The sequence below is a fragment of the Glossina fuscipes genome, unplaced genomic scaffold, assembly GCF_014805625.2.
Source record: "Glossina fuscipes isolate IAEA_lab_2018 unplaced genomic scaffold, Yale_Gfus_2 59, whole genome shotgun sequence".
Taxonomy (NCBI): domain Eukaryota; kingdom Metazoa; phylum Arthropoda; class Insecta; order Diptera; family Glossinidae; genus Glossina; species Glossina fuscipes.
The window spans coordinates 3,252,167-3,313,746 of NW_023998431.1; the positions used below are offsets into that span (position 1 = coordinate 3,252,167).

General features: G+C 33.3%; 1 protein-coding gene across 1 annotated transcript; it reads right to left on the reverse strand.

The window, feature by feature from the left end:
- Window positions 1–4,843: 4,843 nt before the first annotated feature.
- Window positions 4,844–44,795, reverse strand: LOC119637388. Its single transcript, XM_038033388.1, is given in 9 exon segments — window positions 4,844–8,785; window positions 8,787–10,075; window positions 12,504–12,656; window positions 12,738–12,925; window positions 12,981–13,287; window positions 13,363–14,239; window positions 14,308–14,605; window positions 14,663–15,774; window positions 44,588–44,795. Coding segments are annotated over 8 exon segments (6,894 nt in total). The 5' UTR covers window positions 15,361–15,774; window positions 44,588–44,795; the 3' UTR covers window positions 4,844–5,701.
- Window positions 44,796–61,580: the final 16,785 nt, after the last annotated feature.

Consider the following 61,580-nt stretch of genomic DNA (forward strand, 5'->3'; position numbering starts at 1 on the left):
CAATCTTCGAGAAGGCATAACAATTCGCGGCCTTTGTTGGAATGTAACTTGTATCTAACCGCTTTGCAATTGCAAAAGAGGATGGCGGCCACGATTCGCTTGCTGAGGAACACATAAAATAGTCTTCAAATTAAAACTTTTCTTCCAACCCAATATATATCAAAAATCCTCAACTTTACGTGCATTATGAACATTCTTGTCAACCTAATATGCCTTAAACACTTTCAACTTCAGATGTTTTATAAACTTTCCTGAAAGCCTAACACACAGTGAATATCTTCCCGTTCAAGTTCATATGTTTTATTTAAAATATGACACAACCTTTCTGCCAAAGCAATACATATCAAACATCTTCAAGTTCAACTTCATCTATTTTCTTTAAAATACGACAGAACTCAGCAACGATCTTCATATTAACTAACTAAGGTCTACATCAAGTTTGATATAGTAATGAATAATGTTTTTATCAATTTTTGCGTTAATTTAAAAAAATTTTTTTTTCACGTTACGACTTGATTGCAATCGAAAAAAAAATCGTATTAATTTTTGTTTCAGTCTTTTGTAAAGGGGCGTCTACGAAACATACACAGCAGCTTCGAATATTTTGATATAATTTCGTTTATTTTTCTCAAGTTTTCGCGAGTGTTGTTCTAATAATATCAATAACAAGCAAATGAATTAAAGTGTTTTAAAAATTTTCAAATTTTCAACATTTTTTCATTTTTTTCGTCGGTGATGGATATAAAAATATTCATTTTATAAATGAATTTGTTGTTTTTTCAGTTTTCTTTAATTATTAATTTTTGTTTTTTTTTTTTTGCAAAAGTCTCGGGAATTTATGGGTATGTGAAGGAGTAAGTGTACGCGGTTGTTTGTGTATGCATGTGTGATTTAAAGGAATTACTTTAATTTTTCATAATATGTAGAAAGAGTTCTTTTTTTTAAGTAAAATTTTTTGTTTTATAAAAACTGGAAAATGTATATATATTTTTTTATAATTCTTTTGTGACAGTCCTTTCGATTTCCAGCGTATTTCACAAACTTGTAGTTTGTTAATTGAAAATGTAAAAAAAAAGAAAGTTTTTTTTTTAATATGTATTAAACTCAAAATCATTAGAAGACATTAGCGGTAAAAAATAGGTACACATAAATGTGATATTAGTAGATATAATATAAATGACTTAATTAAGAAAGTAAAAATATTTTGATTAAAATTTTATTTTTCACTTTCTGCTTTTAAAAATATTACACATATGCTAAGCACTTTTTAGAAAAAGCTAGTGTAGAAAAAAAAAAAAAAAAAGGAATGACAAAAACAAGTAAAATGCTATAGTCGCCTTATGGCAAATATTGGATACTTATCACCTGGGCCAAATACTTGATATGAAATCTCCCAAATTAACAGAGTTTCAATTTCCTGATATATGATAAATAACAAATAATATATCACGTAGTATACCAACAGTAGGAATAACTTTCAAACCATGCGGTATAGAGTACGACATACCATTCGTCATAAATGCTGTTCAATTGCTCAGATTTCTATCTCAATTATTACATCAATAGATGTAGTGAAGACGGACAGACAATTGAGTAGATAGAAGTTGAACTGGTTGAGAAGCTTATGCCGCTCATGTAAATAAATGTTTAAGAGCACTGTAAAGCTCAATTTTCGGAATGATGAATACATTTTTTTCTTTAAGTGATGAGTATATGTAATAATAATATACATATGTAAATATAAAAAAAATGGTTTTTCCTTTTGTATGATTCAGTGCTTGACTTATTTTCTAAGTAGATCATAAACAAAATAAAAAAAATCAAAACAATACACAATACATAAAATATTATTCTTATATATTATATATGTTATTTTTGCTTCCTTTTTTCATTCACTCTTTCTTATCCTTATTTATTTATTTATTTTTTTTTTCTTTGTTTTTGAAAAAATTTACGTTTATTTTAATATAATTTTTCATTCACTTGATTTGACCATTATCACCGCTACTATTCAGATTATTATTATTATTGAATATATTTTTATATAGACGATTAAAATAGAAATTTTTACCCAACACAGTTGCTCTTACACGTGAAGGATGTTTCAGTAATTCTCACAATGTTCCGCTATTGTTATCGCTATTATCGTCCTCTGTTAAAGAAATTGTGGCACAACCATTATTAATATCATCCACTAATTCCGATGTTCTGGTTGCTGTAGAATTAACCGCAGAATCGTCAATCTTGTTTAATGACTTTTTATTCGGTGATACTGCGAAATGCATTAAATTTTTATCAATAACATCGCTCAGACTAATCGGCGGTGTGGTCGTACTTAACGGTGTTGCCTCGCTTGAGAAACGGCTCGCATTACTTAAGCTACTTGTACTCAATTGATCATCAAATATATCCAAGTTAACAATTGTCGATGTGATATCAACGAAACCGTGGCTTTGCTTATTCAATTCATAAAAAGAACTTGTATTGTGCGTAGATTCTTGCATTAGTGCAGTATTATCCAAATTAAAATTATCGGTGCGATTTCTGGGGCTGCTTTCAGGCAAATCAGTCTGCAATTTTTGTTCTAATTGATTTTTATTTTCACCATCAGTTTCATCGATATGATCTCTTGATTTCAATTGAAAATCTGCAATATACAAATTAAATTTGTATTTAAAAACGAAAAAAAAAATAATAAACAATAAATAAATAAATAAATGAAAAAATATCTTTTATTATATATTTACATTATTGCGTTATGGTATAAAAATCGGGGATCATTTTTCTTTCCCTTACGCTATCATTTAGTGCTTTACCATTTCAATTTAAATGCCATATTAGATATATGTAGCAATTTAGCGAAAGATAAATTTAAGAGGAGGCGAGATACTCCAAGTCGATTTATGGTCGAACTCTGAATAGTAGAAATCTTTGCTGTGATGATAAAAAGAACTCAAAATTGGAGTAAAAAGTCATGCATCGCTATTTTGCTATTCTAGGTGGTAGACTTCTGCTATGAATGAGTGGAAAATTGATTTCGTTGCTATGATAGCAGAAATGGGATCTTTGCTACAAGATTCTGACAGTATTTGAACACAATTTTCTATTATCTCTGCAGTGCTACTTACTATGACAGAGTTCGCGTCATATTGTAATTATATTGCTGGCCACGGCACCCACCATTAAACATCGTACACCACGCTACACTTATTCATACAATGATTTTTTAAAATAAGGGATTATATGGGATGCAGTCGAAAAATCGGCTCAGTTCGAATCATTTGCAATAGCGTTCGTCCTTCGACCAAAACATGTCGGTGTGCAAAGTTTCATCAAAATATCTCAAAAATTTGCAACCTGCACGTTTCATACAAAAAACCAGACAGACAAGCTTAAATCAATCCTGGAAATGATCCCAACCGATGACGACCATGACCATGATGAGTGCAATAAAAGATGTACCACAAACAGTGTGGGGTATCAACTATATAAGTGAATATATTAGTCACTTTTGCTGCATTAATTGTTAAGCAAATATTTCTTAAATCTGTACTTTTATTTGCTTTCAATCTTCAATTGGTACTTTTACAGTGATATACTCTGCAATTCTTTAAAGCAGCATACAAATCAATGGTTCTTTCTTAATTTTATTTTCGTTGCTCATTTTTCCAATTCTTTATTTATATTGAATTTTCTGCGTTCAATTCTTTTTTTATTTTATTTATGCGAGATTATGGCTCTTCATACTGAACATATGTTCCATAAGTATCCACAATAGCAAATCTGCAGAGAATTTCAGTTTTTTTATTTTTATTATACTGGCGCAGTTTTGTTATTCAGAGTTAGGCCGTTAGTTACCATAATTTGGATGATTGACAACTAAATTTAAAATCTTATATGCTAAAGACTAAAGGCATTTAGAAAATCGGTTATCCTATTTAATAATTAATAAGAAGGAAGTTATATTCGATTTGGTAGGAAGTCTTCTAATAAAAATGAGTAGCCTACGTCCGGTGTTAACTTGCAAGTAATCAGATAAAGTAGATTTACGAGGACTGGATTGTTTTGTTGATTCTAAACTCATTGTCTGTGTCTCTAATACTTCGCCACCTTACACTTAAGATTATTTAATTAAACCGGATTGCATAGTTATGTTTTCTTCTGTAGATGAATTAATCATAACAAAGCAAAGATTTCAATTACTTTTAAGAATTTCAATTAGAATATAAAATATTGCTACGAAATAAAAGAAGCGATAATTAATATATAAAAATACGATCGATCGTCCAGCTTAATTTGGTACAATGGTATAGATAACGGTATGGTTCGCTATACTCACTTAGAAATAATTAGTTAGTAAGATCATAATTATATTCACAAAACATTATATCAGTCATTTTACGTATTTAATAGTTGTTCTAAAAAATATTGATTTTTTTTTTTTTGTTTGTAATACGTACGAAGAACACAATATTAAATGGAGTAAACAATTAATCAATTAACTATGTAGGACAAATACATACTTCATAATCCGTTCATCCGCCCTTGTCGGATTTTCCCATCAATCACACAATTATCAGTGTAAATGTGTATTTGCCATTAGGAAATATTTTTGACATTTTGCTAAGTCTTTCCATTACAATCCACTTTCATCTTACACATAATCTGCGTTTGAGGTGTATACAAGTATATCGTTAACGAGGACGACGCAGTTAACTGGTTAATCGTACCGAAAATTACACGTCACTATTTGTTTTAATAAAGTAAAACGAACGTGTTGCTTTGTTTTTTGGTTTTTGTAATTTTTTTTTTATATATTTTTTCTATATATATTTTATTGTTTTATTATTTTTAAATTATTGTAATTTTTTTCTTTCGTTTTCTTTTTTTTTAGTTCATTATAATATATAGTTAATTGATACTTTTTGAAATTCGTTAATATATACAGAACGTAAACTAAAGTTTGGCAAAAATATATTTTAGGTGAAAGTAAGCTTTAAAAAAATTATAATCGGAAATACTGCATAAAAATTTTCACATAGTAGAATATTTAAATAAAACTACAATAATAAATTACTAAAGAAAGAAAACAAATTACCATTACGTCAAACTTAATATTAACGAAAAGAAAAAAAATCTCAAATAATTTATTGAGTGATGCTTTCTTTCTTGTTTTCTATTTCACTTACAACTAACTGCACTTAATAAATATTTTTGTATTTTCTTATGTATTTTTTTTTAAATTATATTGTATAAGCTATACGGAGACGTAAGGTATTATTATTAATAACATTTTAAAAATATTACTTCATATATAGCTTTAAATGAAAACAGTTTGTGACGTTTTATTTATTGTAATAATATATACAACACTTTTTGTGTATAATTAGTTTACTTAAACTATTTGAAAACGAATTTAATAAACTTAGTAAATAATGCCCCCCAAAGTATGTTACAAATTTGATTTATAGCATTATCTATAAAATATGCTACATGTATGTTAAAATTATAATCCATAAAGTATACTAAAGTTTATTGCTGGAGTTTTGGCTTCCTTTAAGCTTTCTCATTTCATTATTGCTTGATTATCTTTAGCCGATTTATGAAGTTCTTTTGTTTCTTCTTCTGTAGCCTTATAGACTATATAGCAATAATAGATAAGCAGTAAAGAAAAAATACCCAGCAAACAGATTGCTAATTCTTATCTCCTGCGCCGTTTAGTTTTCTTTTTTGAAGCCCCACTTTGTGCAGCCAATAAAGTCAAAGGTGTCATACCACTGATTGTCGTTGTGTTAATTGCAATTAGAGAGTCATCATGTTCGGATGATCGTTCCACCCCTCCAATTTCTACACCACTTTCTTCTGCTGAAGATGTAGACGACGACGTGGCCGCCTCAATGGCTGTCATCAAATTAAATTTGCGTTCCAATTTTTTCGTTTTAATTTTATGAGTGGTAGGAGCCGGCATAGTGAAAACATTATCATCTGATGTCGTAGTTGGCATTGGTTCCTCACTATCCGTAGTAGATTGTCCTAGATTATGCACCGTTACGGGATTCACTGTGAAACTATCATCCAGCAAAGCTGTTTCCATATTTTGAGCCGATCTTGGCAGTTGCTCAATTTGAGATTCGGTCATAGCTATTAAGGGCCTTAACTCCTCGTCATCTTCTCCTCTCAACACATTTTGTTTTTCTTGTTCTTTTTCGGATTGTTGCTGCTGCTGTTGCTTTTTGCGTTTTTGTTTTTTGGTTAGTTTTTTTTCTCCTTCTACAGCGACAATCTCTTCTGAACCGGAGGAATGGGCTGAACTAGAACATTTCTCATTTGTAGTGTTGGTATTTGTGGTAGTAGTTTCTTGAGAGCTCTGCTCTAAACTCATATAAGGATCTTCATTTTCAGTTAGAGATTTATAATCAGCCATTGAGGCCTCCTCTAAGGCCGAAGAAGAGCGAGTGGATGACATCGTAGGTGAAATGTCAGGTTTTTCGGGCGAATTGCGTACCTGCTGCTCATTTTCATAGTGTAGCGAACCACACAAAGCATAAATTAGATTTTGCTCTGTAAAATTTCGCGCGGGAGGAGTAATTTTACGTTCCACTGCAGGATTTTCTTGTACAGGACTCTCAAAATTAATTAAACTGATTTCTTTAATACAAGTGGTCCTATTATCCACAATTAACTCCAAAGGTTCTAAAGAAGGCAATGGAGGCAAAGGCTCCAGTAATTTTAAACTGGGAAACTCTTCAAATTCTGGTAAGGGCTTTTTACTTTTTTTAGTGTTTGATTTCGACGTACTAAATGATTCCTTTATATCCTTGGGTGTAGGCAACTCGGGAAGTAATTTTTCAAAATTTGAAGTTTTTGAAGCTCTATTTATTGTCCCTAAATTGGGATATTTTGGGCCATCTTGGCGACTTAAACTTTTAGTAATGATATCTGCGCCACTAAGACTTTTCCTAGCGCTTGGTGGTGGTGAATCGATACTTGCTGTAGTTTTTATTACTTCCAGTGATTTAATTACTTCGCCGCTATTGGCATTCTTACCACCAATAACTTTTATATCCCCCGTCTTTGAAGGATTGCTGTACAATAATTCTCTTTTGCATTCTGTCATTTCCGTCTTTTTCATTTCCTGTAAATTTAACTTTGGATCGTTTGGCTTAATCGTAGTGGTCTCTGGCTTAGCGTTATCCTTTCCTTTTTTTTTAGGCGATGTTGGTGTATTTATTTCGGTTTTAGCCACTTCTTTTTTTTTGGGGGAACTAGGCAAACCTGCCGCTGTCTCCTTAACAGTCGGTTCAATTCTCTTTATATTTGTTGTCTTTTCGGACTTTTCACCATTTTTCTTATAGGACATGTTTTTATCTTTAGTTTTATCTATACACTCAAGATCTAAGGTTTTTGAATCTGCTTTCTTTACTTGCTGATTCTGCTTTTCGTTTTCATTACTCGCTTTGCTTTTTTCAAAAGTTTGCCTTACCGCCTTATCGTTGCATTTTGTTGTCTTCATCTTCGGTTCTTTAAGCGCCTCTTTATAACTTTCATCGTATGGAATTGGTTCATTTGAAATGAGCCCTGTTTCGTTTTCTTCGATTTCTTCATCTAATGAGTTCTTTTCTTCAATTATTTTACACTCATGCACCGCTGTTTGCGATGTTGTGGTTTCTACTGTTTTCACATTAATTTCCTCTGGTATTGTTTGTTTTAGATTGTCATTCTTTGTGGATTTGCCGGCATTGATTTTTATTTCCCCCCTTTTTTTTATATCTATCGATGCGCTTATATCAATCTTTTCGACCTTCTCCTGTTTAAGATGTGCGTCTGATTGCTTTGCTTCTTCAACGGTCTGTATACTCGTTGATTGTCTCTTTTGCATTTCTGTCAGTTCCTTATTTTTATTTTGCATGGTTTCTTTGATCTTTCGGTCATCCTTTTCCGTAGCTAGACGGGTATCTTTATCTTTCTTATCTTGTTTGTTTTGAAATTCATTCTTTTTGTAATCTCGTACATAACTGGTCATTAATGAATCTTCGTTTTTCTTTTGCTGGCTGTCACATTTTTTGGCATTCTCCTCATTCTCTGGCTTGATGAAAGTTTCAGTCAATTCTGGTTCTTTCGCATCATCTTTGACTTCACCTTTGCTTGCACTTCCCCCCATTTTCGTTTGCTCATCTTCATTGGAATTAATCTTTTCGGCTCCCTTTTCCTCATGTTTGCCAATACTTTGATAAATTTCTTTCACAGTAGCTTTTTGCTTGTTCTTTCTATCGGAACTTTCATTCATTTTCCCTATTTCTTTACTTAAGTGACTTTGCTCTTCCGTTCTTTGCGTCTCCTTTTCGTCAGATGACTTGTCCTTTTTGTATGATTTGTCTTTATTTTCGTTGTCCTTTTTACGTTCTTCTGTTTTAATAAAACTTAGAAACATTGCATTGTCTTCGACAATTTGTTGTTTCCTTTCGAATGGATTATCTACCAGATGTGTATAACAATCTGACGAATCACTTGACGATTTCTTTTTTCTTAATAATTTTTTTACTTCAATAACGTCTTCAGCTTCCGAACTTGAACCGGATGACTTGCAATTCCTCTTTTTATTTTTTTTCGTTTTCCTTGCAGATTCTATGCCTACACCAAAGGGTGCTACCACTGCCTTTTCAAGATTTTCTTTTACTGATTGCTCCTTCATCTCATCAATATCGATGAGACTATCAACCAAACTTTGAGCACACACTTTTTCAGTTTTAATTAAAGATCTTTTAGTGATTGGTGATTGGTCTTGCGATTTTTCCATCTTTTCGTTTGGGGAGGTTGTGGGTTGCTTTTCTTTTATGGCAGTTTTTTTTTGTTATGTATAATTCTGTATTAGCGGCAGTCTGTGGTTGCGTCGATATGGTTTCCATGTGCGAAATAGCGGTTTCTGGCAATTGTGGGGGTGGGGGATTTTCTTTGTCACCAATATTTTTCTTATCGGCCGATTGTAACGCTGCCCCGTTTTGAGCACATTTTTCTAAGCAAAGTTCTGTTTCTTTCTTTTTGTCACAGTAATCTTTTATAGTGTCCGTATCTTTTAACGATGATTTAAGAACGATATTGTTTCGAACATTTACTTCTATTTTGGAAACTTGTTCCGATTCATTTTTCCCAAATTTTGCCTCAAGTTTTTCGACTTTATTTTGAGGTGGTGTCTTGATTTCAACATTTTCCATTAATTGTATTTCTTGGCTTCTCCTTTCTTCAGGTTTTTGTTTTAGGCTTTTTTCAACTTTTTCGATATTTTCTTGTTTTTCTTGCTTCTTGACATTCTTTTCTTCAACCATGGATTCTTTTCTAAGTTGTTTTGTTTCAGAATCTTCTCTAATATTATTGTTTTCCTTTTTTATTATATTATCTTTCGGCTCTTTTTCTAATGCAGGCGAACACTTTTCTTTATTCAAACTTGATAACTCTTCAAAATTACTATGGTCTCTCTGCCTAATAGGACTTTCTTTGGGGAACATTTTTCTTGTTTTTGCTGCTAAGGTCTTTTGTTTTTCCTTTTTACTAAGCTCTTCGTCTACTTCTTTAGCTATAACCGGCACTATTAACTTATTGCCTATTACTTCGGGGGGTTTACAGAGTTCTTGATTTTTACGTTCTTCTTCTTCTGTTTCTTCCAAGTTTAGCTGTTGCTTTTTCTCATCGCAGAATATGGCGACAACTGGCCGGAATAGGCTTTCATCACAATTCTCATGTATTACTGCCTCTTCGGCAGCCAATTGTGAAACAACTTCATCCAATATATCGGTCTTAATATCGACACTAAGACATGAATTCACTGTTGTTACGGTACCCAAGGGATTAACAATTTTTTCTATAGAAGCTTTAGATTTTTTATCCATCAATAACTCATAATCTAATTGCGGTTTGTACGAATGTATATTCGGTAGAGCTGTGGCGAGAGCTGCAGCTGAAGCGTTACGGGCTATTATATAATCCTGATCATCGGCCTCTTCGTGATCGGCTAAAGCATCATAAAAGGGTACATTGTCGGCAACCGTGCTAGCGGTATCAGCGGACAAACAATTACTACCTTTGAGAGCAAATAGACAGAAAAGAGAAAAAAAAGGGAAGAGAAAACAAAAAAACATAAGATAAGAAAAGAGTGTTTTACACTTAAGGAAAAAAGCCAAAGGCAATGCAATAAGTCTTTTCTCTTCTTTTTTTTATCGGTTCATTTATCAAAAAATTTTTAACACGTAAAGTTAACGTTAATTAATTAACAGTTAAATTGGTGATTTTGGATTTTTTTCATAAAATTTTCTGTACATTTTGAAATTATTGTTGACTTTCAAAACAGTGCAAAAATCTACGTGAACACGTTTTCATCAAAAAAAAAAAGAAAAAAAAAAGACAAATAAATAAATAAATTAGAAAAAAAAAAAATTATAATAAAAATGTTATTTCAATTATTTAATGTGATTGTGTGTAAGGAAGTTGTTACAATTTAAAAGTTATGTAATTAAGCGCCAATATTAACGAACGAAAAAACATGCTCATTGATGGATTTAAACGTTAAAACGTATGTGAGAAGCTTTGAAACTTTGAAAATCCGTTTTTTTTTCATTATTGTCTTTCTTATTAAACGAAACCAATAAATATAGCATCAAGTATCGTTTTAGACGGAATAAAAGACAAAAAAAAAATTATATATTTTTTTTGCAGATTTATATATGTATATGTGTTTGTGTTCCAAAAAGCATTATATGTATGTGTGTGTGTTAGAAAAATCTTTGGCTTTTTTCTTGTATTCGCAATGATAGGTAAAACAACTCTGGCCTGAAAGGTCGCTTCTCTTATGCTCTTTGTCTTCAAATTTTCTCTCTTTATCTCTTCATCTTTCTCTCTCTCTCTCAATCTTTCTTTTATTCATTTTTTTGCTAATGTTTAGTTTGTTCAGTTTCCTCTTTTTGTATTTTTTTTTTAAGTCTCTTCAACTTATAGAACACTACTACTGGAGTATAGAAAAGGATTTGTGAACATATATACAAAGCTTTTCCCTTTAACAAGCTTTCTTGTTAAATGACGACTAGCTTTTTATTTATGCTAACTTTGACCTTTCGTATACTACTAATTAGTAAAATTTAATTTAGAAAAATATCGAAAGAAAAAAAAAATATATATATATATTTGAAATAATTACGTAAAATCAGAAATAAAGTAGTTTTTTTTTTTGTTTTTTTTGCTTAATTTTGAAAATTAAAATCAGAAAAGTTAGATAAACTTTATCATTTTCTTACAAGCCTAGGCTTAGGTGAAAGATTAGTTGATGCAAAAGCAGGTTGTGAGTCGAAGCAATGATAATTATATATATATATATATATATATATATATATATATATATATATATAAATATATATATAAAGTATATGTATATATATATATTTTATTATTTTTTTTTATAGAGAAATACCTAGTAAGAGGTATAAAAATATTAAGAGTGTGTGCGGGCGGCAACAATCAGGGACCATGATAACGGGTAGGTGGTGATCTTTCGATATATATATTTATCATGTTTTATATTATTATTGTTATATCCTTTTATAAATGCTGCAAATTATTTTAAAGAAAAATTATAATAAAAGCATGCAATGCGTCAGGAAAGAGGATTTAAAAATGTACATTTTATTCATAATTGATTAATAATAATATTGCACACAAATCACACTAAGAAAGTACACGTAAAATATAAAATTACAATTTCTCCAAGTTCTGTAAATATAACCGTCACCAACATCTTAAAAGAAAGACCAAAAGCACAAAATAAGTCTACCCTTTCATTGTCGGATTCACGTGTAACAATAATAACCGGACAAATAGTTTGACAAATGCTAGTAATAACTGGAAATCATAAGATATTAACTGTTAATTATAATAATCATAACCTAACTGATGACAATTGTTGAAAATGTCTATTGTTCCATTTTTGGAATTTGCAAATTTTCATACGCAAATATAACTAACGAACGTAGAGAGTTTCTATAGTCAATAATAATGATCTAAAAAAAGTTTATATTCTGAAATATTTTACTCATACATACATATATAATACATACATAAACAGAGTCTTTCTGACATTAAAAAATTTCACATGATTTTCAAAGTAAGATCATTTTTTTTTTTTTTTTTTTTTTTTTTTTTTTGTTATTGAATGACTAGATGTGTAAAGCGGTGAACATGTTTTCTTTTCCTTTTAATTCTTCGTCGAATTAATAAAAAATTCGATTTTCTAGATTTATGCACCATTTTAACAAGAGATTATAGAAAATCAAAATCGAAAACGAACACTTTTAACAATACAATAGTAACTAAAGACACTTTTTTAGACAATTACAACAACGTAAAGAAAAGAATTAAAGGAAATTTTTAATTGCTTTTTGTGGAAATAAATTAAAGAATAAAGTACAGAATAGAGAAAAGACAAAACTGAAGACAAGGTAAAGAGCAGCAGAGAAACTTACCTTCTTTTTGAGTAGACGATCCAGAAGGTGATTCACGCATAGCATCAGCCAAATCCTGTTTTAGGCGTGTCTCACCATGTGTTAGGGAAAAGTCCGAATTTAAATGATCATGACGGAAGCGATCCATTAATTTGGGACTCTGTTCAATGCTGCCTGTAGAATATTGCGGTAAAGAGGCATTACAATCACAAATAATTGAAAGAAATAACAATGAGATTATGATTATGCTCTTACTATAAGAACCTGACTCGATGAGTACGGGCACTCCGCTCGAGCGATTAGGAGCTGTCAAAGGCATATTTAGAGGACTCGAACGTTCATGTCGTGTATTAAGAGCGGCAGCGCCGGCTGTTGCTGCTGCTGTATTGCTCTTTGATAGACCTATTTCCACTGCTTCTGTATCCACTAGACTTAAATTTGACCTATTCCAGGTATTCATTTTTTACAATCCTTTTACGCTTTTCAGTTCGCACTTACCCGCTTGGTGTATTATATGTTTTAAAAACAAATTGTGGGCCCATCCACAAACGGCGATGTGGACCAGCATGCGTCACTATTTCCACTTGCGATAGCCAGGAATCACCTCCTTCATCAATATCATCATATTGCCGGGTACTATCGGTTAACATGCAAGAGTTGCGATTTTTCATCAACCAATTGTCCGAAGCAAGTGGTGGCCTTATTTCATGGGAGCCTTCTCTACGTCTTCCCAAATTCCATTGGGCTTTAGCTTCTACAATTAATTCAATAGGAGTTTCGTCAGATACCTTCTCTTTGGCAACGGCTGCTTGAATAAAAAAGAAAATCCATAACTACGTTTTCAAAAAAAAAAAATATTTTGTTTTCCATTTTCACATACTTGAAGCAAGTCTTGTATCTAAGTCATATTGTATAAGAGCTCCATGACCAGCCATTACAAATAACGAGTCCACTGATTTACGTTGCACACGATGTGAAGCTTCGCGCGTTACATTAGGTGGATCTAGTAGCCATGAACGCGATTTAGCGAATATAGCACAAACACTCAAAGGTTTGCCATTGTCATCAGATAAGGAAGGCAAACGCTGTCGCTGAGATCCTGATCCCGTACCACTAGGCGTCGACTTGGAAGGTCCGCTTAAAGAAGCCGAACCGGGTGGACTTCCTAAAGCAAAAGGTTGACGCAACTGGGCCAAAGGAGTAGATAACGTAGGCCGCGGGAATGGGGGCAAAGTCGGATTGTGGTAAGGTTGTAAACATTGAGTGAAAGTGGTGCTCTCCGAATGTGATATGGGTGAATTGGAACGCCCATCAGCCGTAAGTCCAGCAGAACGATGAAAACGTGACAACTTATTTACCACATGCAAAGATGAATGTGTTCGCGTCCCTACCGGGCCGCCATACGGTGTAATCGGGAATACATGGGTAGTACCTCGGAGCGTGGACACAGCTGCCCAGCGTGAATCCAATGAGAAGGCAATATTCTGCACTTTAGCAGTGGTATCTCCGCGATGTAGTACATAGAGATGATGAACAGCGCCCAGACTGGGTCCAACAGGATGTGGTTGTATCCGAAATACGTTAAACTGATGGCCACGACGATCGGCAGTCAATAGGAGCATGCCCGAATTATCAAATTCCATTGCCACTATGGCCTCAAAATGAGCTATAAAATGCACTATTATAGGATCACTGCCGACACCTTGATTGCTGGATATGGGCACACCGGATGTTGGACTAAAATCTCTGAGGGAATTCTGTAATTACATCAAGTAATTTAAAGTTGAATATGTTGTCAGAAAAATTTTCTTACAATTCAACTCACTTTAATATCAATAACGGTCACAATACCGGCTTGTTTAGAATCCCCAGTCGTTGAGGAATCGAATGAACTACTTTTTGAACTACTCACACTGGATGTGGTACCAGTTAATCCGGCAGCTACTTGCTCACCTAATTCTCGCAATCCTTTCCCAAGGGATTTGGCAGCATTTAAAACAGTAGCCTTATAACTGGCAACACTTTCACCATCGCATCCACCACTGCTACGCTTAGAAGGTAAAAGTTTATGCTCAGCGTACGCCAACCAACGTGGTCCTAAAGCCACAGGATTAGGATTTATTCTAAGGCGGAAAGGTAAATTCAATATTTTTAAACTACTTTTCAAAAATTCAACTAACCCTGGACTTGGATAGCAAGTGGTAATCGATAGACGATCTTCTAGAGTGCGGGCATCAAAAATGGCTATACGTTCATGAAAAGTAATCACAATTGAGGAGCGATTTGCCAAAATATCAATGACGGGATTTTTGAATTTTATCGTTTTTACTTGTGCGCTTGTTTTAAGGGAAATAAAATTTACTGCACAAAACTGAGGCTGTGCTCCTGAGGAAAGATTACTGTCAACCACAGCCATTAGTGGACGTTTCTCGGTAAAAGCGTCAATCAATTCATCAGCACGGCCATGGTCCTCCGTTGTCATAGATAAAGAAGGTGTAGGTAATATTCTTAAAGCTGTCACTTGACCATGACGCCAGGAAAGAACTTCTACCGCCTCACCATTGGCTGGAATAGCCCAAACTTGTATACCCGAACCGTAACCAAGTATAAGCAAAAGTGGCGGTGCTACATTCCCGTCTAATTCCCAATCTTCTCCATAACGTAAATCACTAATATCGGCCGCTGTTTCAAATCTAGCCCAAGTTATTGTGTCTTTCGGGTCAGTATGTGGCGGAGCCATAGTGACTTCATTTATAAAACCTATAGCCGATTCTAATATGGATCTATCAGTCACTACTTGAGGAGATACCATGGCAGGTACGCATGTACCAGCACGTGAGTTATCATATGAAGTACGTCTCGGTGAATCGGCCGACATATTTATTATATATTTGGCAATTTTTCAACGTTTGCGTTCACAATTGCTATTTTTCAAATCTCTCTTTCGGAGTTCAGGGAAAAACTCCAAGAGAGTGAAAAAATCTTAAATGAAGAACGAAATGAACGAAACTTCTCACTCTTCCTCTCTGACGATATTTAGCAGCTCAACAGGTTTTACTGCTGCCAGCCACGATGCGTTTTGTTAGAGAGAAGAACGTTATTGAAAGAAGCTAAGCTTTGCTTTCTTTCCCCTCGCGCCTCTCTCCCTCCCACTCTCTCCTCGCCTTCGCTCGATAAGAAATTGTAGACACACCGTCTGCTGTGAAATCTTTCTCGTAGTTTATGCAATATAAAATTGTTGTCGTACCTGTTGGCTTTACATATAACCTGCCGTTCTGCTGCGCTGTTCTTTCTGAAAAGAAATTCAAATTGAACACATTAACAAAGTGAAAACAATTAAACAAAATAAAAGGAAGAACAAAAAATATGCACATGCATGCGCATCAAATATTTTCTTTGATCTTTTTTCGTTTTTTTTTTTTTTTTTTTTTTTTTGCTTATGATACTCATATATAGTGCTATGGTATTCAAAATGCACTTGTTTTCATATATATTGTATAATACTTGAGTTTTTCTTACTTTCGTAGCAAATTATTTAATATTGCAAATTATTTAATATATATGTACATAGATGATGCTAAAAAGACTTAGCTTGGGAACGGGATTGCATCTGTTGTAGGGGCCGCCTCTCAAGTATTAAATACAAATATTATAATTAATTATAAGTGTGTGCGAACAACTAAGTAGTTTATTATAACCAACCAGGTGTTTCTCAGCACAAACGAGTCACTTGTTTATTTTTAATTTCATTTATTCACTTTTTTTTTTTTTTGATTATAATATAAAATAAAAAAAATTCATATATAAGGAAATTTTTATTTATAATTGAACTATTGCAAAACTTATATTTTTATTCCACAACAGAGGCGTAAAACTCTTGTCTGAAGCGATATCATATTATTTATCATTTTACTCAAAATATATATAAATATAACGAATTCATTTTTATTGTAGTAAAGCAACACAACTCCAAGAAAAAGTGAAATAAATCAGAGATTTTCTATCAGCTTCGCTTCTTTTGCCAGCAAAGTTTCTTTTCTTCAAAATTTCTTATTATTAAGGTTGCACTCAATGCACTCTAGGCATCATTCGACAACCTTTGACATAAACCTTTCTTAGGCGACGGGAAGATTTATTGTACTTATATTAAGCGGAAATTGATTTGAATTCCAGTCAGACGTGAACGTGAGAAATGCCAAAGTAAGCGAACCAAGTGCATAGTTTGCAAACTGATAAGGTTTAAGTACGACAACATATAATAATGCATTTCATCGGTTTATTCCTAAACGTTCTTATACCCATTACCGAGAGATGAGGGGTGTAGTCGTTTTGACAAAACGTTTGCAACACTCAGAATGAAGATTCAGAGATCCCATGATGTCTGCATATTCTTGATCAACATCAAATTTTAATTCGATTTAAGCACGCTCGTCTGTCCGTCTGTGTACATTCGCCTAGCCGCATACATGACGCCTTCGGCTTTATTTGTGGCAGGAAGATTGAAATTTCTTACAAGCAGGTTGGTATTGAAAATGGACCAAATCGGTTAAAAGTGACGTCTACGGTACTATCTAAGATAACGATACATCTCGTTTTTTGAGAGGAATATAGGATTTTATCCATCATCTATAAACACACCATGTACACTACAATAAATAAATCTACAAAGATTTGAACGTATATTCTATGGGCTGTAGCACGTGTACAAAAATGCAAAACAAGTGGGCCACGATTTCTGAATTTTGCAGTGTATCATAATTTCATATTTTTTCAAAACCGTTTCAAATTCAGAAGGCACCTAGCCATCTCTGTCCATCATCGGTTCATAAGCTGCTGGCCGAGACATATTCAAGGGTCTTTCATGTGTTACTGCCGTATGTTGCACATCTTATCGTCATAAAACTCATTTTAATAATAACAATTGACGATGAAGCGCATGTAGACACGTTTTCGTTAATTTCCTCGCAGGTGAGATCGTTAAATTCATTCTACTTTTCTTTTGATATTTTGAATTATCAACATCTATCATATAACTTTAAAACAATAATCTTCTCATTAGAGGTTTTACTTATCTAGAAAGTAAAAAGAATTGTTTTCGGTCATTTACCGGTGTTGGTACCTTTGTAGCTAAGATCATTACAACTCCTTTTTAATCTGCAAGAGTAGCAATGTTTACACTATGTACTATTGCAGCAGGTCGTATCTGGCAATGCCTATAGCTATTCCCAATACCGCTTTTGGTGCAGAGTGTATTAAGTTCGTGCGAGAGTATGCAACACCCAGGAGGGCTTCAGATGGACCCCTTATATGCTGATCGATTCAGAATTATTTTCTAATCGATCCAAGCTTGTCTTTCCGTCTATATGCTTGGTGTCTGTTCATGTAGTTTTATGGTTATCCTATAAGTGTCAATTTTTGAATTATTTGGTGACACTTCCTACATTGCTGTGTTTTGACAAAAGGAGGACGCTTCCTGAATAACGTCTCATTTTAAAAAATCGTTTTATAAAACTCATTGAGTAATAGTACTTGAACGTTTTGAATTGGTATGAAAAGTGTAGTTCAAATGGGTAAAAATTTAGGAACCCCTTCTCATAGTACCGAGATTCAATTTTCAATATTCTATGGTGAAAACTGAGTCATACCAGTAATTTTGACAAAGAAATCGACATTACCGAATTTGGACTATTTAGGTCAATTTTTTGGATACTATGAAGGATGCAAAGAGTCTCAGGAAAAGTAACCGCTTATACGCCAAAAATGTCTAACTATAAATATTTTTGATGAAGATGACAGTAATTTCACATAAAAATCAATCGGACCAAATGCGAACTATTTGCGTTCAATTCTAATAAGATTTCTCATGAATACTAAGCAAAGTGGCTATGGAAAAACATCCATATTTGAGATTACAATGCGGCCAAACTAGTTGCAAATGTTACCTGTATTCACCTATGTACACTCATTTTTCGTGAACAAAAAATTGTGGAAAATAGTTGGGCTTTTTTGAAAGTTGTCATGAGTTGTCCACAAAAATATTTTTTGTTTTTCAGTATCGACGGAGTAGACTTCCAAATTCAACTATATCGCAATTTTAAATATTTAACGTAATCCTAACAGAGCTCTGTTCAAGAAAATATTAGGTGTCTTTGGTAGTTAAATTCGAATTTATCTTCACAGCCTTTAAATTCATGTAATCTTTCCGTTGTAGCCATCGAATAGTGATTTAAAAGACAGTTTTCCCGCGCCCAAATATTCAGAGAGAATAGCGCACCTTGTCATCTTTGGAAGGTCAGCTAATGCTTGATGTTTCACTTTTGGATTGACGAAAATGGTTTTCACTCTTCTTTGGAGTTCTCTTTTGGACGCTCGCTGCGTTCAGTGTGATCAGTTGCTTGACGCGTTCGTTTCAAATCAACCGACTGCACCGACAAATTGTTGTTTTCGACATAGTACTTGTCAACCCAACGCCGAATCGGAACTGCCTCTTTTTTGCCTTAAAAAAAGAAGTTTGCTCATAAGACAAAATTCGGATTTAGAAGATTTAGAATATTTCCACAATATTCTTTTGCGTAGCACTCGTTCAAGGCATCAATGGTCTCTGAAGATGTTATAATTGCTAAAGTAAGTTCGTTAACTCGCCCTCTTTAGAACAAATTATCTGTTAGACTTACTTATGTAAGCAATCAAAGTCCTGATATCTTTAAGTAGATAATAGAAAAAATACATGCTCCTGAAACGTTCCAAGTCGAAAACTTTTTATATTTTCCGAGAGCAGTAAGAAACCATGACTAATGTGGTTGGGTGAATTCTAATAGTTAGTGGAATAACATAGCAAACAGTGCTATCAGTAAATACGACACAATTTGCTGTTTGTAAATAAAAAATTGCGTAGTATTAAGAGATTTGGTGTAGTAAGAAAACAATAGCGAGCCACAACAATAATATGAATATCAACAAATTTTTTCGTTTACCTGGATTATGATAAAAACAAAGTGTTTGTTTTTATTTTCTATATAAAAACAAAACAAGTCAAGGTTTCAAAAAAAATTTTTATGTCGCGCAACGACACGCATATAAACAAATCAATTGTTTATCATTTTTACGGAAAGCAGTAAATAAACTGCGAAATGAGAATTTAGCAAAAACATAAATAATAAACCAAAACAAGTAAGAGAATTATTTTCGGCTGTGACCGAATCTTTTATACCCATCACTGTAATAAGAAGGAAAAGAATTAAATTTTCATACTCTATAATATTGGTTGGGCGTGGCCGAATATTTTTATATTTATCGAGTAAAAGTGTAAATTTTGTATCTTGTGTCCTTTGCAGTTTTTGAGCAAAGAGCAAAAAACGAGAACAAATGTAAGGATGTTTTCACTGTTTACTGCATCGTAGGCCTGTCCTCAAACAGGTTTAGATCATTTTCAAATTTTTTTACATATTTGCAAGCGATATCTTCATTTTTGTGGCGGAACGAGAGAGCGTCAATCACAAATACTACGCCATAAAGATGGACAGATGGCCAGACTTATGGGCTTAAATAGACGCCGAACTTGACATTAGTCAAAAATGTGTATACATTATGGACTTTTCGAGCCTTGCTTCTCTGTATTGTTAAGGTGCTGACAAAAAAATGAAATTTTGATACACTACAATATCGCGTAAGCGTGGTCGAGTTTTCCGATTTTGGACAGGTATTGTAGCATCGTTCAAAAAACGTACGTTCAAACTTTTATGAGCTTGCCTGCGGTAGTTTGTGAGTTATAAGCAAAAAAAAAAAAATTTATTTTTCTTGAAAAATTTAGGTTATTTCAGTTTTCGTTTTGCTGTAGGCATGTCTTTCGATCCATTTGGCCCATTTTCAATACTAACCTATGCATAAAAGCTTCAAACGTTTCTGCCAAACAATAATTTTGAATATATTTTTTGTTGTATTTCATCATAATGTTATTTTTTATATATATATTATTTATATTATGTATACATACATATACCGTTATTTTGTGTATGTAAATATAAACTTGCAGCTAACTGACTTTACTCTTATGTATATTTTGAACATAATTTCATCATAAAATTTTACACTTTATAATACGATACACATTGTCATGATTTAAGTTTCGTACAGCAGGATTTCGACATGACACCGTCAAGTTACCGAGATAACACAGTGCAAATTGCCACAATAATAATTGATATTTTGACAATTTCGTAGAACATTCTTTCGGTTATAAACACAAATAAGGTTTAAGTACAACACGGTACACGGTCGCCTGGATTTATATTACACCTAAGTTTAAATTATGATAAATATTATATTATGTTATATCTTAGTTTAGATAAATGAGCAAAAAAAAAAGTTCGTATAACACCGTTTCGGTACAGCACCGTTCGTATTAACCGTGTTCTACAAGGTAAACCTGTATTGTGATCAAAAAGTTAGGTGAAACTCCATTTTAACTTGTTGCACTCGAGCGTTCCGCTATAGAGACATTGCGTAACTCGTAACTTCAATATGAAATTAAATCGTAACGACTTCATATTTTCTTTTCGCAAATTGTTAGTAAAAGTTTATTCAGGGTGATGTAGTTTACGCAACGTTAAAAAAACTATTACATTTCCCGTAAAATAGGAAACCTGATGCAAATTGTAATAATTACGGTAAATAGCTAACATTCTAGTAGTACTAAAGGTTGACGTTCATAGTGACAGCAAAAAAGATAATGAAGATGCTTATAAACATGATAACTATGAAGAGTAGCCATGATTCGAGACTTGCAATAGCTTTGAGAAGTCTCACATCTTGGAACATTAAAAACTCTAATATTTCATCGTTAAATATATTATAACGTTTGTGTTCAAAGTCAATTAAAAGAAGAAAATATTTATCGGGTAAGGTCGACTACTCGATACCCTAGACCTCTTCGCTTAACACTATTTTGGTAATAATACACGAAAAGTTACACCTTATTTTCATGCAAAGACATAGTTCTTGCGAAACCACGCATACCGCCTTGTCGGCAGCTGTATCCAAAAAATAAAGCTACATGGTCAATTTACTATTATCAACCAATTTTCACCATGAAGTATTCAAAACTATATATTTTTTGACTATATAAAGATTTAGTTTTTGTAGGAACGGTTAGTTATATGATAGAGGGTTCAAAAAATTGCCCCATACGTTTATAATACTATTACAGATTGAATTTTATGGGGAAATTTTGAAAATTACAAGTTTTTTTCATATAACGTCTTTTGAAAATAGGGCGTGGATTGATACAAACTACTTTGAATAGTTTTCGTCCTTCCGTCAAAGCACGTATCTTAATTATTACGACCTGTAGCTTCAACACAAATTTGCATGGACAGCGTGACACGCGAAATCGAATGATTTCAGAATTATTTTCTGAATCGATCGGGATAATAAGAGGTGGGTCTATTTTAACCCCTTTCGTCTAACGGTGTAGAGTATAGAAACTATGACTTGCTATCGGAATTGCTAGACGTTACTGGTAATATAAATGAAAAAAAAAAAAAAAAACCGAATGAGTTAAGATTCGTGGGCGCTAAGAAATCATAAAATTACGATCACTTTTTGCTTTATGGGATGGTAGTACTACTTTTGACATCTAGACTAGAGTTTCATGTTAATATCTTCAATTGATGCATAGTTGCACGTGCTTTTGCAAACAGAAGTGTTTAGATTCAATTTTGTTTAGGGAATGAGCATTTTACCGCGGAAATGCTGGTGACGTTACAGAAGACCTTTGGCGATGGAGCTATGTTGCAGAAAAATGCTTACAAGTGGTACGAAGACACCAAGAAAGGCTGACATTGAGTCCAACACGAACAGCGCTTCAGCCGACTGTTAGAATTTCCCAACGCAAGCCAAAAAAATCAGAGAAATGAAATCAAAGATTTGACATTCGAAAATCGTGGATTGGATATTAAAAAGCTGATACTGCCGGTTTTCCATTTCGATCAACTAAATACATATAAAAAGATGTTGCCTTAAAAAACATAAAATCTCGATTGGTTCCAAAAGCAATTTTCTAGAGAAAAACATGTTGACATCTGCGAGACAATGAATTCTGAATGCCAAGATGTCATGAAAAGCATCTCTATGCCAGTTGAGACTCGAGTGAATATCGTGTAAAAGTTGATCCCGGAAAGAAAAGCCAGCGGCAAATATTACAGTTATATTTCCAGTTTACAGAAAATTGTAGAAAATATAATTGTGTATTCCTTTCACTGATCCTCACTGAAAACACATTTTCTATAAAATTAATGCAATTTTAGAATACATAACAACGAAGAAAATTTAATATTTATGACGGATAATCCACTGCTTGTAGGTCGAAGTTCTTAGATGTAAGGCATATACTTACGTCCAGAGACTAAGGGAAAAGCAAAGTTTCTGTTACTATCTTTGATATAAGTTAATGTATTAGAAAATTGTCCTAATATTGTTCGCAAAAAATATTGTTTTGCAACGCATTGTTATGCGAGGTAGGTTTTTCAAATCTGAATATTTGAACACTCAGTGCCCAGTCTCCCACCTTCTCGTACAGTTCGAGTTTAGCTCGATTAACGTCTTCGCCTCGCTTCGTACAGGTATGTAAAATATCACTCAACACATATGTGGCTAAACACTGTCAACAGACTCAATCGATTTCTCTTTAATACTAACCCTCAAACAATACGTGTCAAAATTTCATGATATTCCGACAGTTGGTTTACAGGTTACGATGGGCTTAGTGACGCTATTTTTGTTATTTTCGAAGCAATGCAACACTGCGAATTTAGTTTATTTTAGTGACTATTGGTTTTCGAAAGGTAGTTTGCTAATTTAAAAAAGAAACCATATGGACACCGACGATGTTGAACGCTCTGTTCGCAAGAATTTGGCAGTCGCTTCAAAAAACCTAAAAAATGTACACAAAATCGTTTTGGAAAACCGATAAGTAATGTTGCTGACATACCAAAGCAGCCAGTTCACCATTTTGCATGAACATTTCATCCAAGAAAAAAATCTGTTGCAAATGGTCGCGGCGGTTGCTGACTTCTGATCAAAAATAACAACGTGTTGGAGCCATTCAGGTGAATTAAAAAGGGTTTCTTCATGCGACCTGCAACAATGGGTGAAACCTCGAATCATCAGTGCACTCAATTCAGTAATCAGCCGAATGGATAACACACACCTAAAGCGATCAAAAAGACAAAAGTCGATTGCGAAGTTTAGGACTTTTGTATTTTGGAATGTGCATGATATAACATTCATCGACTATCTGGAAGAGAGACACAGGATCAATGGGAAATATTATGTGGTGTTCAATGTGGGTAGGCATGACGAAATTGTAAAATAATCGCAAGTTAGACCAGAGACTTATTGAGTGATGTGATATGCATATATAACGCACTGCGGTAATTTCGAAAGTGATTAAACCGAATTGATGAACCATTTATGAACGGTAGTAATCTTTAGCATTGTGCAAAGTACTGTGATATTTCAAAGTTAATATCACAACTGAAATTCGGACTGAATAGCAATAGCAACGAAAGATTTGAAAAAATTTGACTATTTTAATACATCTTCTTGTCATGTGTTTAGCAGATTGGTTCACTTGCGGACGCAGATCTGTTACGTAAGTGCTGTTTTCATAAGCGATTTCTTACATTCTAGTTTTCTTTTTATACCCATCATCAAAGGATAACCGTTTAAATTCAATTTGTCAAAATGTTTGCAACGTCCAGAAGGAAGCTTCAGAGACAAAGCATATATATTCTTGATCAGCATCAAATTCGGAATCGATTTATGCAAGCCCGTCTGTCCGTCCATGTAGTGTATATTGTAAACATACGTTAGAAGGTTTTGCACTCAGGTTGATATTGAAAATAAAAGGACACGCCTACAATACAACATAAGTTGAAAACAAAGGAATAAAAAAATTGATTTTTGGTTCATTAGTTATAGACTCTAGCAGATAAATCTACAAAACTTCTAGTATCTGCAAAAAACGGAAAAAAATTGACTAAGTCTACCCAATATTATAATATATTAAAATTTAATACTTTTTTAATACCTTTATAAGGCGCAGAAACGAGTTTCGAAAAGATCATAAAGTACACAAATGTTTCACAATTCACTTAATTACGTCCGCCTGGTTGTCTGTCCGTCCATAAAAATGAAGATATTCAAACGACACGCCTACAACGCCCACATACATATGTACAAAAAACATTGAACACCTTTGCTTTCCGTGAAACTACAAAAAATCAGCCGCACCCATGCAATATTATAGAGTATCAAAATTTAGTTCTCTCCTTTTTCTTAATCTTTTTTAAGACAACGGTGATGGGTATAAAAGATTCGGTCACAACCGAATATAATGTTTTTACATATTTGATATTAAAATTATCAACTATCAAATAATACGATAGCAATAATCTCGAGTGAATGACTTTGGGCATCCAAAAAAACATAATTATCGTTAGTCGCTGCTGAAATGCGTCATTTTTCGAGAATTCATTTAATGAACACATATGTCAGAAGCCGTTTTATATGGCAATTCATGTTAGCTTCGTTAAGCTGAATAAATTTTCTGTAACTTGATCTCTTTCCAATTAATATTAATTCTGTTAATAACCATAAATCATTTAATTAAAGTCGAGTGAATAAAACTAAAGAAATTAGCATAACTAACCTACGCGCAAAAAGCATGTTGCAATAGAGAGTATCAGAAGATGGGTTTTTAAATATATACGAAGATTCTTTCCTTTCTCATCTTCGTATTTCCTGTTTGAAGATTCACAATTCAGGGTTATTTTTTTTGCTGTCTTTTTGGAGGATCTTCATCGTCTTATCAGATCGAAAGGTGTTTAAATTAACTCGCAACGACTCGATTGACCCTTATCTAAACACTTTCTTGGCCAATTCACACTGAGTTGCTCTCCTGATGTGCAAATGGACATCTCAGCAGAAAGCGCCTCAATCTTGCAACCATTTTGCTCCAAGCATGTTTCCCTTCGCGGCAGGATCATCTGCGACATTGAGTTATACGCAATTCAAATAACTGCAAAAATGATTTTTTCATTTAGAAAATATCCTTTTTGTTGTACCCTATATCACTTGTGGTAAAAGTGTGGCACCCAAAACAACTTGAGACAAACAGAACTTTTATAATAAGCTTGTCTGTCAATCTGTCCCTTTTGCAGCGATCTTGGAGATATTTTGATGAAATTTGCTATTGAACGCTATTGAAAATGATTCGGGTCGGATTACTTTATGGACCACTTCCCATATAATACCTTTTTTTGGAAAAGTTATAATATGAACAACTGTAGGGCGGCAAAGCCATACGTATAACAATTAAATTTTGATTGAATATAAACAAACAACTTGATTGAATATAAAAAAACTCTTCAGTTAATGAATGAGTTGATGGATTAAAATAGAACCAAGCCTTCACTATTTTTTAATCTCATATGAGTTAAGCTTAAGAAGGTTTCATTGCTCTTCTTATGAAGCACTCTTTATTAAATCGAAACAAGTCTTTGCCAAGCGAATGCATGAAATAATATAAATTTAAATAACTTTTGTAATTTTTCTGTTTTTCTATGCGATCCGTATAAAATGTGGTAATCATTATTTTATTCATTATGATTGTATAAATATACACGTTTATATACGTGTATACGCCTTAGTAAACAACATTATCATGATTATGAAGTCAACAACTATGAAATAAAAAAAAAAGGCCAAAAGAGAATTGAGAAGACAAAGACCCACTACAGTGAAACAAATGAATAAACAAAAATAAGAAAAAAAATTGTGTTAGTTTCACTAGGTTTTCGATTTTTTGTTTCTTTTCTTCTTTACTTTTTTTTTTTTTATCAAAAAAACTACGGAATACGAACTAAAAGAGAATCGATTAAAAAAAACTACACATACGAGAACATATACGATACATGTATATAACAGAAGCAAGTTCGAGGTTACAAATACAATGCAAAAGTGATCGTACGACAAATGACTACTTTTTTTTTTTTTTCAAACTATATGTGATATGTTCATCATACCATTTGTGATTTTTAAAAATTTAACGCATCACCTTCTACCATACGTTGATAAGTTGAGGTTTCTAACACTTAAAAACTTAATTTTCTTCAAGAAACGGAAACTAATTAGTTAAAATAAAAACAAATTGGTTCTTCGTTTTTTAATAGCAAAGTCAAAGGTTCGTGTTTTATTAAATTATTTAACTTGACATAAACGAATTTACGTCAATAAGCTTTACAACCATCTTTCTTTTTTGCAAAATTGTTTCCAAAAAACATGCTCTTTACTCTCTAGAGTATAAAAAAGAGTTCAATCTAACACCTAAAGGGACCGATGGACGAAAAGTTAGCAAATAAATATTTTTTTTCTTTGAGTTAAAACAGAATTTTTAATAAATATAGAGAAAAATATGGGGAAACATATAGGAAATGGCGGCAATCGTATGCCCATTTGAGGTAAGTGTTAAGCCTTTACCAACAATCAAGTTTGGTCTAATTACGATGCTTTTATTCAGAGTTAGATCATTTGAGTTATGGGCCTTTGCAGTTGCTTTAAGACCAATCAGAAAATTTATAAATTTCTCTCTCTCTCTCTTGCGTCTCGCATTTAATTCGATCGCTTTCACCCAACTTCAAAAGCAAAGTTCTTTCAGCTATAGTGCAGACTTCGAATGACATCTGCGCTCTCTTAGCAAAATTTTTCAAAGGTTATTATCGAGCAGCGCAAATCATATACTTACTATAAAGGTAGGTAGGGTAAAGGTAGACATTATTACAAGAAATTTTCGCTACATATCTGTCACAGTTCGTGCCAACAAAAGGAAAAGGATAAGTGAAACAATTTCCTCATCTACAAGACTTATTTCTCATATGACATTTAGTCTACTACAAAGATACAGTCATAATTTCAATAGCGTCATAGGTAAGCTTATACTAGAATGCGTTGGAATCACCCAGTACTCGTGTACGGGTCAAAACTTGTGCATGTTTAAAAGATATTTCCAAGCATAACGTACAGAATAATAAAGTCAATCTGCTAATCATGCTGCTGTTCTCGAACGGCAGTAATACACAATAGACTAAAACAAATCAAAAAAAGGGTCTTCAACATCTATAACCAACAACCATTGCACATTACTTTTAAATCGGAATATCATAGAGTTCTGGTTTTAGTCATTTATTTAATCAAAACATTTTGCTTTTTTTAAATATCTGTAATTGTAGGACAGCGGATTAGTAAGTTTACTGTTGCCTTTATAAATGTATGTATAAGCAATGGCTGAGCATAAGCAGGCTTCAGGTTTTTCTTTCTTTTCCGCAACAGGAAACCAAAGCCCCTTTAAGGAAAAATTGATTTTAGGGCAGGGAGAGGAAAGCCTGCGGAACTCACATTTGACGACGAATATGCTATATATTATAATATGTAAATTAAGTGACAAAGTTCTTCTACAGGGATCAAGCGGTTATTATCTTTCACACTTAAGACAAAGGCGATTGAAAATAGCTTCCCTTGGCCTGCGACTTGTAAAACTTGATAAACGATTTCATTCGTACAGCACAGTACACATAATCTTTTCGAAAGTCATTTTGGTACGCCCAATTCCGTGTCTTCTGATCACAGTGCCGCCACCGCGAATTTAAATCTTGATTCTGTGGTCGTTCGTAGTGGACCAAATCATTTGGCAGTAGCCGACTTGTTCAAAGTCCATTGAGTATTCTTCAACTTGCTTCTCGTTTTTTTTTCATTCTTTGTTCCTTAGATAACAATTGCGGCATCGATTTTATGCACTGTTCAATTTGTGACAACTCTTGCACAAAAACGCAAATGAGGTAAGCAAAAGTACCCGCGAAAATCCTTTTTTTTATACAAGTTTTTTTCAAAAATGAGTCTACAATCGCTCAGTCTACATAAGTCCAAGTTGAGTTAAAATCCAGCGATAAAAGATTTTAAGTCGGTTGAGCCATGTGAATCCGTCTCTGTCAACTAAATGTCTTTTCGTTTGCAGATCTGCGGCGTTTGGAGAAGTTGTAAAAATAAAATAAAGTAATAGTTTATCCATCTATTTTTGGTATGTTCACACGATTCGTTATTTGACCCTCCGCCGCCAGCACATGTTGAAAACTTGCACTTCTAATTATACCCAACTACATATATATATATATATATATATATATATATATATTCTTTTGATTTTATATCTGACAGAAATTAAAAGGTAGAAGAATTCGCATTTTCTACCTTTAGCCAGTTTTCATATTTTGGCCCTGTTATATATAGGCGGAATTAACCCTTTCAAAATTTAGAATAGAAATGATTTTGATCGGTTGATTACCGACAGAAAAAAGAACCACAGTAATTTCGTAAGGTACGTAATGAAATCAGTATCGATGGTTGAAAGGTTCAAAATCTTTACATTCATTTCATGAATTCAAACCATATTCGCTGATGCGCACCCATAGGGTTAACTACTACTAGGGTTAATAATTTTTAGACTACATATTATTAACTTTATGTAAGTGCTAGGTATTTAACGGTCGCTTCATATTGCATACAGTTTTCGTATTTGTGTTCGATTATCAGTCAGTCACTCGGCCTGTCATTGAGTAAATACGAAAATACAAATACCTGTATGCTTATATAAAAAAAACACACATATCTATATACATTTGACGCTGCTTTTCACCGTATTGCGAATAGAATGGAAGGAAACGTTATGAAATGGTAAAAACTGGTCTGATTGACCGACTAACTGACTAATTGTTTGCATAATTTTTTATTAGTGAGTGCGCGCAGTATTATCGTTGAGTTTATTTTTCTTTGTCTTTAAAGAGAGTTTATCGTACAGACTATGAAAGTGTATGTATATGTATACATAAATAAGTAACTATCGCTCAAAGAGAATTTATATAATATTAATAGAAATACGCATCGGAAACCATACAAACTTTACATATATATATATGTATACATGTGCGTTGGTAATCGCGAAATTTTCAATCGACTTAGTAGCTGCCATTTTTTATTTCGTCAATTGAATCTGGTTAAGTAATTTAAGCATTAGAGAGAGCTTTTCACATTTTCTTTGGCTTTTTAGTTCCTTTACACAGATGTTAATCAATCAAGACGTGGATTCCTTTTGCGAGCTGCAAAAAGGTTCGATGAACGGATCTCTCAACGATTTAAGGAAGCTATTCCCACTTCACGTACAATTTTGATGTATAAAGTTCAACAAAATGCATTCGGAGATATATTGAATAGCATATCCCACACCACTTGCGGTACAAGGATATACTACGCCCATCTTTTATTATACCGATAAATTTAGAATTACTTTCAGAATCACTTTCTGAATTGATCTAAACTTGTCTGTCCGTCCATTCATCTTATTTTCTTGCGTTTAGGTCTATATATAGTTCTAAACTTCTGGAGAAATTTTGACGAAATTTGGTACACTGGTGTGAACGGTTCGGGTTGGATCACTTTTTTGCTCAATCCCAACACTTTTTTTTCGGATAGTCGATATATGAATAACTGTGTAAGTCAAGGCTGTCAAGGATGGTTCGAGTGCATTATAGTATTTTTTTTTTTTTTTGTATTCTAAGTAAAAACTGAATATAGGAAAACTTGACATAAAGAAATTTTGAACTCGACCAAAATTAACATCAATAATAATATTTATGGAAACATTTTTTAATCCGTCATTTCTTACTTGCAATCGCCGTAGTTTTCCTCCCCCGCAGCACGTGCAAGCTGGGAAACAAGAATTGCTTCTTTTCTTTTTGCTTCAAATTTATTTCAAAATATGTAGAAATTTCAATTTTTTTTATGCTGTAGATTGGGTTGATGGAAAAGTCTTCGCTTGGTTTCGTATTAATAGGTTTCAAAATGTTTCGTTGGTAAATTTGCAAGCGGATTAAATGAAAAGTGTATTTTCTTAAATATTGGTCCATAAAATGCCTTTTTGCGATTTTACGTTTTTATCCGGATGTTTTTGAGACTAAATTCTTATCAATGGATTGTGATTTTTACAGCAGCGTACATTTTATTGACAGGAGCATATATTTACAAAGGTTCAATGCTTCTTCTGGACTTCTCCGTTCGAAGACTGGAATTCTACGCGCACCTTATCACCTCATGAACGTGAAGACTAAGGCTCATTGACGTGCAAGCGCCAGAAAATCATAGACTTTTTGTTTTAAGTATTACCTTTTTATGTGATCTGCTGAACGCAGGTATTGGCATACCAGCCTTATTAAACGAAACCGATATTCACTAGCCTCAATAAATTAAACTTAACCAATGTAGACCAATGTAGCTTATAACTAAGTCAGTTTTGCGTTTTTTGTGACAATTTTAATAACGTTTATCACTTTTTTTATCATTTTTATATGAGAATCGGAAAATATAATCAAAGAACGCTTGTCCTGAAATTTGTAATCAATTTACGAATATTGCCTTGGTTTAGGCCTATTTTACGACGGAGATTAATGTATCTTTCTTCTGCGTATTTTATATTTGTTTGCCTTTCTCCTTTCTTTTTGTTCATATGATTACAGCACCATGGGATACAGATTGTTCTTTTATATTATGTGATGTTATTTCTATATATAACATATATGCATGAAAGTAATTTTTGCTTAAATTAACATAAGTATAAAGCAAGTGAAAAGACTATAGCGGGCCGCGGCAGTCCATACAATACCCTATGTCACTCTGTACTTATTTATATAAAGGCTTTTCAAATAATGCGTTATATGGGAAGTGGTCGAAGTAGTGGGCCGATCCGAATCATTTTTAATAGCGTTCGTCTTCGAGCCAAAAAATGGTGGCGTACTGAATTTTATCAAATTATATTGACACAAAAGAAAACAGGACGAATAAACAAGCTTAGATAAGGCATGCGTAAAGAGAAAAGAAAAAAGTGTAACGATAGGCGAGTCCATCTCAATCGTCCATCTATCCGAATGTAACTGACTGTTGAATTTAATTACGATTCAACTATATTTGCCTTCAGCAAATACTCTGCTTACACATCCTGTTGACATCAGCCCACCACCGACATCAGATTTAATTTTGAACCCTCTGCGAATTACTGTTAATTTTTTCGTTAATCGCCAACTGCATAAGGCGCTGACTGAGGTAAGGCATCGTTCTAAATCTGCATTTGTTTTCATTAGTTGAAGCACCTTCGTTTCCCAGAAAAGCAGGCAATCGTCATGCAGACTTATTTTATCGTATATATGATTCAAAGAATTGAAGTTTCTAGAGGAAGATATTGCCAACTGTAAATTAAAATTTGCAAAGAGCTTTATAAAAACTATATACTACTCTTTTATGTGAGAGTAATTGTACAGTAGCGGAATTTCGCAGGTGCATTCGTAGGCTCTTCAAACGAAGTGTTGTGACTTTTGCGTCAACACAATATTGTTGCTTTTAATTTTGATTATTGTAAAAACTTACACATTAATAAAGCGTTTAGAGCAAATGTGAATTAACTTGGAAATTTTAAAATTAAATATTTTAATGGAAATTTTAAGAGAGGATTTAATTATCGACTATACGAAGATTTTAAAGAACAAGGAAAGAGTATGATTTTCCTAATCCATTATTCAGTTTATTATTGACATTAATATGTGAAAATCGAATATGAATGGATATATACACATAGTATATATATATGTATGTAGAGCAAGTATCAGTTATTTTGACCGATAGTTGCTATTGTAACATTCGTCATATGCCAAATAGATCAATAAATAATTTGATTTTGAAAGATCGATTGGAGACTTGGGAAGTCCCCAATAGGCTGTTTGATAACTTAAGTAGGTTAGAAGTTCAATCAATAATTAGTCTGAGAATATTCCGTTTATGGAATTGTAACAATTTGTATACTCTACACTACTTGTGCTACAGAGTATATTAAGTTTGTGCAAACGTATGTAACACGCACATGGACTTTAGATAAACGCAGTTTTTATCATACATTTAATATGATTCTGAATCCATCGCAGCTTGTCTGTCTGTCTGACAGCTGCATGTGTGCAAGCCACAGTTGGCAATTGTTCCCGCGTAGGAAGCTTGAAGGGCATTTAAGACGAACTGAAAATCACTTGCAAAAAGTATTCATATGGCTGAGTAAAGTGTTAACGCATAGCGGTCTATCTAAAATGAAATTACATTGCAGAAGTTTATATTAATTCGGGATGACATTTATTTTGGATAATTCCCACTATATCTTTGACGGGATGTATTCGTTTCTCTTTTTTCCCTTTTTTTGTCGAGGCCGGCCCCGCACAAATATAAAGCGACTGTTTTAACAAACACATATGACTACTTCAGTTCTTAAATTCTTACATTATTCAGAAATGTATACTAATGTGTATACTAATTACGAATTATAGAATATAAAGAATCACATTACTAGTAGTAAAGAACGGACCTACTATTTGCAATATCCCACCGTTATAAGTAAACATAGAGAATATGTGGTAAGATAACTGTTTGAATGGTATATTTTCTTAGTATTAAAATTTTCTGCTTTAACCTATTTTCAGTTGCAAAGCTTCAAATGGGCATTTAATGCATGCATACAGATGTACACATGAATTTGTTTACATTTCTTATTGAATTTATTTATTATTACGCTTTTTCTTTGTCTATTTGTTGTTGTTTTAGTCGCAGTGTAGATGTTTTATATGTGTCAGCTGTTTTTTGTTTATATCAGAGAAAACCAGTTAAACAATTTTCTCAGTTTTTTTTTTTTTTTTCTTTCTTTTTCTTCTATACATTTAATTACTTTTCATTTTTTTTCCTCTTAATCATTCATTGCTCATGCCATACCTAAGTGATCTTCCGTTGCTATTGCTATTGTTGTGCCATATCATTGAATAATTTATCAAGACTTTTTAATAAATAAAATCAGTCTTCATTGAAATTTCTTGAATATTCACTAAACTGCAATTTGTTTGCTCCATTAGAAGTACCGAGTACTTGCTTAACTTATTTACACTTCACTATTCAAAATGGCGACGGAAATGTATAAAGCCTTTAGAAAAGAATATTCGTTGCATTCGTATAGGGACATTTACTAACCATAACTAGCTTTTTTTTTCTTAAAATCCTTCCTTCCTTTCCTTCTATGAATCATCTAAAAGAAGTAAAAATACTACAACTGGCGCCAAATTAACGTCAGTAAAACCATTATAATAAATCGTAAATAAATGCTTGAAATGACATGAAAATTTGATAGTCAGCTTTGTAAAAAAAAGTAAAAACAGTGAAACGAATCACGGGTCATATAACAACTTCAAAATGAGGTAGTATATGAGGACTAAAAATTGGTCCGATCTGAATCATTTTCAATAGCGTTTGTTCTTGGGCCGAAACACATCAGTTTGCCAAATTTGATTACAATATTCCAAGAATTGTGCACTGTACGTTGAACGCAAGAAAACAAGACGGACCCATTGACAAGCCAGCTTACATCCAGAAAGTGATTCTGAATCAATCTACTATCAATAAACTACAAGCCCATCCCAAGTCTTTCTGGGTATTGCATACATCCGCACAAACTTAATATAATCTTGTAACGCAAATGACGTGGAGTAAAAAAAAAAAAATTTGTTAACACTACTTTGGAAGAAATAAAATTTTGTAATAATAAAATTTCAAAAAGAAAAAATTGTTTTTAAAATAATTGATTCACACGCATAGATTCGTGATTTTAACTAATTCCTGAATGCGTTGTTTGTCTATTAATGGAGAGAAAGATTCTTTTTCTTACATTATTGCGAATATTCCATTTAATTAACATTTCTGATCACATAGCGACTATACGCAAATTTGAAGGGTATACCGATCATCCCATAAATAATTCAATTTTCTACATTTTGTTTACGTGTTAAAAAAACTAGATAAAAACAATTTTTTTTCCTTTAATTTTTTCCACTATTTTGTTGGTATATCTTGAAAGACGTTTCTCTTCGTAAATAAGTTGCTGATGTTGAGGGTTGGTCCTTTGGTGTCATTGCAATGATCATAGTCAGAATAGAATAAAACTAGCCGATGCAAGCTTTCGGCAGTTGCAATATTTGAAATCAATCAGCGAAGAGGATAAACAGAAAACCTCCTGATAGTTGTACGGTTTTACAAATTTTTCTAAAAACGAACGGTAAGCACTTTGAGCTACATATGTGTTCGGATCTTTAATAAAATGCAAATCATAGATTTCCCATATTCGCGATCTTCCAACAGCTACAGTTTTTTTTAATCCGTTTCCTATTTCCTTTTTTTTTTTATTACGACGAATTATTCAGGGGATATCAACTATACGGGTAACCTGGGGACAGTCCGAAAGCGGTGAAAAAGGATAGGGAGGGACAGCAGTCTAGTGGATGTGTGCCAAATTGGTGTTATGACTTTACCAACTGAGCACTGCCTACAGCTATTAATATGCCAGAAATTCCGGGAGCTTCGTTAGGTAGTTTTGATGCATCCACCATATAGTCCGGACCTGATGTCATGTTTTTTTGTGATAAGAAATTAGTATCAAGAGAAAATTTTGAAAAGCGATTATTACAATTTCTCGTCAATACCAAGAACCAAGACTTCTATGAGAGACATTATAAAGCTACCTTTAAAATGGTAACAAATTGGTAATACGAAACATGTTAAATAAGGTATTGAAGTCCACATAAAAATAATTAATTTCTTTTTCTCCAACCTAATATATACTATATAGGTAGGTATATATAGTGAAATAACATTTCAAAAATTTAGAATGTGATAACAAGTGAAAACAGCTGAGTATGACATTTATGACAACTTTCGAATTTGCGCATTAATGTGGCAGAGAGATTCCACAAAAAATTATCTTACCTGAAAAACCGATCGTGCATTGGGCACGTAAGACGATTTATACAATATTAACAGCTCACTTTGTCTTGACCGAATGCGATTATTATTTAGAAAATTAGCTGTAAGAATATATATTCACCGAATCTCTAAGATCGATCTAAAATATCTATTCTTCGCAAGGTAAGACGACACCTATTTACAATCCATTATTATTATTATTATTATTAATTTCGCCAGAGAAATAAATTCTAAGACTAAACTCTTAAAAGCACTAGCATCTAAGGCTATCGGATTTTATTAAAAACTCTACCGCACTTGAGATTCGAACCCACGCCCATTGACTTGCTAGTCGAGATTCCTCGCCTACGGCTACTCAGGCGGATTATCTACAATCTAACTTTTTGTATTCTTGCCACGCTATCCTTATGAATCGTAGTACGACTTTTTAGAGATCTTTTACTTAATCTTTGATGTGCATTCCTGATATACTAGAACAGTAGTAGTAATAGGGTGACCGAGAAGCAATCGATTATTTTAAAATGTAAAACACACTTTGTTGATAATTTAAATTTTTATTTTCTAATTTATTGTGTAATTATCCACAGCATGCCTGTAATTTTTGTGCACTTCATTTTTAATTATCTCCCATCAGATATTTTAGGACGTCATTACCAAATGCAACTGAGCGTTCACTTCGACGCCTGCCAGAAAAGTCATAACCGTCAGCAGTAAACCTTCTGAAAGAACGTTGACTTCTTGGTGAAGTCGCATTAAACCCCTTATGAAAGTAAAAATAGTATGCGAAGCCAATTTATTATAAAAGGTCGTAAAAAACAATTATAATTTCTACACAGGATTGCTTATCGAAAACTGTAAAATAATATGTGATTCTTCTTCCTTAACGATCGATGCGGAACTAAGGTCAAAGTAAGTTCTTTGCGAACAGTTAATCCCTTATGGATGGCCCTAATGTTATTAGTTCCTTTACAATAGTTAAGTAAATATGGATAATAGATGTGTACGTATGAAACCGGAATACACGTTGATTGATGGAAAATGATAGCACATAGTTAACTGCACGTTTTATCCCACCTGTTCGACTTTAGGGATGCGGGACATATCCGTCCCCTTTTGCCACGGACCATTTATCGAGTCATTTTTCCTTTCTATATCTTCGTATGAACAAAAGCGTTACTCAGCAATTTCGTGTCGGCGGAAATAAGTGATAATTGGAAGTATTTGAGTATGGTGAGTAAGCCGTATGATTCCACAACATGGATGGGTGCACGGATGGCATTGTACTGCTTTTTCTTCAATAGTGAATCATTCAAATCGATTAAATGCTGTTAGTAACCGTTTCACCAGGCTTTATAATACATCAGTCTTGCAATAGATGTGGATTATGGTATCGCCTGAATCGACTCGCGAATTTTTCGGGTTGCGATTCTTAAAATAAATACCCTTTTTATACCTAATAATGTTAAAGGTAAGGGAAAAACTGCCTGATCAACCCTATTAGAACGCCTATGCTGTTGAACTCGCCGAACTTGTATCGTTATGAATATTGAAAAATTTTTGCCAGCTGTCAATGCAAAAATGGCGCCAATGAAGCCGTTTGACAATATTTACATTACTAGCTGCAACCATCTATCGGGAAATTCCGACTCCATATTTCCATACATAGTTTATACTAGGAAATCGCTTATCCGCAATATGGAATATTGCAAGCATTTCACTTTTGCTATTAACGAACCGTATGCAATTTTCCTACTTGTTATAATTTCGTTTGCACCAATGTTAGGTCAACGTTCGTTTGAAGTTAAAAAGGAAGAAGAAGAAGATAAACGAAAAAAAAACCCTTTCAGAATTAAAATCTGCAATGCCTACTCAGAGAACATTCTCAAATCCAGTTCATGATGGGGTATTTAAAAAATGTTTCATCATCGAAATTTTTTATGGAAAAAAAGCAATAAATCAAATTCAAAACATGTTTACATAAAACAATATTTTTTGTCTTAATTTCTTTTATTATTCTTATAAAATGATAAATAAACAAACAAAAAAAAAAAAAAAAAAAAAACAAAAGGAAAAAAAAATGGGATAATTAACAGAACAATCAACAATAAGTAATGCATTTTTCCAACCGTTTTTCTTCTTCTAATTCTTTCTTTCCCTCTGTCTCGCCCTATTGCCAATTCTCTCTCTCTCCCTTGCTCTCTCTCTCTCTCTCTCTCTCTCTCCTCCTCGTCTCTATGGCGTTTCATGTGATTTTCCATAAAAACAATTTCCAATTGCAGCTGCGCTGTGTTTTTTTTGTCTAATAAAAGTTTGAAAAGAAAAACAAAAATTGGAAAATTCTGTGTACGTCTCATCGCCAACTACGTTGACAAAGGAAAATGCAAGAGCAGAAAGAATGGGAAGGAGAGATCAAGAGAGAAAGAGAGCGCGAAATAGTAAAAGAAAACAAAATACACACAATATTTTAATAATATTTATAACAGAAATATATATGAATTTGTTGTTCGTTTTTCGTTTTTGTTCCTTTTTTTTTAATATTTTTTTTTCATTTTTCATAATGCAAACATTTAATTGTTTTTTATAGACGAGTATCGTAAACTCTTTCTGCCCTTCAGAAATTTCTTACACCTCCACCACCATCGTTGCATACAAATATCAGTACATTGCATACATATGTGTGCACAGTGAATCTCATTAATATTGGGCTCGTTCACTCGGCAGAACAACAAACCCTGGTTAAAATTAGTTCATTGTCCAAACATAAAAATTCATTTTACTATTTTATAGAGAGAGTCTTAGCATCCTATTAAATTTTTGTGCCAACGGCTTACAAGGAGCGTAGCAGTGGTCATGTTATAGTTTGGTATGCATTGGGCCAATGGAGTCGGAAAATTAGTGTAAGAGAGAGCGCATAAACTTGGTATTTTGGAAATATGCAGATTCTACCAAGATAACAATCTCAAGCATAAGTTCCGCTTAATATACGAATGGTTCTTATATAACTGCCCCTCTTCCACAAATCAGCGAGCATGAACGAAAGCCCTTAACACTGAAAAACAGACTATAAGAGGAATGGAATAAGATCCCCGAAAAGCTATATAAAATGACGTTATTAAATAAAGAGGATACCCCACCGACTAATAATTTTCAATAATATGCTGCTTTTTGACTTCATATCCTTTCTTATATGAAAAAAACCCTATATTAGTGACGCTGGCTATGTTTATCTGACGGAACGTTTTATTTGTTTGTTTTTTTTTTTTTTTGTAATATTTTAATATGTGTTCCAATGTAGTATAAAATGGTAAAATAAATTTTTATGTTTGAACAATGGACTAGCATCTATTAACAAGCGTTTATTTTTTCTCGAGCGAAAGAACGCAATATTAATGAAACTAACTGTATATACACAGTGCATTTATATATATACCCAAGTTTAGAGTGTGGAAGTCTGTTGAAGTATTTCTTTGTTCTTGGACTATTGTGTCTTTATACTTCACTTGTAATGCAGCGAAATACTTTGTGTTCGTATAGATTACTAAATATCTGCCTTAACAAACATTTCACAAGCAGTCGGTCTGTGCACACTATACTTCACTTAAAAAAAAAAATCAATCAAAGATAAAAAGAAAAATTCTTTTTTTAATATACATGGTTTTTTTAAAAAAAAAAAACTTTTTTACATACAATTTTTTCTTTTTAAATAATGAAATGAAAGAAAAAATTATAAGCGCAAGTACGTCAAAATATCGCATAAATAATTCATCCTTAACCTTTAAGTTCAAAAAAATACTTCACAATACTTGTATAGGTAGATAAACAAGTGTGCGTGTTTATTCATTTTTGATAAGGCATCGATGACTCGTCATTGTCTACGGAGACTAGAGAATTGTTATACCCATCGCTGAATTTAAATAACAGAAGATATGATCACTTTGTCATAACGTTTATCGTTTAAAGAAATCGAGATGTGTGGAGTGGGCAAGGATGGCTCAATCAACTAAAAATAAGAAAACTACAAAATTATGTTGTTTGAGTTATGAACCGACGATCATTCAATTGTTTGTAAATCGAGATCCTTTGCCTGCTCGGCCACTTAGGCGGAAAGAAAAGAAAATCAAAATTTCATTAGAATTAAAAATCATTTAATGACATTTTGTTTAGAATCTGTTATAACGTCAAGTATATCTCTTTGTGTCTGTATAATATCTGTCCGTATAACTTTGATATCTTCCAAGTAGAGAGATTAAATTGTTACTTAATCACATTTATAATCTACAAACTTTATTTATTTAACCAGATTCGAATCATTAAACTATATATTCGGATTGGAGAGAATCCTGTCACCGATTAATTAATTAATTAAGAAATAATATCTTCGCAAATAGAGTTGGGTTGATTGAGAAACCATCTTAAAATTAATAATGTTTAGTAAGCCGATCGGGTAGTCGTGACGAATATTTGGGTAGGATTTTCCCGGAAATGTTGTTTTCAAGAGATCGAAAATTATGAATAAACATATGAAAAATATATCGATGTTTTACTTTCTTGTCTATTGTGGGCGTGTTTGCGATCCGATTACGTTCATTTTGCTAACATTTCTCAGCTTTCTTCGCCGTTCCCATTTTGATGGATGGGGGGGATCGAGAAGTAAGTAAGAAATACATTTACACAAAACGTCGGTAGTTCTATTGTTAAAATACAGCATTCCTAGTCACTTTCGCGGATCTTTCTTCCAGTCGTCAATGCTTCCGCTTGCAATTTATTTGTTTTGCTTTAGCGAATAGGTATCTGTGACGAAACGAAGATACTAATCCGGGTTACGTCTGTGTGCAGATAATAAACTTGAATACCGACATACTTTCCCGAATCAGTTAATATTTAGGGTCGTTTACGTGATTCAGTTAGCATGAACTTACCTTACTTGTAATGGCTGCGTTTATTAGTTTGCAGCACGTCTAACAATATTCGTTTGGTCAGACACAAATAAATAGCATTTAGTTGTTTCTGCTTTTGTTATACAATTTTCAAATTATATTTTTGTAGAAAATGCAAACGTGACTCATCAACTGCTTCGGTTTATATGTCGTACGTTTTGTAGTACAATTTCTAGGGAGTAGATCTGTATGGTGTAGTATACCTAACCTATATTCCGCAATCGTTGTCAGCTTATTATTATTGGTCGATTTTTCTTCGGTGTTTTTTCGCAACTTATTTTCATATACCCACTAATGGCGAGGGCAAGGGAAAAAATATGCGAAATTTTATTCATTGTAAAAAGCCGATAAAAGTAAGAAAAGTCATTCACCTTAACGACAACCCTGTCAGCTTATTACCCGATGCAGTTGTACATTAATTACAGCATTTTTTTTTTTTCTTACCTTTAGGCGAGTCGTTTCGCTAATTGGAACCATTTAGCAATTGAATTTTTCCACTCTATACCGCGTGTGGTAAAAGTGTATATTAAGTTAGTGGGGATGTATGCAACGCCCAGAAAGACCTTTTATTCTATCGGTCAATCCAAACATATTTGCACAAGTTTAATAAACCAATGCATATACAATTGTCAGCTCCATGACAAACCTATAAGTAATGTGATATAAAAAAAGTGCATTCAATCTCTCTTAAGCGTATTACGCGTGAGAAGTTTCATAACGCGATCCAGTAAGAGTATAGCATACAACTTTCAACTATTTGATTATGTAACGATTGAAACATATCATCAGCGGTATAAGTGGACTAATGAAGCTGAAACGCTGTTTACAAATGCCGTATGTGTTACCGTATTCCGGATGTATCGCCGGCTACATCAATTTCAACAATTCATCCTCGTTACCTGACATACACCCTCAACTGTATTTCAAAAATTCAAGTATGATCTTAATTTTTTTCTTGTTTTTGTAAACGATGTACTTTCAAAGAAAAATCCTTAATGATTAATGTTGTTGAAAGAATCTTGTCAAGCTTTTCACATTTTTTTTTATTTTGTTATGAATATGTGTCGCAAAGTTCGTAAACAAAAAGTGTACGTTATTTACACTACAACTGGATTGCATTGCGATACTTTGTTGATTGTGTTGCCAGAATGCTGGGAAGTATTTCGCTGTTTTTAATGTGAAGCTCTATTAACTTGATTAGTAAGTGACATATCGTATCGTATCGTATCGTATCGTATCGTATCGTATGTTGTCACTTAAATACGAACCATTAGAATGTAAATAAAAACAAAAATTTGAGGAAATGCATCACCTACGATACAAGCAAGTTTGTAAGTTTATGAGGATGTATAAAACAGTCTAAACTTGCCTGTCCGTCTGTTTACGTTGTGTGCTTGCGTTAATTTGCATGTCGTAATTTTTGAGATATTTTGATGAAACTCGATACACTGACGTGTTTTGGCCCGAAGACGAGCGTTCCTAAAAGTGATTGGAATCGGATCATTTTTTCGATATCAATTTATTTTGAAAAATCATTATACAAACAACTGTATTAAACAAAGTCGTGTATAGTATTTCACTGAGGGTCCTGTCCCATTCACTCAACCAAAGATTTGCCATTTTACTGCATTCCGCTCTTTTAAGCTCACGAACGTCTCGAAGAAAAGTTATAGATTCAATTCCCTTATCTTGAGAGCAAACCCGTACGCTTACAAAGCCCTCAAAACAGATCACTAGCACAACAAAATTTGGTCTAATGCTTTCATTCAACTTCTCACATACCCGATTTACACTTTTATCTACTACCAGATAAGAAGCATGCATGAAGCAATGTAGATTCTTATTTGTTTTTATTACTTTTTTAACCATTTGGCAAACCGAATCAGCCTAATTTACGTACTTTCATTTAATTAATTATATGAGTTTTTTTACAATATATAGAAAAATATTTGCATTAGTTTCCTTAAAAGCCCAAAGCGCCTGCTTGAATAATAAAGGCGATGTAGGATTTCTATATTTGATGAAATACATGAAAACCATTTATTATCTGCCAGAAACAAATCAGTTAAACGATGTCAAAAGATATATTTATGGCTAATCGAACTATAGTGAAATGCATTTTTAGTTTAGCTAAATTACATTTATTTGTTTTTTTTTTTTTTAATTTTCAAAATTGGTTTAGATCCGATAAATGGGTTTCTAGTTTATAGTTTTTCATATCTTCTCTAGAGAGATAGGTGTTCGGAATCGATTTGTAATTTCATCATATAATTTCATCATACATACTTAGTAAGCATTTCTGAGACATTACAGAATTATTAAACTACCATCCCATCCATATTGCGTTACAGGGTAAAAAAAAGGAAATTGCTTTTAATAAGAGTAATAAAAACGTTTAAACAAATAGGTATTTTGGTGTTCTGTACTACAATAGATATACGATAAGATATGTTGTTGATCGACTAATGCGTACTCTTACGGTTCCCAGCTGCGAAATAAAGGTTTCTTTCGTTTTTTTTTTTTTTTGTTTTTTTATAGAACCGGACACGTGTAGGCTGGATGCCACTTAAGACGATAGGTAAGGTAAGAAGTAAAAATAACCAAACGATGCGATACATCGTTGATCAATGAAGGTTGGCTTAAAAACGAAAAAGCGATACGATACGTTACGTTTATTCGTCTGGTTATTAAAGATGATAAAGAAACGAACTAAAAATTGATAGAATCGGTATATTTATATTTCTTATATTCTGTCACTGAAGGATGAGTAATGCATTCATTTTGTCAAAACGTTTGTAAGAATCAAAAGGAGGCCCCAGAGATCCCATAAGGCATATTCTTGATGAGCACCAAATTTCAAACCGATTTAAACATGTCTGTCCGTCTGTGAAACGTTCGTGGTAAACACTCTTCTGAGCGGAAAAATGGAGTTGTCGACAGAAGCATTGGAAACCTTTGTAGACAGATTAATGTTGGATGAACACGATCACAGTAAAACATGATTTGAAACCACCCCTGTTTTCAAAGATAAAAACAATTTGGTCTTTTTTTGCATTACTTATAAACTAAAAAAAAAATACAACCATAAAAACAGAATGTTGAAAGTTATTTTGTACGCGATCTCTTTTATGTAACGTTAGAAGTTTGTAATAACGCTCTCTGTCTGTCTGACTACTGGACTACTGACTTTATGATTTTAAATGCCGGTTTAAGAGGATCGGAGGTTGTAGAGACGGATGCACGTGTTATTGCTGAGTTAGCTAGTTCGGGAGATATGAGGGGTTTTAAATTTTTGTCCCACAGACACTTCGCAGACGGGTAGATCTGAAACGAATACACATGCTTTATACTAATAGCAACAAACGGCCGGACCAAACCTACTTACCGAACGGGCGGATCATAAGCCCATCGTAAGCATCTATCTAATAAGATGTCAACTGTAAAATAAATATGATGGACTCCACAAGCAAAAAGGAGGATTCGTTTTTTCTTACATATCAAATAAAAGACCTTGGCGGGTAGAATGCAACAAGTTAAGTGTGTTAATCCTAAATATTAAATATTGCGGACGTCACGACGGTTCACGGTGAAAGGTCTAAAAGACTCGCTTGTGGATGAATATAATTTTCCTAGTTGTTTTTTCTGTTCATTTGTGTCTGCACATTGTTTACGAAATGTTGAATGTAAACGCCAAGGAAAGAGGAAATATTATCGAGTCGCACTTTAAAGGCTTGCAGTTGCATAAAAACTGTACGTTATTGGGTGAATGATCCCTGAATCAAAATTCACCGATTTGTAAAATTGCATATGCAGACATTTAGCAATAGGACTTGGAAGCTTAAGAACTATTAACATTCATTTTCACACAACAGCCGAATACTAAGGTATTAGGTATCATTAGTGTTAGTTTATTGAATCATAAGTTAGTATAATGACATGTAAAGTTTGGTAAAGCGATTTTCATCTCTATTACGAGTTGTACAAATTAACAAACACTCCAAAAGTTACAACTCATTGAGTTTCGTGATTATTTAGTTTAGTATTATACAGCGAGCATAACTTGTTCTTAAATAAAACATAGTAGAAGTAATAGTAAAAGTATTAAATCTGAACATCGTATTGGTTTTTTTTTTGTTTCATTATTTTATAATAAGTTAATATTCGGATTTATTCTTGCTTATGGAAAGAAAACAAGTCAAAATTCCTTTAAAGCTATAATATATTACTCACCGCTTTATCTTTGTATTTCCAATGTTAATAAAAACAATAGAGTTTAGGCGCAATGCAAAAAAAAAAAAAAAAAAAAAAAAAGAAAAAAACAGAACTCCTCGCAAAAATTAATATCCAATCGCTGTTAATCAGCTAATGAGTTTGTTGTTGTTGTGATCGCTGCTACAATGGAATACTGCAAGTGTCGTACGTTTTTTTTCTTTTTTTGTTTAATGATAAAAGCCACAAACATATAACTACGTATATATATATATATACCTGTGTATATGCATATAATATATATATTCTATATATATATATATCTATATATATATTCTATATATATATATATCTATATATATATGCGTATATATATACGCACACAGTTGAAAAGAACAGACGATTGGCAGGAAAAACCAAAAACGTAAAGGACAAGCTTGAAATTTAACAAATGAAAGAAAAAACAAACGTAAAATGAAGCAGCAGTGAAAACAAAACAAAAATCATCTGTTCTAACGAGATGTTTTCCTTTTGTTAGTTGTTGCTCTTGTTGCTGCCGTTGGTTTGTTGAGCGCTTTTTTTTTTGCTTTCTTTGTTTTGTTTTAATTTGATTTTTTCCACTCGTGTGTAGAACAAACAAACCCGTTTATTAGTTAAGTGAGTAGCTTGACGAACCAGATAGCTATAGCTAGTTGATTCTTAGCATTGCCTAATATATATATATATATGTATATACGTATGTATATATATATATATAATTGTAGTTACTTTAGTAGTTTATCTGCAAGTGTGTGTGTGTGATTTTCCTATTTTCTTTTGTAGTTTTACTTCTGTGTTTTTCTTTACTTTTACTTCTTTGCGATGAGATGTTTGTATATTCTTGTTGACCAAAGTCAAAGTCATTTAAAGTTTAGTATACAAAAAAAAAAAAGAAAATAATAATCATTTTTCAAATTTTTTTCTTAAAACTATGAAGAACATAAATAGAATTAATTATTAAACTACTTTGCTGCAATGATGTTAACAAAAAATGTACTTCACTTTGACCTTGATCATCATTAAAAGTAGAAATTGTGATTTGAAATTTTCATATTTTAAATAACTGATGCTTTTTCCTTTTTATAATTTTTATTAAAATAAGAAACTATTGTAAAGATCTGAGTGTCTTTATTACGTACTTTCTTCTTTTTTTCAAATTTCAAACTCGTTTTACGCAGCTTACTTATTTTTCAAACACTGATATATTTTTTTTTGTAATTTTCACCTTCTTGCTGGGCGATAACTGAATTTTAGGAAAAAGTTTTTGGAAAATTTCTGCTTGCAATATTTTTCTTCTTTTGATTTATTTATTTTTATATTTTATTAATTATTTTTTTGTATTATCTTATGATGGTGCAGTCAGTCACTTGGCAGAAAAACGTCGTCTTACTTCGTTGAATGAACAAAGAAAAATTACGAAATCTTTTTTTCTATTTGGCTTGCTTTTTGTATGTTCTCTCTTGTTTGCTCATCATTTTATTTAGCTGGATTTCCACTCTATATTCTTGATTCGTATATTCTATCAGGTTTGTCTAGAATTCTTCCAATAACCAATTTCATGGAATTCTTTAAATGTGTTTCTTGGTTCTTTTTTTTTTTTGCTTTTTTTCTCTAAAGTTTATTCTTTTTTGTAACGGCCTTTCTATTTGTTATTTTGCTTTTACAAAAAAAAAATTCTTCTCACTTAACGAATTAACTAAACCGATTTGCACGACTTTTAAAACACATCTATCTAGATGTCTATAAATTGAATATAAATGTGTTGTTGATCTGCTTATTACAAAACTCAATTCACCATAAAAGCAAATGCAAACAAAATTGAGTATAATTTACAGCTGATTTTTAATAAATAAATAAAAAACAAAGCAACAAATACACAAAAAGCACTCAGAGAAACAATTAGGAATCAACTGGAAATTACGGTATTACTGTTAAGATATTTAACAGCGCAATAACAACCCTGTTTTCAGTATTTATTACTTTAGAGGAGAGTGAAAGAGTGTGAGAGATACGATGGAAACAATCAACTCGCAAGAACGCAAACAATTTTTATATTGGAATTCAATTAAATAAAGTAATATATATTTGATAGTAATATAGAAAAAGCAGAAACAAATTCTTTTAAATAAACTTTCTATATATTACACTTAATATACTTTACCAAATTTTCCAATATATATTTTTTAATTTAAATTAAAAAGTTCACTTTTTTCGGTTTTCTATTAATACATTTGAAAGCACTTTCGATCTCTCTTTTTTCTATTCCTATTGTAATACTTTGTTTTAAATTTATTTTTTATTTAAAAGCTTTTTATATATATAGATAGATATAGGTATATACATTTTTATTTCGTTACAATTTATTTCATCACTATCACTAGCTTGAAAATGTGCCGCATTAATTTACAAAACTAAGTCTCTCTTACATTAATATATGCCAAGAACTCTGCGCTGTAGGGGAGCTTAAGTATACATATGTTATGCACGCATACATTTATATGTAGTAGTACTTATATTTTTATATTTTTTTCTTTCAACTATTTTTTCACTGCTTGTTGCAATTTACTCTCGTAAAGTGCGATAATAAAGTAAATAATCGACATGTCAGCTGTTCCGTCTTGTTTTTTGAAAGAGCAGTGTTGCTACTCAATTAATAACTAGAAAAACCGCTATTTAGCTTATCTCTACATATCATCAACAATTTATATTCCTTTTCTTAAATTAGTTAAGTGATTATTTCCTAAAACATACCTGACAGAACTGACAGAATTCTGAACTTAGTTCAGCCAGTTAACTAATTGTTACTCTTGATCTTATCACACGTTATGACGCTAGTAATGTTTGAAGTGGACTTGAACGGTTAACATTCAACTTTATCTTTATTCACTATAAAAACAACCAATACAATATTTTCGCATCACGAAAAAGCTTTGTTTTCTTTCAACAATGCAGTACAAGCTGTATGTTGAACGACATATAAATAGTAATAATCTAATCATAGGGATTATCATCTTCTCATTTATCTTTTAGTTAACGTCGCTTTCGAGCGATAGTTGATAAACTTTTCGCTTTGCTTCACGTAACAGTCTCGTATCGCTTGCGTTGCAATCATTCATTGTAAAGGAAGAAACAAAAAGAGAAAGTAAACCTTTATTTATATTTATTTATGGCTGTTAAAGTCCAAATAATAACAGTTGGTCCTTCTCTCTGAAGAAATAAATTAAGAAAAAACTTTGATTTTGAAAATAGAAAAAATCAGCTGCGCCCACTCCATATTATAGATCATGAAAATTTTATTTTTCATTGTACTTTTCGCTTTTCTCTTTTTTACAACAACAGTGATGGGTATAAAAGATTCGGTACCGACCGAATTTAATTTTCTCAGTTGTTATTCTTAATTTAGCCAGAAAAATAAATTTCACGACTAAGGTTCTAAAGTACTAGCGTCTAAGACTAACGGCTTTATTGAAAAGACTATTCCACTTGAGAATTAAATCCACGACCAGTGGTTTTTGGGAAAGGCCTAAAGTATTGAAATTTCGAAAACAACGGAAAGTATTTATTTAAAAATAGGTAAAAACCCGTATGCTGGGACAGGGCCTGGCATTAAATACTTTACACCACCTTGTTTAATGCGGTTATTCATATGATGACTTCTCGAAATAAGGCCTTATACTGGAAAAGGTTGGATAAGTAGTCCGGTCCGAACCAATCTCAATAACGTTCGATCTTGGACCAAAAAATTGGTTCAGAAAAATTTCATTTCATCTCATTCTTGAATTTCATTTTATTCATTCATTAAGTAACTATAAAGCCATGGAGGAGTCTATTACCAAGTTACACAGACACATTTCATGGACAAAGAGAAACTAGAACATAAATAAGTACACTTATGCTTATGTAATCCTCTTGTTCCATTAACTTCGCAATCACCAATTCCTACCAACAACGAAATATAGATTGAAAAAATCAGTTTAGTATGGCCTTAATTTCTTGCAAACGTATTGAAGCAATCGTCGGAGAATTTCAGAATCAATGGTAACAGACTCCCATATCTAGCAACACAAACAATAAAAGAAAGAAAAGAGATTAAATGATTTTGTAAAGGTAGATAAGCAAACTGAATTTTAGATAATCGGGAAAGAAGTATTTTAAGAAAGCATGAAAGAAGAAGAAGATGGGATCCCTAAATTTTTCTTTTTAAACAAAGCCTGTGATATGGTCAACAATACTTTCTAGCCAATCTAAGTTATACCGTGGGCACGAAGAAAAGACTTCAATACAATAGGTAACGTGCCTTATAAGAAATAAATGTGCAAACATGCACAGGCAGATATAGTATTGGATTGTGCAGTTTTCGAAACGTAAGATAAATTTTAGCAGGACTTATTTCACCAAATTAGTTCGAAAATGGCGAGCTGTAGATTGAACATAAAAAAACAAGACGGACGGATGAACAAACAAGCTGATTCACAGAAACTTTTTCTGATCGATATAGTAAAAGGTGAGTTTGTCTCAAATCCTTCTGGGTGTTGCATGCATCCTTAGATACTTAATGTACCCTTGTACCACAAGTGATATAGAGTATAGACACTTGATAAAATAGGCATATAAAATATTTAAAAAAAAATTTTGCTCCTTTTTAAAAATTTCCAAGTGTGTGAAAATGAAATACACAAAAAAGTTTGCGAAGAAATTCGCAAATATGACGGGTGAAACTTTATAAAACACATATTATTCTGCGTAGGACTCTGAGCGTTACTAACTTTCGGGTTTTCCTTTTCTTTTGAACATGTTCCGTCATTAATCGCCCGTGTATATATGCGCACGACCATTGCACATGCGGCTGTAGGGTTGCTAGTAGACTTAGTTGACGATCGAATATCAGGTAATAATGGACCACCATAACAATTGACTTCTTCATCTATCATCAGTTCAAAGCAATAATCGCAGTTGTGCCCCAATTAACGCAATGCCACCAAACATTTGCGTTTAAGGATATTCTGTAGCATAAGTCGACAAATAGGAAATATGATTGTATATTTCTTTAAGTTCTATATAGTTTCCAGCTTGCTTGCAGTTATTTGTGTCGATCGAACTTTGTACATTATTAGGAAAATATTTAGATGCTTCCATGGCATTGAACACTTGTACTTGTAAATTGGAACACAACAGACTAACAAGTTTATCGAACAGATAATAACAATATGCGTCTTGGAAGTTGGCGTCTGGCTACTTTGACTTTCAATATGCGGTCGTTGTGATCCACTGATTCAACCACTCCCCACATAACGCCTTATTTTGAAAAGTCTTTGTATGGAAAAAAATTGCAATTTTTCAAATCTTTCGACCAAACTCGTTTGGATATAAAAATTTATAGGCCAAAAGCCTAATCGTTAATATTTATTTGTTCATAATAGTAATGTGACATAAAAATTGGGTGAACCAAATTTAAAACCCCCGAGTCTGTTTCCCACCACACGAAAGATCGGTCATGAATAGTAAGCCTTTTAGAAAAAGCTTCAATTTTTAATAGTTGATGCAGTGGAAATTGGTCCATATCAAATTGACCATAGTAAATTAACCAAAAAAATTGACAGCACTGAAATTGATTCACATAGATCTATTTGTTAGACGCCAACATATTATATATAACATATATAACACATAGAAGCTTTATATAAGCTTTACCACGAAAATCAATCTCTCATACGAAGAGAAAGTATAATATCAAGTTTCCTATAACGTAAACTGAAATATAATAAAATTTTTGGGAAGCAAATGGTGTTTGTAAAACTTGAATCACCCTTTATGATGTTCTGCGCATTCTCCAATAAGCGGGCTCTTATGAAAGTATGCCTTTGCTTGAAGATCTTGTAATTCTTGATGTATTATTACCAAAACGAGTGAATAATTGCACCAATCAAAATTACGGTATCTAATGGTCGATCTTGCTTGAATGTAATGCTCATACTTGGTTACTTCTATCAATTCAGTTGAAAACACTATAATTGAAAAATTTCAACACAAATTTGATTGATTCAATCGCGATTATTTCACCTTGAAGTTACAATTGCAATTCAGCAGCAACGAGAATGATGGTATATATTTAATTAACTTGAAATACACTGTTCTAAAGGTATTATTTATTCTGCGTCCGAGAATTAGCAGTGTGTGCTTAAGATAAATAAATTTTATTCTTTAACTAGTGAAAATATCAGTCAGTCATAGGGAGAGACAAGCTTAAATCGGAGCCGTTCTGCGTGTTACATATGTCCGCACAAACCTAATATACATTATCGCAAGCGGTGTAGAGTATAAAAAATGGTAAATAAAAACAAATGAAAACATTATAGTCGAGATAGGCCGACTATTGAATACCCTACATCAGACTGTCTAACACACATCTTATTTTTGACATAGAACAAAAAAATTATACGTATATATTATTTATAATATATTAAATAAAGTTCTATATATATTATATAACATTATACTATTCTAAATAAAGGCATGCTTTCCGTAAGAATGGTTTAGCCCAAAAGGGTCAAAAATTGGGTTTCGTATTCAAAATTCAGCAGAACTAATCTTTATATCAAATTACGATTATGGATCAATTTTCATCATAAAATATTAAAACATAAAATAGAATTTTCTGCTCAAAAAGAAAAAAAAAATGTTGTAAAAATTCTCACATAGGGCAGAATTAAAAATAGGTGTATATAGTCCAAATTTTGTAGAGTTAATTTTTTTTATTGTGATGTGATTTTCATCATGAAAGATTGAATATTACACCTTTTTGTCATATGAGCTTCAGGTTTCGGTATATGAGAGGGAGTTCAAAAAATTTCCCCAACCGGTCGAAAGTTTTCTTACCAATATAGAATGTCGACGAACGAACGACGAACGACAAACGATACTATTACGTAGCCATTTCTTCAATAAATTTGTATGGGAAGTAGTCTTAAAAGAGGACCGATCTATATCATTTTCAATAACTTTCGTGCTTAGGCCAAAAACACATCAGTGTACCAAATTTCATCAAAACATTTAAAAAATTGCGATATGTGGTTGTAATACAAATTTACATGGAGAGACATCAGACGGACAAACAAACGGATAGTCAGGCTTAGAAACTAATAAAAGGTGAGTTCATCTCAAGCTCTTATGCGCGTTACAAACGTCCGGACTAACTTAATATACACTGTGCCACTCTTGATATAGAGTATAATTAGCTATGAGAAAAGTAGTAACGGACGTAAGGTTTCCTGTGTGAGCCTGGGTTGGGTTGAAGTTGCAGGCCGTGGTAACTAACCTAACCACAGGTGCATTTTCCTATTTAACGAACATTACAAACACTTTTTTTTGTACGAGTCAAACATAATATTGGTATGTCAATTGCCCCTTTGCGACTTTAGGTTTCTTTCCAAATCCTTTCTAAGATTAAGATCGCATTGTTACTAAATTCGCTTTTCTCGACACGGTTCTTATCGCTAGACCGTGGATTTTGTTTTTACGAGAAATACACTTGCACGATTTCACTTCACAATTCTTTTAGTTTGCCATCAATTTCCTTAAGAGTAGCATTGTTTACAATATATTTTTTTTGGCAATACTCCGGATTTCTCAACTCAAATTTTTTTTTTGACTCACTCTGCCTTCTTCTTGTCCCACCGACTCTGCCTTCCGCAAGTAGTCTATTTATATACCTTAGTTCATGGTTTCTTGACCGACAGCTGCATGACGCGCCACGAATGTGCACTTTTGTTTCGCCTTTCTAGGGAATTTATTTTCTGGGAAAATCAGTTAGTTGGAATGGACTGGATTTGGGATTTCTGTAACAGTATCATTGGATTGTCATCTTTAGGACAACGTAGCTTTCATTTGCCATTCGTGGAAGATCTATTTATAAATTATTTACGTAAATTTATATATGCAATGTTTCTTCTAGTCCGTTTGAATACTGCGATTCAACTTTCTTGACTCGACTGACTTTGCCTTTCGCAAATACTTGACTTATATATACTCTCTTACAAGTAAGTTACCAATACCAACATTCATTGCGACAATTCTACATTAATACCTCTTTACTTGTGAAATGTTCTGCGAATTGTTGTTAGTCTTTGCGCCAATTGCCAACTCTGTCGGCAGATACCTGCATTTGGTTTGGTTTTCGTTAGCTTTCACGTTTCATCAAATATGAGTGTTTTGTAACAATACTATCGTTCACTTTTCTTAGGTTAAATTTAAAAAAAAAGATAAATACGTCCACGTTTCTATTCGCAATTAATGAAAATCCACTGCTCTCTTTGCTTTTGCTACTAGCATCTATTCAGTGCCACACTGAATTTAACTAGTTCAACTAGGTCCTTGTTATACTCACCGTCAAAGAACGGCGAGGATGTATTCATTTTATGTCAAAATCTTTACAACACCCATAAGTAATCTTCAGAGACGTTATAACATATATATATTTTTTATTGGCATCAAATTCTACATCGATTTAAGCATGTCCGTCTATCTGTATCCCATACCATAAAGTATATAGATTTTTCAACAATATCAAATTCGGAATGCGCATTTCCATCTATTCGTCTGTTCCTCCTTTCGACTCCCCATCAGTGTAACATCTACGATAAACCTTCTGTGAGGAGGAACGTCGAATCTCATTTTGGTCCCACACTGAAAACGAAAAATATGATAAGTAGTATAAGTTTAGGTTAAGTATGTTAAGATGCGGTTTCGACGGACATGGCAAGCGTGTTTGATGCTGAAAGCACCATGTTGAAGAAAAAGATTTGAATTAAATAAAATAGGAATGAATATACGAAAGTTTCAAACACAACGAAGCATGTGACAATAGTTTCGTAGTCGGCGCAAGAGATGGGTTCGTTTCCACGAGGGCTCAAACCTTCGTTTCCCCTTAAATGCCGGTTTCGACAAGATTGAGTAATTTCGTGAAATTTTAGATCCTGGAAGTAATGTTGTTCGATGAATTAAAGCAGACATAAATGTAAACAAAATATGATATGCGAAATATATTTCTAGTATAACATCCTTAAGATATGATAAAAAATAGGAGGCTAACCATGTAACCGAAAGTTGGTTTTAGTTCAGCAAAAAAAACTGAAAACCGAAGCGAGAGCTAAACTTTTCACACGTAAAATGTACACATTTTACACTGAAACTTAGATTGAATTATCGCGTAAGCATACAAACTCGATACTTTTAATATGAATTGTGTAAATGGTAAACAATACCTATTCGCTGGCGTCATTCTGTTTGATGTTCTTCTTTCATTCAAATAGGAATATACATACACACAAAAGCAAACGCACGCACAGGCTCATGTCCACCTTAGCGGTAATTCACGGACACACAAAACCATTCAATATATCATATTATCGGGTGTTTTTCGCTCTCTTGATCTCTTTCATAGCATTTGCTTACATCAGATGTTATGAGGTAAGGTCTACTAATTTTGTCGCGTGAATGTTGCGAACGGAATGCGCTTACAATATATAATGCCTTTGACAAAGCATTTTAGGGGCATTTTTCAAGCCATAAAATTTTGCTGCTCACTTCTACTGCAACCATTATGCTCAACTCGTGCAAGTATGCAGCACATGTTACTACTGCAATTGTTCTATGTAATGCTTAACCTGGACGATTATTGCCTATCTGAAAGTTAGCTTACACTTCAGTTCAGTCAGTTAACGAATAAGAATGAAACTTACTACATTTTAATATAATTAAATTATTTATGGAGCTGAAATAAATTTTATATGTGAACATGTTTAAAAGCGCTCTAACAAAATCTAGCCTACAACACCATATATCGAATGAAATATTTCTGTTGTTTTAGAGTGGCCCATGTACAGCGTATATTAATTTATATATATATGTAGATATTTAATTTTAATGCGATGACCGATGTGCAAACAAAGAATAAGTATTCATTTGCCATAGCTTAATTTGTAACTTGAATCTATTGTATACATTAACGAAATTATTTTACTGCAAAATTCTTTGGAACCTATCCCGTATGTATCCTCAAATGACATTTGACGATCTAGCTTCCTGCAGATAACTGGTGAATTCTTCTCGTTGTCCGACAGAAATAAATTTCTGAGCGACGCCATATCATTACGAAAAGCTGTGCATAGATTGCTTGCATGACGTTCGAGGCTTTCGCGATGTACGTGGTATCAATTTACATATACCCCTTACAGTAGATGTAGTAAATATAAAAAATTATATTGTTTATAATCTCTCGCACTTTTAAATCGATATTTTATAGTGCTAAATACAATGAATTCATCTGCATCGTGCATCATGCTCTTAAATGTCAAAATATGGGTGGTAATTGCGTGTCTGAAAGTTAGCTTAGGTCTTCACTTTTCAACTAAGACTGTTTAATTACTTTTCCTTTTTTTACCTTTACGTATGCTCAACAGCTTTTATACACACACTCTCATATCTGCCAAATTTGACGAAAGCTGAATAAAGCTCACATTGTGCATTAGAATTAGTTGTTCAGAGTTGCATTTGTAACGAAAAATAACCGCGAAGAATAAATAAGTAAATTACTTTGCTAAGGCACTTTAAACTTGAAATTTTATTGGCTTAAAATCCAAAGCCATACGTTTACATCTCATCGCATGTTTACCCGTTTGAAGTTGTATAAATTTACATTAATCTACATATATAAGCTATATATCATTGGCAGAAAAAGTAAGAAAATTAAATTCGGTCGGGACCGAATCTTTTATACCCATCACCGTTATCCTAAAAGAGAGAAAAAGAAGTAAAAGGAAAAATAAAATTTTCATAATCTATAATATGGAGTGGGCGCAGCTGATTTTTTCTATTTTCAAAATCAAAGTTTTTGCCGTATAGACATGTGGGCGTTGTAGGCGTGTCCTTTGAAAAGTTTAGTTCAATTCCAAATCCTTTTGCAAATTTATAGGCGATATCTTCACTTTCGCTAACAAGAAACACTAAAAACGTTACCCAAATAGGCAGATGGACAGACCGGCATGTTTAAACCGATTTAGAATTTGATGCTGATCAACAATATATACTTTGTGGTGTCCTTGATGCTTCCTTCTGGGCGTTGCAAACGTTTTGACAAAGTTAATTCGGTGATGAATTTGTGAAAATAAGTAACATACTATTAAATATTAATGAATAATCGTTAAGAGTTAATATATGATATATATAATTTCTTTTAAATCCGTAAGTTAGCATTTCGTCTAATATGCACTTTATGTTAGGAAAGATTCTTTAAAGCGTTGTTTTCACAAAATCCATTCCGGTATTTAAGATAACGATGCAAAACATTGTCAAAAATCTTGTACAGAACGTTAATGCAGCACAGCAGCATGCGTCTAACGAAAGGCAAACCAAATCGCGCTTTTTGTACATAATTTTTTCCCTTTGCTTTATTTATACTTGTTGCTGCTTTGTTTCGTGTTCGTTTGTGACCTTTCATAACTGTCATAGTAGCTGAGGCTACTATTTCAGTAGATTTTTCACAAATTGTAGTTTCAATTTTTTCAGTTAAATCTTTATAAAATTTATAATGCACCGCTTTTTACACTAATAGTTTAAAATACTTGCGCAGTCGGCATTTTTCTTGCTTTTCTTTTGTTAATTTATTTCTTCAGAGAGAAGGACCAACTGTTATTATTTGGACTTTAACAGCCATAAATATATATGAACAGAGGTTTACTTTCTCTTTTTGTTTCTTCCTTTACAATGAATGATTGCAACGCAAGCGATACGAGACTGTTACTCGAAGCAAAGCGAAAAGTTTATCAACTATCGCTCGATAGCGACGTTAACTATGTAATGCTACCCTGTTCTTATTATAGTAAAGTTTAAAACGGGGATGGAATCAGGAACGCAAACTTTAACTTTCGCTTTGCTTCCAGCTGTGTTCACTTTTAGCTACGTAGTTCATCCCCAAAATAACTGAAAAGATAAATTACAATTTGACTCAAGACTAACATGATAGACACTTTGTGTTTCGTTGCAAAGCAGGTCATAAAATCTGAGTGAATTGACACTATTGCTTATCTGATTTCTTATTCGAACTCGGCTATCCTTTTCCCTTTAATAATAAAGTTAGTCTTTTTACTGAAAATTTATAAACAGAGTGATATTAAGAGAAATTCCCGGACCAAGATATTGTTTGGAAATCTTCAAAATTTGAGAGCCCCTTACCTGATTTCTTCTTAAAGGCTTCTACTATTTCTTTGTGATTTGAAGCGTTGATTCAAAGCATTTAACCTCTTCACAAAAAATCCCTATTCCTTAAATATATTCAAAAAAACCGACGTTATGTGTATTCTCAAGGTAGATAAGGATGTTAAAAAGGGCAACCCACTGTGAAATTTTTAGATAATACACTTTTTTTTTTGTTTAACGCACTCTTTGAGCGATCAAGAATATGTGGTGGGAAAAACTGATTACAAGAGGAAAGTGTTTAACGCCACGTAACGAGAACTCGTTGTGAAAAGAGGAGAAGAAGCCTTACGGGAAAGTTATAATTTAATGTCTAGCGTAGTCTTTTCTAAATTCCCTAACAGTTTAACGAATGCATTTAGAAAATGTTTATTTATTTATTTATTTATTTATTTTATTCCACTTATACTAGAAACTCAACTAAACAAATAGCAGTCGAGTTCAATAGGCTCTTAATGCAAAACTAATATTAATTAACAATAAAATTGAGTATAAGCATAATAAAACAAATAAGAAGAAAAAAAAAAAAGAAAAAGAAAAAAGAAAAAAAAGCATGTACACTATCAGCATAGGAGCACACTTACAACCGGTACAGGATCAAATTGCAAATGAACCCCTAAGCCATCGCAAACATGCATAAGCCTGGCAACCGATAATAAATTGACAATAATTCACTTTCGAAACGTAACGACTTTTTAAGGATAAAAGCTAGTTTAAATACGACATAGGTAAATCGCGCGTATTAAGCAATGTTGCTTTAATGGACTTTAAAGAGTCCGATAACGAGAATAAGTGGTAGACGTCATTTAGGTTCTTGCAAACGACTCTGAGCGGATTGAACAGCTCATAATTAAATTTACACTGATTAAGCTTTACCAAGATAAAGTGCCTAGAGAAGCGGTTAGGGACATTGAAGCTTACTTCACCAAGTAATGAAGGCGAGTCAATAGCACCATTTATTACTTTAATTAGAAAGGAAACGCCAAGAACAAATCTACGTTTCTCAAGAGACGGTAGGGACAGCAGAAGCAACCTATTTTCATACGGAGGAAGAGAGGCAATCGGATCCCAACCCAAATTTCTAAGGGCAAACAGCAAGAATTGCTTTTGAACTGATTCAATTGAATCTACGTAGCACCTATATGAAGGAGACCACACAACTGAGGCATACTCGAGTATGGGTCTAACCAAACACATGTACAGCCTTTTCGTAATGTAGGGATCATCAAGCTCTTTGGACCACCTTTTTATAAAACCAAGCGCGGACCTAGCTTTGCTAATCGAGAGCTCAATATGCAAGTTAAAACGTAACCTATGGTCAAATAGGACGCCTAAATCCGTAATCGAATCGACGTCCTCCAACTTATGCGAATCTATGAAATACTGAGTAATGAATGACTTTCTTCTTGAGAATGAAAGCTTCTTACATTTACTCAAATTTAGTTTCAGAAGATTCAAAGAGCACCATGCAACAAAATTATCTAAATCACCTTGAAGCTGATGTGATTGCGATTCAACAGAGAAGGAAGAAAACAGTTTCACATCATCAGCATACATTAAGATCTGGCTGGAATTAACCACCGATGGGAGATCGTTAATGTATAAACTAAATAAAATGGGACCCAAGTGACTTCCTTGAGGTACGCCAGACGTAACGGGGAATTCATCCGAGCTAATGAAGTTAAACAAAACTCTGAAGGATCTATTGTGCAGATAAGAGCTTATCCATTTCACTAAGTAGGGTGGGAAACCAGAGGCTTGGAGTTTAAAGATAAGTAGTCTATGGTTAACCAAATCAAATGCTTTGCTTAAATCAGTGTAAATAACATCTGTGCGAGAGCCACTAGAAAAAGCCTTGAAAACATGACAGGTAAACTCTAACAAGTTGGTGACTGTAGATCGCCCTTTCCGAAAGCCGTGCTGGTGCGGAGAAATATACGAATTAATGGCAAAGGCTAAATGCTGAGTCACAATACGCTCGAACAACTTGGGCAAGACACTCAACTTGGCTATGCCTCTGTAGTTCTCAACAAATTGTCTACTTCCACTCTTGTGGATAGGAATAAGGAAACTACTCTTCCAACATGAAGGGAAAACACCTGAACACAAGGACATGTTAAAAATCTTTGAGATCACACCACACAACTCGACAGCGCAAGATTTAAGTACACATGATGGAATTCCATCAGGTCCAGGCGAACAACTGTATTTTAGAGAACTTAACCCTTTGAAAACATCATCTTCCGAAATAACCAAGTTAGGTATTGAAACCGAGTTAGTTATAGGATATGGGTAGTTTCCTGATAACTCAAAATTAGCAATCGAAAAGTTTCGTCGGAAATACTCAGCAAATAGATTTGAGATTTCAAAATCATCCGAGGAACCAGAGCCATTAAAAGAAACATGAGAGGGATATGTGGAAATTTTTCTTTTAGAGTTAACAAATTTAAAGAAGAATTTTGGATTAGCAAACAGAGAGGATTTAATGAACTGAAGGTATCTGCAGTAATAATGATGGTTGAGGGAGTTAAATCTATGCCTCGCCACCGAGTAAGCGACATAGTCGAGCGCAGAGCCACTTTTCGAATATTTTTTGAATAGCGAGTTTTTTCTATTCTTGTGATATTTAATTGTCTTATTAAACCACGGGGGACATCTGCTTCGAGGTCGACAATGCTTGATCGGAACAGATGCAGCAATAGCTAGATTTAATGTATTGTAGAACGATGGCATTAAGTTTTCAATACTACCGGTTGAGAAATCAAGCGTCAGATGTGAAAGACGATGTTTTAGTAATACAATATTGATTTTATGAAAATCATAATAATTATTTAAACAAGTTTGAGTTGGCACATTAAGGCATTCCAACAAACCATCATTAATATGATGAAAGGAAATGCATATTGATGGATGATAAGGATCCTCAGGTAAACTAAAAGGTGGGCAACGATTTACGTAAATCTCGGGAAAATTGGCAAAGCAGAGATCAAGCAGTCTACCATTACAATTAGGGATACGATTATATTGACCCAAATTATGATCAAACAATTCATTAAAGAACACAACAGCCCTATCAGACGTTGAAGTAGGAACCAAACAGCCAGAATTATCAGTGCTACACCAAGTGACTTGAGGCAAATTGAAGTCACCCAATGCAACGACCAAATCGGTGGGTCTAGACCGCTTGGCCACTTCACAAATGGGGGCAGCGTGTTTCCCGTAAATGGAGATATCAGAATTTGGGGGAATATAGGAGCAGGTTATGAATAGATGTTTATCAGGCATATTCGCACGAATAGCGATAAATTCAACGTCAGGAGAAGTGGGAAATTCAATTAAATTGGACGGGACTGACGCAGATATGGCAATTAATACACCACCACCAATGCGATTTACTCGATCATTTCTAAACACTTGGAAAGAATTATGAAAAAGTTCCGACGAATGTAGATCGGGTTTTAGCCAGGTTTCAGTAAAGGCCAAACAGAAAAATTCCGTGCTCACTGAATTTAGAAAAGTGGAACGAATTTTCGAATTTAGGCCCCTAACATTTTGATAAATGAGAGATAGTGGGCCTGAAGAAACAATTAGTTTTTTGAAGGCGACAAGACTATTGCCTTGGTATTACGGGGACGATCACGAGGGATAAATTCCTTAATTAAGGATCCTACCGGCCACAGTGATTTATTTAACAACATATCACTGTTTTCAGTCGGAACTAATATTTTAAAAGAGGAGATTGCCCTAGCTTGAGAAGGAGCCATTTTGAAGATGCTAACACGCTTTAAGTTGACTGATGGGACTTTCGTCGCCAGATAACCTTTTATGTTATCCACCGATGTTTCAGGTGTCAGTCTTGACACAAATATTGCTTTTCTGGGAGGAACTGCCGTCAAGCAAATGTCATTATTTGGAACAGGAGGGGGGTTCACAGTAGGAGAGTTTCGAGTTGGGGAAAATATAGATGGGGTTATCGCCCTTGTACCGGCAGCTTGTGAGACGTGCCCAGTCTGGTGACCAGCATTCACACGCGAACAGGCAGGAGGAGAGGATGACTTATTTTTCTCTTTATTACTTTTAGGCGATGGCACTTGATTAGAGTGAGTGGCGGCTCTGGGCGGAGATACCCTTGCCACTTCAGCGTAGCTTAAAACCGATGGACTTGCCGGTTTGTTTGTAACTGTTTTGCTACCAACCGACTCAGCAATATCGGAAACATTACTATTCATTTTAGAGTTAGAAGGAGCGGTAACTTGTACCAACGAATTAGATTTGGAGAAAGCCAGAGGTGACGTCGCACACGCTACGCTACGAGTAGAAGATGAGTGTCCAATAAAGCGACACTCATCAAACCTAGACTTAATGAGCTCAAACTTTTCCCACAAGGAGCCGAGATTTCTACTCAATTCCGAGAAACCATAACGGGTCTCCGTGAAAAGTTTATAAAAGTCAATGTCCCGCTGCCTACAGTCAGGACATGACCATCTTAAGCCTTTAGAAGGATCAGCGACTGCGTCAGCAGCACGGCCAAGAATACCGGCACACTTTGCATGACCGAAGCGCTCGCAGAGCCAACAAGAAACGAATCTTTCAGAATCCGGGCCTGATTTCGCCCGACAAGGTGTATATAAACACTCCATGTCCTGTCAAAAAGACAGTTGTTGATTATGGAGAACAGACACACAAATCACTAAAAAAAAAAAAAAAAAAAAAAAAAAAAAAAAAA